Here is a 69761-nt window from a genome sequence, read left to right on the forward strand (position 1 = left end):
CGATCTCGAGGTCCGCAGTGAACACACTCGGATGTTTATTTTGTTATTCAGGTGAATCAAAGAGTATCTGATGTGTTGACGACGGAGCTCTGACTGGAGCATGTTGGTGCAACAGCTCTGACAAATAAGACGGTGCTAACTCATGCTATTTAAAGTTTTAAAAACAAGTAATTAAATCTAAAACTGGATCCTGAAGTGGGCAGGAAGTTAGCAGAGAGAAGGCAGTACAGATGTGATGTAATCATGTTGTGTCTTCTGTGGTCAGAAAGCGTGCAGCCGTGTTCTGAGACGACTGATTGACACCAAAACACAGAGAGTCCAAATGAGAAGTCATGTGGAGGACTTTCTCAGATTCATTTGAAGGAGGATGGAGCTTAACCTCTCCGGTCTCAGCTGGACAAAGCCGGTCAAGACTTCAGAGTTAATCTGTTGGTCAACTTGGGAAGAGTCCTCAACAGAAGAAGAAATGTTTCCTCTCGGATCTTAAGAGAAGTGATGTGAGTCTGAAAAGACATCAAGGACAAAATGTTCAACATGCACACACTGCTTCATGGCAACGCTCTTTAGAAAAATGATTGAAGCCAGATGTTGAGACGTTCTGATGCCCATTGGGCAACGAGGGGAGGGAAAGTTGTTACAGAAAACAAAAAGGGATCATCAGAGAGAAGACAGAATGTTCTATTCACGGTACAAAGTAAGAACAATTCATGATGAGAAAAAGAAACTGTGATCTTGTTTCATTAAAGGGGCAAAAGTAAACAAAGGTCCTCAACAGATGTCAACGCTATGTTCAACATAAAGATTTAAAAAATGGACATAAAAATGAAAATAGTGTTTGTAAATACAAAGTTTAAATAAAGTAATAAGTAAATAAGTTCAATTTATAAGATACAGCTTCATATAAAATGAAGAGACCCCTCCGTATTTGTCTTAAATAAGCCTCTGGGCATGTTTCTCTTCCAGCTTCTGTTGAATTTGAACAGTTTTCACCTCCTTCAATGTCAGAGGAGCAGCTTTGATGATCACAAGACATCACACAAAGAGAAGCTGCTGGAGGCTTTCTGCAAAGAGTGGCAAAACGTCGCCCAACAATGATGTGAGAGATCGATCGAGATCATCCCAAGACATCAGGGTTTCCACTAAATGTTGATTTCTGAACTTCTCATAAGCTAAAACGTCTCTGCTGTTGTTTAACAATGAACGTGAACTTCCTGCTTTTTTATAAATATTGACCAGTTGTCAGAGTCTGCAAATCAAATATCTAAATGAGATTATTTTGATTACACGTTGGGAGAAATATAGTAAAACATGAAACACAAACCTGTAACTAGAGGAGCCAGAGACAAACATGTATGCAGTGGTCTCATCATTTTCTGTGTGTGTACAAAACATATGGAAATGATGTTTTAGGAATATTCATATATTGGGCAAAGTGTGGGCGAAACAATAAAGGAATGATGTGGCTACAGAAAATACAAAGAGGTATGTCCCTTATAAAGAGTGAATAAAGAGTACAATACATGAAGTAAGGTTTATTTGGTAATCCATAGCAGTGTTTTAAATTAATATAAAGCTGAAAATGCAGATATTTATGAGGAATAAAATGAAAGAATAAGATATGACAATAAATCTTGTATTCATAATAAGAATAGGTTGGTTCGTCCAACTGATTGATTTAAAATAACCTCACAGTACTTGAGTAAATTGTTTTCGGGAGTCACCACACTATAAACGAAACCAGCTCAACAGCGCCCCCGTTGCTGCTCCGGATGATCCCGGTACTGCAGCGACACGCTGAGTAGTAACTCGTCGCTGTTGTAGCTCATCGACAATCGGAGGTTCAGACCCCCTGATCTCTGTAAGAACAGGGTCAACGATGTGTTTCATCCGCTGATTATCCGTCGACCATTTTACAAAGACTTTCATCCCGACAGCAGCTCCTGAACACAACACCGACATCTTGGTTCAAAATCATCCTCCTGCCCCCCCCTCCCTCCTTTCCCCTGAGTCCGGTCATCTTTGAGGCTTTCCCCGGCGACATCATCGGGTGAGTGACGAGAGGAAACACATCGATGTTTGTTTACTTGGTACTTTAAATACATTCCGGTTTGTGTGTGTTGCGTTCAGGTGCATCATGGCTGAGCATCTGTCCCAGAGTGAGCTGGACTACCCATTCAAACTTCTGGAGTATTTTAACGGCTTCAGGGTCTCCAAGGTAACATCTTCGTTCTTCAGCTTCATTTTACAAATATTTCAGATACACAGGTGTTCAGTCTCATTTTAAACATGTTTGTCTTTAATTTAGACATTATGTGATTTTGGTCACAGCTGCTGATTTATTTACATATCTTATTTTTTTAGAGATGCACGATCCACTTTTTTTTTCGATACAGATTCCGATATTTTTTTGCAGTTGTTGTTGGTATTACATCTAAGGCAACCCGGCATTGCATTGTGCTGGCTTCACATGCAATTCTACAATTCACTCAGCAGACTCTTTTATCCAAAGCGACGTACATCAGAGAGTAAGAACAACACAAGCAAGGATCTAGAAAAAAGGGAACAATGTGAGTAAGAGCAAACGATCAGCTTTGAGTCTGATTGGACACACAGGTGCTGACAGGAAGTGACCAGAGGCAAAGCACAACATTGAGGGCAGTTCTTGAGAGCTCTAATCAGTATAGAAACCATCTTATAAGTCGTCGTTATCAAACAAAAACCATCGTCATTACCATCATCATCATCAATAATATGGAGACCATCATCATTAAGTTAGTAGGTATTCATGAAAGAGCTGGGTCTTTAGCTTTTTCTTAAAGGTGCAGAGGGACTCTGCAGATCCAGTGAAGTCTGGAAGTTCATTCCACCACCGGGGGGCGACAGAGGAGAAGAGTCTAGTCAGCGTCTTAGGACCCTGTTGTGAAGGTTGGATCAGACGCCTTTCATTGGCAGAGCGTAGTGGGCGGGGGGGGGGGGGGGGGGGAGTGTAGACCTGGATCAGAGTTAAAGTAACGACGAGACGCTTTTGTCGCTGTTTTGTAAGCGAGCAGCCGAGTTTTAAATTTGATGCGAGCAGTAACTGGGAACCAGTGTAAGGAGATGAACAGCGGAGTGACAGAGCAGTTAAGCAGTGAGTACAGTATGTTATTCTTCTTTTCTCTAGTCCCTCAATTAAACAACTTTTATACACAAGGGGAGGAGTCAGCCGGCCGTCCTGGCGATGTAAACAAACTGAAGATAGGACTCTGAAAACATCACAGACAGTGGGACTCGGGTGTTACACCCATTGTAGACAGTCATGACTCAGAGTTATTTTTAGAGGATATACTTGATTTATATCATATTTAAATGTGAAAAATCACATATAAAGACTTTAAAACTAAAATGTGTCATTTTCATTTCAAGCAATGCTTCGAAATATTCAATAAATAACCACAAAATAGTTCATCAGATATGCACTCCTTCATTAGAAAACATATCCCAGCTTTAATAGTTGATCATATTTACAGTAGAGACCTCGTCAGTGAACTATGAGGACAAAAAACAAAATAATCATTCATTAATCGTTATCGAGGTAAAATGTTCAATTAATCGTGATATTGAGTTGAGGTCATATCACTCAGCCTTATAAGATACCATACATCATGATACAGTAGGGTACATTACTTTATGTTACGATGCATTTTATTGTACCCTTGGGGATATTGTTTTGGATTCCACTGCCTCCATAAACACAGAATCACATATCAGCCTGAAACACAAACAACATATATTGAAAATTCTCCTTATGGAACAATGTTGAGATATTTGATTCTGCTCTGAAAGTGTTGACCAACCCACCATTTTAACCCTCTCTGTTAGCTTCTATTAAATAAGTCTATGTACCAGTGTGGGGGTGTTGATGTGGCGGTGTGTTGGTCCCTCCAGGTGATCTTTTCAGCCTGTGAGCTGGGAGTGTTCGACCTCCTGCTGAAGTCCCAGGAGCCGCTGAGCGCCCGCCATGTGGCCCGGGAGCTGAGCAGCAGCGTGGACGGGATGGAGAGGCTGCTGGACGCACTGGTGGGCATCGAGATCCTGGAGGTGGAGAAGACAGACGGGACAGGTGAGGAGGAGGAGGAGACCAGTAATGGTGAGAAAATAAAGTCTGGAACTGGCCAATGTTTCGGATTAAAGCTTGAAAAATAATTAGCTTTGGTTTTCTTTTGCTTGACTAATCACTTCGTATCAGTTCCGGTGAGCACACACTTAAACACTTGTGGTATGTCTACATGCATGACTGTTGCTATACTGGAAATATCCGCATCAGGAGTGGATTACACGCTGATTTAAAAGCTGCAAAGTGTGAATATCGTCTTGTTAAAACAGCTCTGTACAGCAGCAGTGATGTGGCCAATCTGTACCTGGCCAAAGGCAGCGCCAAGTCTCTTTACGACATGATCATCTACCAATCACAGACCATCTACCCGCTGTGGAACAACATGGTGGACGCCGTCAGGTCAGTGGCTTCATGTGGGAGAAGTTTACTCACTGGACATACTGCATTTAAAGGCAGGGTTTGGTCACTTCCTCCAGATCCACTTTTTCAGATTTTGGTGTAAATTGTCTTTAGGTCCTGACAGAAATTAATAACTCAAGTTCTCTGAAAATGGAACAAAGAAAATCCGCCATCTGTATCAGTTTGTAAGTCTGTAAAAACTTCAACCAATGTCTGCCACGAGGTACCAGTCTGATGAACCAATCAGACGCCTCCCTGTCTCCCTGCTCGTTCTCGACCTCTTGCGTTCACTAGCCCATGTGAGTTTATTTACCTCTCAGTGTAAGCGATGAGCTGAGGTCCGCTTCTGGAGTAACGGTGCTCGTGCATGTAAGTGAGGGGGCGTGGCTTTAGAGGGAGCACAGAGGGGAGGGGCTGCAGACGGAGCACTGAGGGAATGCTACTTTCAAAATCATGCTAGTTTTTCAAAAATTACCAACCCTGCCTTTAAAGGAGTGATATGTAACCCTGACATGTAGCACTGTAGTCCAAATTCAAAACATTGTAGAGAGCTGCTAAATAAAATCCTGCCCTATGATAGATCAAATCATTTCTTTTTATTTTTTTAACTTTATTTATATAGCACCTTTAAAAACACAGGTTTACAAAGTGCTTCGACAAACAGCAAAGGCAAAAGCAAGAAAAAAGCAAACTAAACCAAACACAGAAAAACATAAACAACAGCAAGAACATAACAAGTACAAAATACGAAAAATAATTTATGTGCAAGCCTGAATTAGAACGTCTGGATGCAGTGCTTTTCATTGGGTGATATAGGGTTATAACTGTAAACGAGATCCATTTTTCTTGCTAAATAAAGTCAGACTGAAGCAGAGAGAGTAGAAAAAGCAGCTAACCCCTCCAGAGCTGCTGTGCTCAGGAAGAATGTTTGCACAACTTAAACAAACTCCTCTAAAGTTAGCTCAGAAGAAACACTTTAATGTGAGCTAACAAGAGTGTTTAATGTTCCCCCACACAGGGAGGGAAAGAACCAGAACGAGAAGACCTTCGGGCTTCCACCAGAGGAGGTGTTCCAGGCGATTTACAGGTTAGTGTCACTGGAGATGATCCGTCTGTACGGTGGAAAATCTTTAATCCTTTTATGAATCCGTGTTCAGCTTGGAGTCTAAAAACTTTACCCGCAGATCAGACGAGGAGATGCTGAAGTTTATGGGTCTGATGAACTCCTCGTGGGTTCTGGACGGACACGACATAGCGACGGCGTTCAACCTCTCCTGCTTTCAGAACATCGTAGACCTCGGAGGTGAGAGGCCGCACGTCTGTGAAAGCATTCTTACTTTGATTAATCAGAATCAGAATCAGGGTTTATTTAAGTACATTTACACATCCAAAGAATTTGACTTGGTGTATTGGTGCTAAACAATTAACAAGGAGATAAAGCAGAACTAGCAACAACTTGAATAATACAGAATAAGAAGCTATTACAATATATAAAATATAAAAATAAAAATGTCAATCACAGGTGTAACATTTTCCTCTTTTGGTCACACATTATTCCGTCTGTTTATTTCCCAGGATGCACTGGGGCTCTGGCCCGCGAGATGGCGAAGGCGTATCCGTCCTCCTCCGTCACCGTGTTCGACCTCCCGCACGTCGTAGAGACGGCTCAGAAACATTTCGGTCAAGAGAACGACGCCGTTGTGTTTCAAACCGGTGAGTCAAAAGTGTTTCAACCTTTTATTTATTAATCAGAACTTTAACATGCAGTTAGAAAAAGTAAATTCACTGCCAACTTCCACCTCGTCCAGCGCCACGGTACGTCAGCGCCGCGGTTTATTTGGAAATTGGCAGTAAATTGACTTTTTATAAATATTTTATTCCCATCTCCTGATATTGCAATCTAATCAAGAGCTCCACAAACGTCTCGCTCTGTTATCTTAAAGTCGAGTCGTCATCGTCTCCTCCTGAAAACAGAAACAGAACTTTTCACCTGCAGGAAAAGACGATTCCTTCTTCTTCAGATCTGTTTCATTGTTAGGTTTCTGTATGAAGGAAAATGGCGCCTGAGTGTACATTTGAACGTGAGGTGTTTACATGCCTTCTGTTGTCATGCAGGAGATTTCTTCAGCGGTGAAATCCCTCCTGCTGACCTGTACGTGCTCGCCAGGATCATTCACGACTGGCCTGAAGAGAAGTGTCTGATGCTGCTCAAGAAGATCTTTGACACCTGCAAACCAGGTGAGATTATAAATATCTACATATAAATGTTTCTCTGTTTTTACAGTGTCAGAACATATCTATTCAATCTGTTGGCTTTCTTTTCTACACACAATAAACACAAACTTTAGAGAGCTTTAGAGAGCACGTTTCTAACGGCCGTGTGGGGGGGTCGCCTTAAAACCACCTACCTTCTCTGGTCCAAACAAATCCAGATCATTCAGGAGCAGAATCTAAAGTTAGAAGGAGGACATACTGGCTGCTGCATTGTTGTCAGAGAAGCCAGCACTTCAACATAGCATGTTTCCTTAATGTCTGATCAGATAGTAAGATACCTTTATTATTTCACTCAGTAGATATCTGACAGATTGGTCCTTTAAGGTTTTGGTTTTAAAAGCCCTGGAGGAGAACAGATGGCTGGAGAGGAAACAGTTCATTTCCTCAACAATCTCAGTTCCCCTTAAGCTCCTAACCTCTGACCTCTGAGGTCACCTGAGGATGTGGCAGCCCCCTCACTCTGATATCTCTTCATATATTGATGTGTGTGTGTGTGTGTGTCATGTTTGTGCATGTGTGTAATGCAGCATCAGAGGAAATTGAATTTCCCCCAGAGAGCTCAAAAAAGGCGCTGGGAATTCATCAAAAACATTCTTTATCTAAGAAACTGCAGTTTGTTAACAAAAACCGAATATGATGAAGAAAATATGTCTGCTCTTGCAGGATTGGGGTTATTGGACTCAGACCTTCAAATGCAACCACTCCACCCAATTTACATTTTTGTGTTGCATGATGAAATGAACCTTTCTCTTGTGAAAAACTGTTCTGATGCTGAGTCAAAACCAAAACTGTGACCATTAAAAACGAAACAGAATTATATTTCAGAGATAAACTTCTTCTAAATATCTCCAGATGTTGTCCTGAAACTTCAGCAGAGCTGTTTAGTTTGTTTGGCTCACAGTAAGTTTTGATCAAAGGCCAGTATGTTGGTGTTCAGTGTTTGATTTAGAGAGAAGAGGCTACTGACTGTAGCCTTCTGTTTGATATGAGTTGATTTCAGGTCAAGCCCGCTGGTACGAGAAACATTTCCTCCAAAAACATTCCAGAGCTGTGATCTGAAACCCAAACACATGGGCATGAAATCAACCCCACCACCTCCTCTGCATATTTTTGATTGTGGTGTAATCTGTTTTCACACATCAACACTTCTCGAACATTTCAGGACAGACAGACCCTGAAGTCTTCTGAGTTACATGTCCACATCTGCAGGGGACTTTCCCTGTTGTATGGCGAGGGGGAGGGGGGGGGGGGGACAGCTGTATAGAAGAATTATATCTGTTCTTTTGTTTGCTCTCCTGTAATTGTACATGTGTTTTGTGCTTTAAGACTACAGCTGAAGGGCGCGCTGGTGGCACAGTGGCAGGGCGCGCATCCCATGTGTTGAGACTCTCATCTCGAGCAGTAGGCCCGGGTTCACTTCCACCCGTGGCCTCTTTCCACATGTCATTCCCCGCTCTCTCTATCTCCCTGGTTTCCAACTCTATCCACTGTCTTCTCTCTGCATTAAAGGCACGAAAAAGCCCAAAATAAATCTTAAAAAAAAGATTACAGATGAAATTCATCTTTTTTGCTAATTCCGGCATATTTACATAGATAGGGGCGGCTGTGGCTCAGTTGGTAGAGTCGGTCGTCTCTCAACAGGAAGGTCAGGGGTTCAATCCCCAGCTCCTGCAGCCACATGTCCGATGTGTCCTCGGGCAAGACTCTTAACTCCAAGTTGCTCCCACTGCTTCATCAGCGGTGTATGAATGGGATTAGTTACTCCTGATGGTCTCTTTACTCAGCAGCCTCTACCATCAGGGTGTGAATGTGTAGCTGTGACCTGCAGTGTAAAAGAGCTTTGAGTAGTCAGAAGACTAGAAAAGCACTCTATGAGCTCTAGTCCAAGTCTGCTGACGTGCACAGTCCTAGTTCAGTAAATTAGATAAATAAAAGGCAAGAAAGAAGAAACAAGGTGTGGTATAAATTGTGCCTCACGTTGCTCTGGAGATAATCTGTTGTGGACCTGCAGGATCGAGGCCACTTGAAGTGTTTAGCTGTGTCTTTGAAGCTTTTGTCTTTAATATTTTACAGGTTAAAATAAATATTCCAGGCATCACAACAAAGGCACATTAAGTGTTAGTGAATTATTCACCACCATCCTCTGTTGTCTGTGTTCATACTGATCCATTAAAACACCTCCAGCACGTTTTAGTCTGTGTGCGTCCTCTCGGCAGGTGGCGGGGTCCTGCTGGTGGAGGCCATGCTGTTTGAGAACAGACGAGGGCCCGTCATGGCTCAGATCTTCTCCCTCAACATGTTGGTGCAGGCGGAGGGCCGGGAGCGACCGCCGTCTGAGTACGCGCACATGCTCACAAAGACGGGCTTCCACAACGTCCAGGTGTGCCGCACCGGAAAGTCCTACGACGCCATCTTAGCCACCAGATGAGCGCAGACCAAGACCAGGATGTTGAGAGGGGAATCCCTTAAATCTTTGAAGGCGAAGAACTTTGAAAAAGGCCTTGAAAAAGTTTAGAGGTGGACTAGTTTACAAAATCAGTTCCCAGTCTCAGTTAATGTTGTCGTCAGCTCCCAGGAGATTTTTCAGTTTTTTCTGATTAGAGGCCAACCCTAATTTATCAAAGATCACAAAAAATATAAAACTCTCTCCAACTCTCTCTGCTAGAATAGATTTTATTTTATTAACCCTTTCAGTTATAAAAAATACTGTAAACAAATGTCTTCATCTTTGTTGAGAAAATGCTGCTTCACACAAAGTCAAACTATTTCAAAGAGAAGTTTGTACAGTAGATTATGTAGAGCTGAGAACAAGATGTAAAGGTTATTATCACTTCAGCCAGGAGCCAGTTAGCTTAGCACAAAAGCTAGAAACAAACAATTCATAAGCATGCCCCGTCCAATTGTAAGGAGTTCATTGGATATCGTGATCTACAGCGTTTGATTTAAAGCTCCTTTGAGGAGTTTTTAATGCTGGTTATGAAACAGACTGAAATGAATCCTGATGCCTCTTTAAAAGCAAACGAGACCTTTACAAATAAGATTCTGTATTTCTGTATATTTATTTGACATGCCTGTAACCTCTGCCTCAGGGTAGGTGTCAGACGAGACCATGATTAGCTTGCTGCAGAAACAGCTTCAACAACTTTTATCCATGCCAAATATTCATTGTAAGATGCAGGTTAACTCTACGATTTCAGACTGATTTAGAACAGATTTTTGAGTCGTATGACTAATTTTGAAGTAGGGCCAGATTTCAGCCCAATCGTGCGTTGTTAGTCACTGAGTTGGGGCGCTGGTGGACTAGTGGTTAGTTTGTGCATCCAGTGTACAGAGGCTACAGTCCTCGAGGAGGGAGGCCCAGGTCCAATCCAACATGAGGCTTGTATCCTGCATGTCATTCCTCACTCTCTCTCTCTCCCTGATTTCTGACTTTATCGTCCTTCCTATCTCTATAACTAAATAATAAAATAACCCCAAATAACTCTTAAAAACTCTGAAGTTTGAGCTGGAAACACGAGCTGGGTGTGACTGTGTGACTGTGTGTGAGTCAGTGTGTTGTGTGTTTTGAGCCTTTCCGTTCACTGTGATGAGTTCAGGTTCCCCCTCAGACTGCATGTAAATCAGGACCTCCGTTGTTCCTCTGCTGGTATTGAAAAAAGACTCTTTTATTGTTTATCTGTTAGTTGTGTTGAATTCTCATTGAAGGAAAAGTCACTGTACTGTTTTAAATCTCTTATTGACGTGTATTTGGTTTCATTTTAAGAACACCACGTTTACAGACAACGTGCTGAAAAAATAACATTCAATACAAACTGAACGACTGTGTAAAAATGTTTTTTTAACTTGCATGTATGTGTTATAAATGTGTGTGAATCCTGTTTGAATTGGCACACGGTACTGTGAGCTGGTTTTCTTATCACTCCACATGTTTTTACCGTTCAGATTCAATAAATCCTTCAGATTAAATCAAATAAAACATCGTCTGGTTTGATCTTTTTTTTTGTATTTTAATGTTTAAAAAAAATGTAAAACCCTTCTTTCCTTTAAGATCTTGATGTTAGATATGGGTGAGCACAGGTAATACTGTGTCTGTATTTGCTTTATTATAATGATTTATGTTGGTGTGTAAATCCTTTAAACACTGGCAAATAAGGCAGGAAATGCACTGGGCTATAATTTGTCTATGCAGCAATATTTTCAGAACCTAAATGTTATTTTTCTTCTAATTTTTCCATCATTATTTAAAAACTTGGTGGTTGACGCATCCCAGGACAAATGTCTCAACTTGTGTGACAAATATAGTTAATCTTGAATCTTGATCTATTGGTAAAGGCAGCTTTTATTAGGGTCTTTTTCCTAACTGAATAGTTTTTCTGTTTTATATAATAGTTGTGTTTTTAGTGTCTTGTCCCTTTAATAGATTAAGCTGTGTGTGTATACTTGGCCTCATTGGAAATAAGGGAAACTTCGATGTATTTTCCAGAATAAATAAACATTTGAAATTAAAAGGAAATAAAGAAGCTTGGGTGCAGATTTTAAGGGGCTGCAATACTATTTTTATTTATTTATTCAACCTGTATTTATCCAGGTTAGTCCCATTGAAATCAGAGATCTCACACACTTTCAACACCAAAAACACTCAAACTCATACAGCACACACTTCATAATAATGTCATAATAATGTCAGTCAAAGGAACTAAATATTGGAATATTCTCCCACTCACAATAAGAGACTCACAAACATATGCAACCTTCAAAACACACCTCAAACAGCGGATAAAAGAAAACCAAGTCTGTGACCACCTTTAACCTTTAACCTCTATCATTGTCTTGTGTCACTTGTGCCTTTGTATTTTATTTATAATTTTCATAATAAGAAAATATTTGTCTATTTCTTCAGTGAATATTTTTCCTTTTTTTCTGTTTTTATGTAATAGTTGTGTTTTTGGTGTCCTGTCCCTTTAATAGATTAAGCTGTGTGTGTATACTTGGCCTCATTGGAAATAAGGGAAACTTCAATGTATTTTCCAGAATAAATAAACATTTGAAATTAAAAGGAAATAAAGAAGCTTGGGTGCAGATTTTAAGGGGCTGCAATACTATTTTTATTTATTTATTCAACCTGTATTTATCCAGGTTAGTCCCATTGAAATCAGAGATCTCACACACTTTCAACACCAAAAACACTCAAACTCATACAGCACACACTTCATAATAAGAAAAACAATAATTAGATCATCAGCCAAAACAGTTGCATACAGACAGTTTGGATTCAAGACTCTTAACTAAGGCGTAAGGGAAGCTTTTCTTTGGATAATATTTGAGAATATTTTTTTCTTTTTTTTCTATAATATAAATTTCTATAATATTTATATAATAATATTTGAGGATATTTTTTCTATAATATCAATTTATATAATATTTATATAATAATATTTGAGGATATTTTTTCTATAATATCAATTTATATAATATTTATATAATAATATTTGAGAATATTTTTTCCTTTTTTTTTATTCTGTTTTTATATAATAGTTGTGTTTCTGGTGTCCTGTCCCTTTAACAGATAAAGCCCTGCTGTGTGTACTCGCCAAAAAAAAAAGGGAGTGACGGTCAGTGAGTGGGACAGCCACGCCACGTCACGCACACTGAGGAATATTACGCTCATAAATATGTTTGTTGACACTCAAACTGACTTCTAAGCAACCTGGGTTTTACATCGTAACCTTTTTTTTTAAACACGCTGATAAAAGTTTTTTCTCCCCTCTTGATTACTTTATCGGATCTTGTTGGTGCCGGTTCAGTGGATTCTGCTGCCCTCCAGCGGTCAACAGGAGGAACTTCAGTCCGGGCTGGGTACCCTCCTCCCCGGCCGCCGCTCCGTGTTTGTGTATGTGGAATGCGGGTCAAGCGGAACTCACGGCTAAAAACTGCGCTTCAAATCAAACTCAAACACCGGCTAGCGTCCTCCTGGCGTGCTCTGTATGTACCGTCACATTTATTGTCAACTCTACACGGGTGTATATCGTGTGCATTTCTTCCACAGTGTTTCTTTTCGGGCTATTTGAACGAGTTTAAATCTCTAGTGTGGAGTCGCACTAGCTGAGTCCGCTAGGAAAACGCGACATCGTCATTTTAAAATGGCGCCAAAGATTATAACCTCAGCCAGTGGAGAGCTGCGGGATTTACCACCTTCTGCTCCGCTGTGCTTACTTTAAAGATAACCCAACAACATTAATGTGTTAATAATCATCGTTACAGTTTGTGTGTTCACGCTGACTCCAGGTAGTGTTATGAAACAATCAAATTATTGACCCCTAACCTTTGACAGATAAGCGTGGTGTTATGTTCGCGTTCGTTACCGTGTAGCATGCAGCCAACGAGCTAGCCCGTTGCTAACAACCAGCGTTGCAAAGGTTATATAAAAATATGCACTTAAACCGCAAACTCTGCTTTAAACAACTTGTTTCAATGTCGTTAAATAAGTCATTTTAAGCAAACAGACACGGCTGAGTATTAAGAAAGTCCAATTATTATAATAAAAACATGATTGGAGTTGCCGGTGTGGGTGGGCCCGCATGTTGCATAACGGTAACGGGAGGTGAGCTAGCTGTCATGCTAACGGCAGCCGTGCTGTCTGTGTTTAGACGTGTGGGCGCTGTGACGTTTGTTTGAAGCAAATCCCGATCACACTTTTAATTGCATAAAAATGGCTTGCATTTGCTCCTATGTTGCCGGGGTAACATGCATGCAAACTCTGTAGATATACCTGCTAAACTTAGCCGCTAGTTGGTTAGCCGCTACTTTCTGTTGGCTGGAAAAAGGGGCGTCACACAAACAGTTAGCCTAGCATGCTGTTAGCATTTTCCAGCTAAAATAGGTCTTGATCTTTTCTTTCTCCTGCGTCGGAGCATGAAACTATGTCCACCTGTTTGGAGTCTGGTGTCCTTGTTGATGTGTTTTTGTTGTTGCTGCATTCTTTAAAGTTAACCTGTAACTCTGCAGGTTAGTTGTTAGGATGTTTGTAACTTCTGGACTGTGATGTTTACAAATATAACCATATGGGGGAGTGTGGAAACAAGGAGAGTAAGGATGTGTTTTTACATGCATGTTACAGTCTGATATGTAATATCTTTATATGTCCAAGAGCTGATAATGTTGCTGCAGTCATCACAGATAGACATGATGATTTCTAATCTTAATTGCTGTACACAAATAAACAACACAACTTCAGAAGGTTTATTTTTTATATTCAGGTCTAATTACAGATTTTTTGTCCTCAACTGTTTAAAGGTTCTTGTTTAAATCTCACATATATTTTTTTTTATCCCTGCACGGGTTATGTACATTTCTTCTTATAAGTCTATTTTTTAATTGCACAGTTTAAGTTTGATTCATCTCGGGGGATTCTTTAAATCTTTTTTTCAGGTTCATATATATGTATGGGGTGGGGAGGAAGGGGGGGGGCGTCGGTTTTGTGGTTAATTTGTAAGAAATGTTTCATGTCATGTCTTTGTAACCTGTTACTGGATGCTTTGAATTTCCCTCGAGATCAATAAAGTATCGATCTAATGATTGAAGTCAAAACCACATCGATAGGTCAGCTGCAGAGAGCTCAATATCATAAATGCTTTCTAACAATCGAGGCTCGAGTACGTGACAGAAATATACTTTGGCAGAGTGGAAACTTTATGATTGAGGCGTCCATTTATTCTTCAGATAGTTCTCCATCTGTGGTGATGATGCCGTGTATTAGTGAGACTGCATGTCTGATCAAAATACTACGGTGGCTGGGAAGTGCAAAGCAAAATTACAAATTTGAGACAAATTTACATTTTGAAAAACCTTTTTACATTTTTAGAAAACAAAATTACAAAAACCAAAACCAAAACACTTATAACAAGGAAAAAAAACACATTTACATTTTGTAAAACAAATTTACAAACGACAGAATCTTGACAAAATGGGAATGTACCAAATGTCGGAAGTGATGGAGTGAGGGGTCATTTTGTTTGTTGTGTTTTGTCGCGGTACGTTCCCTTTCCGTCAAGATTCTGTCGTTTGTAAATTTGTTTGGGGACCGGTGAAAGTGTTTCACGTCTTGTAAATTTGTTTTGTCCTTGGTAAGTGTTTTTGGTTTTGTAATTTTGTTTCATAAAATGTAAAAATGTTTTTTTTAAATGTAAATTTGTCTCTCATTTTGTAAAAGTGACTTTGTTATCTTGCTTTGCACTTCCCAGCCGCCGTAAAATACAGATACTATGTGTGTGTTTTTGAGCCAGGCTTCTTGTCTTATTCTGTCAAATGATTATTTCCCTGATCATTTGTGTTTGTTTTTGAACCGTGTCTTTTATCCTCTATGTGACTTAACCTCTGTTTTGTGTCGCGTCCCTCAGCCGGAGCCTAACAGACACACAACAATGAAGAGAAGCAGGCACCCAAGCAGCAGCGACGACTCAGACAATGGAAGTAAGCACAATAATGTCACTGCTGACTCACTCGTACCGAATCCAAATATAGACCTCAATGAGGTCAGTGCAAGACCGCCAACTTCCCCAACTTCACTCATGAAAGTGTAATCAGGAGTGTAAAAGAAACGCTTACTTTTATCTTTAAAAAACACAAACGGTAATGGTGGCTAAAAGTTAATTCTTGCATATCATCAACGATTCAGAATTACATTTTAGGAATTCAAAAGTCACTTTTTCTGCATCGATCTATTTGGGCTATAGCAATTTTTTATTGTTGAGTTCTTGTCTTGTTTTCAGAAAATGTGTTTTCCAGTGTAAATGTATTCTTCATGTTTAGGAGAGAGAAAGGACAGCAGATGGAGTCGGATAAAGGAGGAGACGAGGGAGGCGTGCAGTTTAAGAAACAGCAGTCAGAGTAGGGACTGGAGGGACATTTGTACCTTTAAAGACGTCCTAACAGGTCAGAGAGAGGGACTAATAACTTCATAACTAACTTCTATAGCTTGTTTCATCCTCCACAAGATCGTAGGTGGAGTGAGTTTAGCTTTGTCACAAAAAAAAAAAATGTTCTGGTAAGTTGTTGATCAGGGGAAATTGAGCCAAGGTTGAGTTGACTTACTTATCATCCAATCAATCTGATGAGGCATCGAGTGTAAAAACAAACCCCAAGCTTTTACTGGAAACAGCTTTAAGTCAAGGTCGGGTTCAGGATTCTGTTATGCAAACAGGTAACTGCATCAACCTGACCGTCTTCCAAGGTGATGTGTGAGGTCCCACATGTCATTCAAATTACGGCCCCGTGTCCACCTGGCGTTTTTTTCTGGGTAGAAAAGCGCTGGCTGTGAGCTTGGGAGCTATTGCATGAAATGTTTGTTTGCTGAGGGAAAAAAAGTGCTGCACGTCCGTCCTGTCTCTATGACAACAGCAGCTGTATGACCGGCACTGCTCCATTACTTTTTACTGCATTCTTTATATTTTAGATAGTTTATTCCCGATCAGACATGGAGCAAAGAGGATGTGTGTACAAGACACGATGAGTAGGCAGCAAAACTACGGGGAATACATTCATTTTGAAAAAAGCACCGGTGATGTCAACAGCGGCTCTTTTTTTTCTCTTAAAAGTGCTCAGAGCAGACGTCTGCCTGCCTAGCACAATTGAATAAAGACACTGGTGTTTAGAAAAGAACGCTGGGTGGACCGGGGCTCTAAGCTGATTTTATTCACTGTGATGATACTGTCAGATATTTTATAATTAGTCTAAGAAGTTAATTCATTGAATAGTTAAGAGATCAAATTTGAAACAGAAAATGTGATCTGTGGCATTTTGACGTTACAAATGAGGCACATGTGTCGGGGAAATCCCGACTTTTGAGGGTGTGAGGCTGATCATTAGAGCAGAAACAGAAGAGATGAAGAGACGTGTAAAAGTCTGTGCTGTTCCTCCTGCAGGTAATTCAACCTGCTGGTCCCAACATTCGTCACAGCCCAGGAGAGGGACCGGGCAGAAACCCTCAGAGGTACGTCGACTCTGTTTTAACTCTTTTTATGATTCTGTTTGAAGTTGATTTGTGTTGATCATGCTTCATCACCTACAACCTGGGTTTTTGAAACAAAACCCCCCTAAAACAAGTCATTTGAATTAACAATCTAAACAATTTCAGCTACAAATGGATGTAACATTTACTGTTAAGTGAGTAAAATAACAGAGAAAAGTCATTCTGTTTTTGTTATCATAAGTTCATATAAACTTCCACAGCTGAACTGTGGATCCTGAAGGTGGAAACATACCATCTGTTATCTGCGGCACAGTCTGTGGACTTGGTCCCTGCAGGCCACTGTACACTCCCTCAAACTCAGAGCCAATCAAATCAAAACAAAACAATGACTCCAGCCCAAGCTGGATCCCGATTGGCTGTTCTTGCTCGGCTGTCTCCACACAACGTGCGAGTCAATTTTAACCCCGCAAACACTGATATGAAGCACGGTCATTGGGTTCAAGTTGTTATGAGGATTTTATTTGTATGCAGAAATATTCAGATGAGCTAGAAACATAAAAACATGGTGTAATGCTGCATTCCTTTAAGCTTCTATGAGCCTAAGGAAAGTTATACTTAACATTTTTGTGCCACTAATTTGGAAGCCGAGTCAAAAGTTATGGTCTCTTCTTCAAGGCCTATTTACATCTGTATATTTTTGCACAGAAGCTTGAGAGAAATCATAAAAACATCATGATCATTCCTCAGTCTCAAAACGCTGGAAACTGTCCAACACAAACATTTTGCAAAAGAAGACAGCGTTTTAATAACTCACTGCAATTTTTCAGCTAAGTTTACTTTTTTTAATGCAGGTTTTCAGGACGGATCTGATCACCGCCATGAAGGTTCATGACTCGTACCAGCTGAACACAGAGGACTACTACGTCCTGGCCGACCCGTGGAGGCAGGAGTGGGAGAAGGGCGTGCAGGTTCCCGTCAGCCCCCAGTCCACCCCGCAGCCCGTCGCCAGGTAGGAAAACAGCTAAACCGGCCCATATTTACTCACTGGATACAGAAAATGGAGATTTTAGAGTATTAAACATGTAAACTCAGGATTGTAAACTGTGTCCTGTCTGTGCGTTGCAGGGTGCTGGCAGAAAAGGGAAAGGAAGTGATGTTCGTCAGGCCAAAGAAGTTGATCAGGACGTCAGGCACCGAGGCTCTGGGATACGTGGACATCCGGACGCTGGCGGAGGGGATGTGCCGCTACGACCTCAACGAGGAAGACGTAGCCTGGCTGCAGACCGCCAACCAGGAGTTTGCAGAGATGGGTGAGTCCTTGTCCTGTTTACCCCTCATATTAGTTTAGGTTGTGGTTTACATTACAAAGTTACAAGAAAGTCACACATAAATGAATACATTTAAGACCGTAAAGGAGAAGTTAGAAGCTTCAGCTGCATCCTGGGACCAATGATTTCGCGAGGGATTGTAGTTATTGTGTGGGCACATTTGGAAATGTCTATATCATAAGTCTGAATGGCGGCTGTGGATCAGTGGTAGAGACAAAGGTCGGGGAGTGTCCTTGGGCAAGACTGAAAAAAATCCTTGGAGGAAAATAAACATTTTCCTGGTAGTAAAACCTTTATTAGGATGTGCTGCTATAATTTAATTTTCCTTGTTTATATCAAACTTCAGCAGTTTGGTAAATCAAGAACAGTGATTCGATATCTCTCTGTGGGAGTCAGACGCTGAGATAAACTTGGATTTGGATATGTGACAGCTGATCATTCAAACTGAATCATCATGTTTGTGTTTTTAAATAAAATAAATGGAGTCAGATTTACTTTCATCCCCAGTGATGAAGAAAAAGAAAGACACACTGCTGGTTCTGAGTCAGGAACATGTTTGACTCTTGAGTCTTTTTCTCTTTCCTTTCCATAACTCTGTCTCAGCTTTGTAGAGTCTCTCTCGATGCTTCTTTGACCACATGTTTGTGTTGACTACAGTCCAACCTTTTCTGTGGCGACGTTGTGGTTTGATGACTCACAGAGTAAACCTCACAGTCAAACCTGTCATTAAGTGTAATTTCAGTGTTTGGTGGGAAGGGTTATCTGCAAATGTAGTTACACTTAGGCCGAAAGAAACGGGCATTTAGAAGTTGATCACAGTGATTTTTACTTTTAACTCAACAAGCTTTAAATGTAAATAGTTGTGACCTCACAGGGAAGTATTGGGTACTTGAAAAATGTGAAAACCAATTTATAAATTGTAAAGCGGGTCTTCTCTGTAGCAGGTTTATCATGTTCTGTTACTTCATAAAAGTTCAACAACAACAAAAAAAGTGCGAGAAACAAATCAGAAACCCTTCTCTCCCTGCTCTTACAGCCCTGCCCCCGCTGGACGAGCTCACCATGGAGCGTGTGATGGAGGAGTTTGAGCGCTGCTGCCACGACAACTTGTCGCACGCCATGGAGACGGAGGAAGGGCTGGGCATCGAGTACGACGAGGACGTGGTGTGCGACGTCTGCCAGTCGCCCGACGGGGAGGACAACAACGAGATGGTGTTCTGCGACAAGTGCAACATCTGCGTTCACCAGGTCAGAGCGCGGCGACTCACACGGGCCCTTCTTACCTCCTGAACACCAAACTCTTTGCTTTGGAAGTCTCATATTTCAGGAGGCGGGGCTTCCAGAATAAGAGCCAAGATTTGAACAGTGAGAGTGAAGGTGTAGGGTTTTTTATTTTTTATTATATGATGCCTTAAACCAAACCCTGATAACCTGTGAAGCCCTTAAAATCTTAATTTGACTGTCGAGATTGTTAAGAAAGAAAAACAGAAATCTTCTTAAATTAGATCAGCTGTTGTTGTGGTTTCATCTGACAAACACACACACACACACACACACACACACACATTTTCTTTCTCTGTTTCTTCTGCTGCTGCTGTATCGATTTCTGTCGACTGCCTTGTAAAATGAGCCGGCGTCTGTTTTGCGTTTCCCCTCCAGGCGTGTTACGGCATCCAGAAAGTCCCAAAAGGCAGCTGGCTGTGCCGGATCTGCGCCCTCGGCATCCTGCCAAAGTGCCAGTTGTGCCCCAAGAAGGGAGGAGCCATGAAGCCGACCCGGAGTGGAACCAAGTGGGTCCACGTCAGCTGTGCCTTGTGGATTCCAGAGGTGAGGAAACAAATCTTACCTGTTCAGATTTATGCAATATATTGGACGAGTTAATCTCTGTGGGAAATCTTTTACAAAATACTGTGAATTTAACTTTTTTAATTTCACACCAGCCTCTCAACACATGACAAAAAGTAAACTTGAAAAGAAGACAATTCTCTTATCTCTCTTAGTTGAAAATGATCTTTTCACAAGTTATTCACAAAGTGGTAAAAACTAAAGCTGCAGTTTGAGTTTGCTGCAAATAAAAAAAGGCAACAATACCAAGAATATGCATCAGGTTATAACCAGGTCAGAGATTACTGCAGCGGTAGCAATTCTGTGTTTGCAGCCCCTAAACGTGTCAACAGCAGCTGCGCTAACCTGTGACCATGTGCCTCAAATGATGATGTTTACTCTGCCGTGCAGGTGAGCATCGGGAATCCAGAGAAGATGGAGCCCATCACCAACGTGTCCCAGATTCCCAGCAACAGATGGGCTCTGATCTGCTGCCTGTGCAAAGAGAAGACGGGAGCGTGCATACAGGTAGGCAGAGGCGATGCTCACATTTCATTCACGCAGGGCGATTTAATGAGACGTGAAAAAGCATCAGAGTATGTGCCAGCGGTGTGCTATCCTCCGTGCGGTGGTGAGATGTTTAATTTCCCCCCGCTTCTCCACAGCCAAGCTAATGCTGTGAATTAGTCGGTAATGATTTCACAGCTCAGCAGGAGGGAGGAGGGAGGAGGGAGGAGGCCGATGATCAGTCAGCACAAAATCAGTAGTTTGAGTTGAACGGTAACGTGGCCCAGCTCCGCTGCTCACTTGTTTTCTTGAATTATGGAGTCTTTCAATAAGTTTACTCGGAGGGAGAGCTGAAAAGTAAAAACAAAGGATGTTAGTAGTGGCTAATTCCCGTCCAACCGAAATTTAAAATTTAAAACAGTTTCCCGTCATAAACACATTACTTTTGTAATTTTTAGTTTCATAAAAAATGCTCCTCCATGTCCTTGGAGTGTTTGAATTTGGGTCTTATTTTTAAAAAAATTGGGTTTCCTGTTACAGTGCTCAGCGAAAAACTGCCGGACTGCCTTCCACGTGACGTGCGGCCTCCACGCCAGCCTTGAAATGAACACGATCCTCACAGAGGACGACGAGGTCAAGTTCAAGTCCTACTGCCCCAAACACTCGGGACTCGAGGGCACAGAGTTCAGAGACCGAGACTCAGAAGGAGAGGAGGAGAAGGAGAGCGCCAGGGACAAGAAGGGCAAGAGGAGAGGCAGGGTGAGAGGGGAGGAAGACGCCGCCGCCGCCTCCTCCTCCTCGCCATACGTGGCTCCGCAGCTCATCAGCAGAGCGCCCACTGACCTGGAGGCGCTCAGCAGCCGCCAGCAGGAGAAGAGAGTGAACCTCCGCAAGCTGAAGGTGCAGGCGATGGAGGAGGACTTCTACCAGTTTGTGGAGGTGGAGGAAGTGGCCGGCCACCTGAAGCTGCAGCCGGAGGTGGTGGACTTCCTGTTTCAGTACTGGAAGCTGAAACGCAAGGCCAACTTCAACCAGCCTCTCCTCACGCCCAAGAAGGACGAGGAGGAGAGCCTGGCACGCCGCGAGCAGGAGGTGCTGCTGCGACGCCTGCAGCTGTTCACACACCTCCGTCAGGACCTGGAGAGGGTAGGTCCCTTCTTCAGCTGCAGCGGGGTTCAAGGGAGCAGAGACAGGAAGCTAAACCTCTTCAACAGGAGGGATTAAAGATTAACAAGTTTAATAAATGCTCCTGAATTCTCAGCGTGGTGGAGAAAAGTGTTTGTAGTTAAGATTATGATAAAAAGAAATTCCAATATTTCAGCGTACACGAGTTCACTGCAGAAAAATCCTCGTACTGATGGAGAGTAGTTTTCTTCTTCAGGTGAGACAGGAAGCATTCTCAAAAATACAGTAACGAACGGTCACTTTATGAGGTGTAGAAAGGAGTCACTTGTTCTTTAGTAAATCAAGGTTTTTATGGTCATAGTTATGTGTTCAAGTTGACTAACTGTGCTCTTGGACGTAGCTTTCTAAATGGTCATTAAAAAGCATTTTGTCCAGTTAGATTTTACAGACTTGTTAGGAAATAAAAACGTAGAAAATAACGATTCTGGGGAAAATATGAGTGTTGTTAAATAAAGTCTTTATCTTGTAAAACTTGTATCGCAGGCTCGGCCTTTTAACTGAGCTGGAGGCCTAAAAATGTGCACAAGTTCTTAACTCTGAAGTGGACTCATGTCGCACAGGTATGAACTGAAGTGTGTGTAGACATAGATGACAGTATAAAATAATAGGTTAATAGGTAACTGATGCATTAATAGAGTGAATTAAAGGGGAGGGGAACTGCTCAAGGTGATATGAGTGAGGTGGGCAAAGACTTGAGATTTGTTTTAAAACAACAATCTGTATTTATGTGGTTATGGATTTGAAACAGGAACAGGTATCTTTACTAGAACCGTATCAAAGTTTAAAGTATCTGTTAGGACAACCCTTGTCCATAGAAAATCACTTTAGGCCTCGTGTCCACCTAGCGTTTTTTTTTCTGAGCGGCAGCGTCTTTTTTCAGCTGTTTTCAATGGGTAGAGAGCGCTCGCAGCAGAAAGCGGCTGTCTGGATGAAAAGCGCAGCGTCCAGCGTATTTCTTTTCCAATCGCTTTGCCATTTTGTTCGGCCGCTCTGAGCACTCAAGTTCAAAATCTTTCAACTTTTTAGAAACACGCTGTTGACGTCAACGGCGCTCTTTTTAAAATGTTTGATATTCCCTGTATTTTATCCTCCCACGGATAGTATCTTGTATCCACATCCTCTGTGGTCCGTGATTGATTGGGTAAATCTCAAATATAAAACATGCAGCGGGCGTTGTAAACAGACTGTTGTCATAGAGACAGGACGGGCGAGCAGCGCTTTTCTTCTCAGCGTAGAGCCAGCACTTTTCTGCCCGGAAAAAACGCTAGGTGGACAGAGAAACAGAGACGGGCTGAAATCTGCACATTTGAGAATTCAGTTGTAAACAGCTCCAGTGTTAGACGATGGTCATGTGAGTTTACGATGGTCGGTCTTTTGTCTTTCCTCAGGTCCGTAATCTGACCTACATGGTGACTCGAAGGGAGAAGATGAAGCGCTCACTGTGGAGAGTCCAGGAGCAGATCTTCCAACAACAAGTCCGACTGCTCGACCAAGAGCTTCTCAAAGGTGAGCCACCACGACGAGACACCACGAGGGCCATTCAGTCACTTATTTAAAGGCTTCATGTGTGATTTTTCACACTTAAATATAATAGAAATCAAGTATATCCTCTGAAAATAACTCTGTGAGTCATGACTGTCTACAATGGGTGTAACACCCGAGTCCCACTGTCTGTGATGCTTTCAGAGTTTTCTGAGTCCTATCTTCAGTTTGTTTACATCGCCAGGACGGCCGGCTGACTCCTCCCCTTGTGTATAAAAGTTGTTTAATTGAGGGACTAGAGAAAAGAAGAATAACATACTGTACTCACTGCTTAACTGTGTTTCTAGATCACGTTCATTTCAGGTAAATTTACATGCAGTGTGAAGATACGAGCAGAATAAAGATCGCTAGCATTAGCATGCTAACACAACAATGCAGCGCAAGTTGTTTTGGTTTCATGCTGGTGCTCAAGGGCGACATCTGCTGGATCAAAAAATCACATATAAAGCCTTTAATCAAAGCTCAACACATTTTAGAAACTTTACAAGGCAATACTATTCATTGTCTGACTGCTTGATTTGATATTTTGTCCACCTGTAAACCCTGTAAACGTATAAGCAGAACGACTAGTACAACCATGGCGCCTCACAGCCAGTTGTGTAGAGAAATATAATTTAAAAAGTCATCAACCAAGCTGAAAAACCTGGTGTGGTGTTCTTTGATAAACACCCCACATATTGGTTATTTCAATAAGCCCATGAATTTAGGAAATTAAGACAAAAGAGAAAATCAGGGGGCTTAGAACGTAGCTCTGTGGTGCTCCACTGTTAATGAGGGATGAGAGGTGTCCGTCCGTACCACCAGGGCTGCCCCAACCAGGAAGCAACCTCCAGTGTTAAAATATGACGCCAATGTGGAAGTGCAAAAACTGCAGTTCCTCAAGTGTTTGTCTGAGGCTGGCTGCAAAAACCCCGAAGTCCTGCCAACATAGATGTTAAAATGCCTTTCTCAAAAAGAAATAAACCTGGTAATATTTATATTAATAGCTGTTTTGGTTATATCATGGCCAAGAGGTCTGCACACAGAGGCGAGAGCGTCTTAGCTGTTAACCAGGAGGCTTAAGTCCCACCTTAACTCCAGCTGTTTGTCTGTGACGATCACCATAGTTTGGCTTCAAAACTCCACTTAAGAAACCCATGGGTGACGTCACTGAGACTACATCTATGTTTAATTCAGTCTATGGCCCGACATACCAGTTTGATTTCAAACGTTTCAAGATTCCAAAAACTTTATTGTCTATCACATTGTGACAGAAAATTACCTTTTGTTGAGGGTCAACATGAAAACATACAAACATTCACACTAACACTCGCATTAGGTCATCATTAGCTAAAAGTACACTAAATAGGTAAAAACACATGCACAGCATTTAAAATTTATTTTTGTAGTTTTGTAGACAGTCTCAGTTTTAAAACTCGGATCTCTACAGATTTTAGATCAGTCATATCTTCACTGTAGGATTCCATGACAGTATAATATTACATCCTGGCTCTTCGTCTGTGCTGACCTTGTACCTGTCTTGTTCTCGTCGCAGGAGATCCTTCAGCAAACGATTTGGAGAAGCTCTTCTCTCTCGGCTGGTTATCCTCTCAGGGCTCCCAGTCTCGCTCCTCGTGGAGCCAGTCTGGACTAAAAACCAAACGAGGGTCTTTAAAGCAGGAACGAAGGAAAAGCAGCGACAGAAGAGGCCCCTCAGACTCGCCGTACTCTTACAGGAAGGACAATCTGAGCAAACCGCTGGAGACGAAAGACAGTAAGACGTCTGAGGCGGCGAGCGAACCCAAAGTCCTGAACTCCGACATCAGCCAGGAGATTCAGTTCTTAAAGCTTCAGAAGGCAGAGGATTTTCAGGAAGCAATGAATGTTAAGCCGCACAAACCTGAGAGCAGGAAAGGCCCGAGGAGGGAGGCGGAGCACGAGGCGTTGAACAGACGGCGGCGAGACAACGACCACGAGCAAGAGGAGAGGAGGAGGAGGAGGAGGAGCGACGCGGTGGAAAGTCTGCCGAGCCAGGGGAAGAACCGGCTCGGGTCGAAACACCTGGAGAAAACTGTGTCCATCAGGCTGGTCGACATCAGGAGCTCCGACACGGTCACGGACGACTACTTCATGGAAGAAGGGATGACGAAAAGAAGCCCCGCCTCCGTCGCTGTCCACGCCAACGGCTGGCTGAGGAAGGCGAACGGCTCGCACACACCCGGCCGGCAGGTGGGCGGGCACCTTAAAGGCTGGGGCAAATTCAGGATCCCTAGGAGGAATGAGAAACCTCTGACGGCGAAGGAGGAGGAGGAAGACGGCGACGAAGAAGAAGAAGACGAGGACGAGGAGGAGGAAGTGCAGCATCACAAGCCGCTGCTCAGGCCGCCGATAAACACGTCGAACCCCAGGACCAGACTCCGCACGGGGGCCGAGAGCGACGGCTACGCCTCCGACGCCAAACCGGCCGACGGCGAGATGGAGCCGTGCCTGAAGCGATGCCACTCCCACCGGCTGAGGGGCGAGTCGTCTCTCGCTCGCCGCTACGGCTCCGACATCATCCGCCGCGGCGTGCTCGCGTCCTGATGTCGGAGGAACACTCGTTGAGGAATAAGCTGCACTGTATTAGTCGGGGGGGGAAAGAATGACAGTCGCTCTTTGTACCTTTATTTTTCTGCCTAGATGAAAAACAGAGCTGATATTTATTTTTTATTTGTAAAATATGTAAATCTGGGAAATATTTTACTTTATTTTGAGCTAGTTTTTATTTTCGTTTCTTCCTTTTTAAAAAGTAGAAAGATGTCAAGTTGCCACTTAAAAACGCTCGCTCCGATACGTACAAGCAAAAGCATCAGCACGGGAGGATGTGCGATTTGCTTGGGACCATAAGCTTGCGATGTATTTTTTTGTTTTGTTTTTTTAGATAGAAAACTGAACTCAGTTGCACTTAGCCGAAGAAGCTGATGAACGTCAGCTAACTAGAACTCTATAGGTTTTTATTTTTTAATCAAGCACACAGCTACAAGCACCGCTATTTAAACTCCAGCTATCATCAGACTGTCTTTAACACGACGACATTATGAAACGGGAATCCACAAACCATAACGGAGGGGAAATCAGATCGATGTTTTTACTCGCCCTCATCATCATCATCAGCACTTAAGTGTAATTGAACTGCGATCGTATCCATCATGTGCCTAACTTTTATTTGAAGCATTTGCACTACGAGAGGACGGCACAGGTGAGAGGTATGAGTAGAGTTATTTTTACACTGAAAAACTGAGAGAAGCGTTTTGTACCCTTGGCCGCCCGCTGCTGTACTACTGTTATGCAAAATGAATTTTTTTTTTGTCTTTGTCTTAAAGAGGAATAAAAACTTAAACATGAATTCAGTCTCATTCTTCTCTCATCAATGTCTTACATTAACTGTTTGATTTAACACTAAGTTGTTCTAATTCTTGAAGTCCCCAAGAAATTAAAAATGCATTTCCCTGGTTTTAATCCAGCGTTTCAGAGTTAAAAATGTGTTGACCTTCCAAATATAATTCAATACCACATTATCAGAGAGTTTATTGCATCCAAATAACTGTATTTTATCTTCATGTAAAATGTTTCAAATGTCCGATGACTCATCTTTCAAGTTTACACATTTGTCAAAGTTAACTATCAAATCAAATTCATCTCAAACGTCATGTCCCGCCTTCTTTTGTGATTATTTTAGGGCTGTCAAACGATTAGACATCATACCTAATTGAAATGAATCATATTTTTAATCGCATGTTTGAAATATCATCTAAAAATGGATATGCTTTTATTTTGAAATTTTGTCATGTCTTTAGACTGATGGTACTTCACTTCCTGTTTGATTATGTACCTGCATTTATTTTTAAATTGAAATAAGGAACTTCCTGTAGATTAAAGGTTATGACTTTGCCTTAACTACAGAAAAAAGTTACCTAAACGAGAACAGCTTAAAGGAACGGTAACAAAGGTCAATGTGTGATGTCATAAGGGGGATATTACTTTGGACCGTCTGTTTGTTAAAACGAAATGAGACGTTCCCTTTTACATCATTGTGACTACAGGGAGCCACTGAGGAGGCTTATCTATGGTGCACCGAAAGGGACAAAATAGCATAAGATTAAAAATGCAATGTGTACTGCAGACGAATTCTAAACATTGTAGAGAGCTGTCTCCCCCCCTCCTCTCTAGAGTGGATGCTCACTCAGGTCACCATGTGGTGGACTCTGAAGCTTCAGTGTTTATCCAGCTCTGCATGGGTCTGTAAACCTTTCTGTGTTCTAACCTCTCTCCATTTTTTAAAAGCATCTCCAATATTGATCCTAGTTTGAGCACGTTTCTGCTCGTGGAGCTTATTAGAAACATGCAGAGGCTTTTTAGGTCGGGTACAATCACTTCTATCTGAACCACTTCTCTTGCTCGCTTCCATCGCTGCAACACCTGTTGACCTGATAACTGCTCTCATATCTGGCAAACCGAGGGGCGTCCAAAACGGCCGTGTGGGGGGGTGTATTAAAACCACCTACCTTCTCTGGTCCAAACAAATCCAGAGCATTCAGGAGCAGAATCTAAAGTTAGAAGGAGGACATACTGGCTGCTGCATTGTTGTCAGAGAAGCCAGCACTTCAACATAGCATGTTTCCTTAATGTCTGATCAGATAGTAAGATACCTTTTATCATTTCACTCACTACACATCTCACTGACTGTACCTTTAATTTAATAAAGAAAATATATATTGTTGATTGTTGTGAAAGAAAAAGTCTGGTTCAGACGATAAATTCATGTTGGGCGACTTTTTAATGCATGATTCTACAAACGTCAGATCCTGCACAAAAAGTGTTTCAGCACTGCATCAAGAAAAAAACAAAACATACAATGTCAGAAAGATTGTATGATATTTACAATAGATGCATCACTATTACCACTTATACATTATGTACATATTAGTCTCTGGTTTACTATGACAGTAGTTACAGAATGAAACCCCTACGCACATGTTACACTTCAGCTCTACAGGGAATTACAGTGCTTACAAAAATAACTACATTCACTCAACACAAGGTTAGGATACAGAAAAATACTCGTACACCACTCGCTGCACCGCTGGACGTGTCCCATTCACACGCCCCGGGAGAAATCAAGACTACTAAAAGGAAAAGAAAAGGTGCAGGTATAAAAAAAAAAAAAAAAAGCCATCTGGTTGCGTCCGCACGCCTCAGATCAGATGTGTGGAAACGTTTTTAAGGAAGAAAGAGAAAAGCACCGATTGCCTCTGAGATTAAAAAGAAATATTGCAGAAAAAAGCTGCCTTTGGAGATTAAGATTCTGTGATGAAGCAACTTTTAACGATGTGAAATGTGATGAAAGAGGCAGAGAACATGAAGCTGTAAAAAAAAAAAAGAAACAAAAAGTGATGTTCACTTAACACAGGACAAACTTAAATATATTAGATTAAATCAAAAGATTAATTTTAGAAGTTTAAAAAAATCTAATTGTTAAACAAAGAACTAAGAGAAGATTACTCCGAGTACGGTGGCTCTTTAAGGACATTTTAGTCTTAGTCACAGGAGATGGGTCGTCAGGGTAATTACGCAGTTTGAATTTCAATTGAATTTAAACCTGGATTGATATGATGCATTTCTTTTATAAACTCAAAAGTCTAAAGTGAAGAGTATTTGTCGAGCTCCTTGTGAACCTGGAGATCAAAAACCCTGCTGAGCGCCAACACGACCAATCATGTGCAAGCGCTGCGTTCCGTTCGGTTATTTAAGTGTCAAAATGATAAATAGTCTCGAGTTAAAAATGTGAAAAACATCGTGGCTACACGTTACCTCCAGCTGGAGAGGGATCAGCATCATGATGTCACTTCAGGGTTTTTCTACTTTTTTGCTTGAAATTAAAAAAAAAATGTTGCAGGAAATTCTTTAAATGAATCGTCTGTCAGATTGTCTGCTAAATGTTTGAATTTTTTAAACACATTAAACGACACTTTGAGAAACTAAAATCTAACATATTGGATTAATGTTAATGTTTCCAGTCAATGTATTTTCATCCTTAACTTCTTGCCTCAGAAGAACCCCCGTCTCGACTGTCCCCTCCCTTCTGACCGGGAAAGTCTGCCGTTTGTGAGGCGTGTGTGAACGACAAGATTAGGATTAGTTCTCTCAAACTGTTTTCACATATTTGCAATCACTTCAAGTCTGAGATTCAAAAGGCAACTGGCCTTGGTTTAAAGATCTTGAAGACCAACCAAGTCCAGCTGCCTTTGTATCAAACTTGGAGTTTACCCTGACCTGGATGACTGAGAATCTACACGGACTTCAAGTCTGAGAGTCTGACATGTCCTTTAACAGCCACCGTACTCTTCTCTTCATATTGAGTAGCGTTAACAAACCTGGACTCACACCATGTTAGCCCGTGTTAAAGGGAAGCAGTTTAAACCTCCCGAGGATTAACACACCTGAGGAGCAGCGTGATGCTTTTATCTAATCATGAAAAAAACCTTGTGCTCGACATTTCAGATATTTAAATCCAAAAGAAATAACAGCATCTGAAGATCAGGACTTAGAACAACTTTACTAAAACGTTAAAACAAAACGTGACTTCCTTCATTTTTTTCTTTGCTATGCTTTTTCCCCCCACAATGCAGCACAGAGCTCCCAGCATGCATCTCTCCTGAGGATGTTACTGTAAAGAGTGCTCTCTGTTAAATATCTCTCGCTCTCTGGACCGGCTGGTGGGTTAAAACTGTTTGTGGGAGCTATTGTTCATATTCATCAGCATCCGGATACCAAAAATAAAATTAAAAAAAAGGACATTTTTAAAATCTAAAGAGTTACGCTGAGCTAAAGCAAAACGACAGGTTGTATAAACAGCGAACAAAAGCCTACAGTTCAATGTAACCTATGACTACAGAGGAGGTCGTCTGAGGCCGATCCATAGTGTCTTGGTGTTCCATAGTACATCTGGATTATATACACTATATATATATAAAAGGAAAACATCCATTTGGCAACCTGATTGACGTCATAAACTCTTCCAGTATTCATAATTTTGGTCTTTGATATACACATATATACTTATAGCTATAAAACTCTGCTGTTCAGGATCATCTGTGTTGAGTGACGGGGGGATGGGGGGGGGGCGACAGAGTCAAGGTAGCACATGGCGAGGCATCAGGCTTCTAGTAAGAGCTGTTTCAGGTTCAACTAGTTTCTTCTTTTTACTTTAAAATCAAAAAGGCAGTTTTTGGTTGGTGGGGAAAAAAATGAAGGTTTGAAATCCACAAGCTGAGGAGTCCTGACCCGTGCTCATTCCGCTGCGTTGTGGTTGGACCGAGTGCAGACGTGAAAATTAACCTGGAAAAAATGCGACGAGCTGGAGACGGCTGCCGAGTGTGTGAGCGATCAGCAGCTTTCCCTGATAACGAACATGTACAGCGCCTTGATTTTTGTGGTCTTGGAGTCATTATCACAAGGGGGGGGGGTTAGATTTGTTTATGATAAGAGGAGCAGGCATAAAAAAGTCTAGTTTGGCATTTGGGGAATATGCAGGGTCAACTTTACGCCTCTGCTGCCTTCCTCCTGGAGCCTTTTGTCTTGGCCACCGCTCTTCCCACCTTTCTGGAGCCTTTCGCCGCACGGCCAGTTACCGTGGTGACGGCGACGGCGGTCATACTCGTCTCAGAGTTGACATCCCGCTCGTGGTTGTCGGTCGCTTCGAGCTCTTCGTGCTCCTGACAGCAGAGCTGGCCTGTGGCGGGCCAGGAACGCAGCGCCCCCTCCTGGTGAGCCTTGCAGAAGGAGTTGGGGCAAAGCTGACAGAAGGCCTCCGAGTTTTTCCCGCAGACGTCACAGTGGTGCCAGGGGCAGTCCCAGCGGCCTGATGGGAGCGCGAACAACAGAGACACAAAGGTAAGATTTTTTTTTTTTTTTAAACACACAACTGTGCTTTAAACAAACCGTGTGTGTGACCTCTGCAGATTCTTACCAAACGGTCTCTTTGTGAGGTTCAGGCAGGACAGGTGATAAGCTTTGGTGCAGGCTTTCTTGCAGCAGAGCACCAGCTGCCCTCCGTCCCCGCAGCGGAAACACTCGTCATCAGACTTCTTGCCCTCCGATTTCCTCCTTTTATACTTTCTCTTCAATCTCTTCCCTTTCGACTCTGCTGTTTGGCCGTTTGAGTTCTGCAAAGGAGACGGCGGCAGGGTGGGAGAATTTCAATCAATGCTGAGTGAATTTATAAATATATACATTTAAAAATTAAGTGAACAGGTGAGTAATTCATGTTTTTATCTGTGCTAAGGAGGAGAAACTAACTCCTACAAACTGAAGTGGAAATTTCATATTAGAAAACAAGAACAAAATGATTAACTCAAAAACATCTGAAAATGAAAAATCGCTCTTTATCATCACTCTGAGATGGCGCCACACTAGCCATCTGAGAGCCAGATTTACTCCCCCATCGATTAAGGGGACGTGGCCTGATTCAAGGAGTGTCGCAACCAAATATTTGTTCAAATAAGTGTGTGGTGTCACAGCTCCCGATCGATTGAGTAGGAGCCTTCAAACACAAACACATCTGTGCTCCGAGCCAAGTGGAATATTGAAAAAGAAGAAGAGCGCATTGTGGATTTATTGCATCAACACGAAAGCCTTTACATCTCATGAAGACAAACCACAGAGCCAGCTGACGACATCCATCATACTTTATGTTTTTCTTATGAATTCACGTTTGATCATGACAGTTTTTGTGAGATTTTTACTATGAACGGCAGCCGGTGGTCTGGCTAAATCGCTGTGTCTCCGGTCAAGATTTTAAAAACTGTCTCGTAGCCACCTGAGCTACGGCTGTTTCTACTCAAAGTTTAAATCTGCTGAAAACACCTGAACATGACGGGATGTGATCTCTGACTCAGACAATAAACATGTTGACTAAAAGGTTACAGGCAATGTGACAAGAAATCTTTGAGATCTTTGCTTCAGAATCACAACTGTCACATTCATCTGATTTTAAATGTTCCAAAAGCAGGACTCAAACAGGACTCCTGATATAACAGATGTTTTTAAACTCATTCAGGTAACTTACGCTCACCTTAGGCCGATCACCAAGGAAACCGCTGCAGTTGGGGGCCCCGCAGCGACAGATGGTCTTCTCATTCCCGAGGCAGTCCAGGTTGTAGTTAAAGGTCAACTCCGTCCCTACGTTACAAAAAAAAAAAACATACAAAGATTGAACAGCTGAGCAGATGGGACTTGATGTTAAAGATTAAGTGTCATTTTACAAAACACATGCGAGAAATTTGCAAACAGTGAAGAGTCTCACCTGCTGGGATGTCACAGACGGCGAACAGACCAACTCGTGTGTCGCCGTTCACCGTCCACTTCTGCGTCTCACAGTTTGGCTGACAGCTGTGGTTCATGAAGCGAGAGTAGTTTCCTTTTGGACCAGCGTCAATGATCCGGTCCTAAAAAGGTAAAGTATATGACCCACTTTTATTACCTACTTTCCATCTGAAGAGTCCTTTATACTGGTGACACCAATACACCAGTAACAGACTTCATCTTAATGTGCATTTTGACTGCAGGAACCAGGGTCTACATTTTGTTTTGCGGTTATTGCTCTACACATAAAAAAGACCCAGCTTGGAGGGTAGTACTTTCCAAAAGTCCAGGGACCTTTGGGGGTAGGGTCTGCAGGGCTGAACGTCTCCAATTTGTCAAGCACTTGCAGCGTTTTAGGTCACCCGCCATGTTTAAAACCTCTTTTTCATGCAGGTTTTCACGCTCGTCTCCTTTCCAGTGTTGATTTATTTGTAATGCAATACAGCGAGATCAAAAACAGCCCAAGCCGAACCTCCTCCATTTTAACAGGCTAACTGTAATGATGATGGTAAAACTGTCCCAACGCCTTAAATGGCGTCATCTTTGTTGTCTTCTCACCACCACCTACTGGACTGACTGTGTATTGCAGTTACTTTTATTGCTTCTCCAAACATCATTGTCCTGATTTTTCTAATCTTGGAAATGCCGACAACGAAGGGCCACAGGAAGCATTTAGTTCTCTGAAGATGAGTAAGTTTGGTCAACAAGCGCTTTACATACCAGTGTGATTTATATTCTGGATTTTATGGTATGATCTTTTTTTTTTTTCATGCCTACATCACATTTAAAAGAATGCAGTAAACCACTAGAACTGTTTTTAAATTATACACTCACACAGATGTACAGAATGTGACTCAGCTCAGTTTGTAGTATTGACTACTGTAATGTTACAGTCAGCTGTGATGTAACATTCCCAATGCAATACCAGTCTGTTTCTCTCGCTCCCAGTAGAAATGGCACTGTCGGAGGGGAGGACAGCGCCCTGACACACTGTGGAGCCAATAGTACGACATAAACTCCCGGTCCAGTACTGACCTTGTCGATGGTGAGCATGTAGAAATAAGTGATATTGTTTTCATGGGCGTACACGATCCTCGCACGACACTCCTCCTCGTCTATCAGCTCCCCGATGTACTCGTTCACAAACTCGCCCTGAGAAAAAGAAAGGTCACATCAACGCCAACGTCCCCTTACTTTAAAAACCCCAAGATGATCTGTAGAATTATTTCTACAAGTATTTAGAAAACAAATTATGTCTGTATGGCCTGGCTTGTACATGTACTTAAGATATCTGCTTGATCCACTCTTTTTCTTCTCACCTTCTTGATGTCCCTGAGCGCCACAAGGCCCCAGCCCTTGCCCGGTGTCTTGATGATCTTGGTCTCCGGGTAGAGACGTTTTGTGAAGTCCTGGTTACAGCAGCGCTCCCCGCTGGGACACACCTGAGGGTGGCACTCGTACTGCAGCATGCGGTTCAGACACTCGGACTCAAACCCACATGGCCGCTCCACTGAGGGCTTGCAGTTACACTTGGGGATCTCGGAGATGTCCGCTGTGTAGACCTGAACTCTACCAAAGGGTTTGTTGACCTGAATGAAGACAACATTTAAACTGTGAGACTTCATCAACGTCAGCTTGAATCTTTTAAAAAATGCTCGAGATCTCTCAGATTTCAGACCTTGATGAATTTATATGGAGGTGGTTTCCGGCTGTTTTCTTGCGCTTCCTTGGCCTCTCGTTTGATTTTTATCTCCTTGAACCGAGCTTCAGCCTCCAACAGAGCTAAAGAAACAGACAATATGAAGGCTTTATCACATTTCACCTGAGGAAACTTTCATGTGGAGATAAAACTTTTACTGCAATCAACCACTAAACAGTCATTTGTTGTCACTTCAGAGACTTCTGTGTACTTTCAGAATGACTGCAAACCTGTAAATATTTAAATTAGTTCTTGTTAACGTTCAAAAATCCTTATCTTATGTTCTATATGGTAGGGAAACTCAAAGTTAAACTGTGTCTAGTTCTGTGAACTTTGTGTGGTTTTTTAAAAACTTGTTGATTAAACTTTTCCCTTTCCAGACTTAAACTGTAAATGCATCCATCAATGAAGACAGACTTCTGCTTTATGGACCTTCAGTTACAATTTGTCTTTCACTTCTTACATACAACATTAAAGTTCACATATTCTCCTCTTTTTTCAACCAGTCTAAATAAGTCTCAGAGCTCCCCAAAACACGTGTGTGAAGTTTCTTGTTCTAAATCCACTCTGATCCTGTATTTGATCATGTCAATAAACCCCTCTATTTCAGCCCTGTTCAGAACAGGCTTACTGCCCTTTGTGATGTCATGAAGGGAAACTCTCCAAACGGCCTGTTTGAGCACACGTTTTCTGAAAAGTGGAGCAGGAAAAAGACTGGATAGACTTCACTCATCATTGGGAAGTTAATAAACATGCAGGGACACATGTTAGTGTTAGAAAAACATGGTGAAGTGTATTTTGCATAATATGTGCCCTTTAAGGAATAATAAGATGATTAAGTAACTTGTATAAAATTCGTACCATTCTTGAAGACTTTGCCGATGCCCGTCCTCTGGTGCTTGCTGCCCCTGTCTCCCTCCATGTAAGGAAACACTCGGCCCTGGTGGGTCCAGAAGTAGTCCTTGGAGCCAAAGAAGAAAACGGGGAATTCCCCGATCTCGTGTCGAAGGTGCTGGATGTTGGTGGGGATGTTTCTGGGGTGGTGGATCTCTGCAGGCCACCACCTGGGGAGAGAAAAGAGGAGCAGGTGTGAGTCCGCTTTCCAGGCTGGAGGTTTCAATACAGAACAAGAGAAATACTTTTAGATAGACAGAAAAGGGTAGAATTTCAGCTCAGTTTCTCTGACCTGTATGTTCCCAGTTTGACCCAGATGATGTCCCTGTATTTGGGTTTCTTTCCTGCCCGGCAGTCGTTGCAGAACCAGCTCCCATCAGGCATGGCGATGTTCAGGCAGTCTGGGTGAAACGCTGCAGGACAAGACTCGCAGCACAGCAGCTGCCCTCCTGCAACAAACACAAGCCGGAGAAGTTTGGTTAGAACGTCAAAGGGGATTACATGAGGGTGTGGAACAGTTTATACTCAGTACTGTTGAGTCATCATGTACAGAAGTGATAAATACAAAATATATACCACAAATGTCCAGTCCAGCGAGTGTATCAACCCACACACAGTCTGTTGTTCTGTGTGGGTGTTACACATGGACTACAGGAAGGGGACTCCTGCAGCATTTTAACAGGATTTTGAAGTGATGGCAAAACCTAATTAATTTAAATTTTGGTCAGCAATCTAAAATAACTCCTTGGTGACATTAAAGCCACGTCCTCCAAGAGACTGAAAAATGAACCTCAGAACCTGCTATAGTTAAACTTTCCTCTGACTCTCTGCAGCAGCGCTACTGCTGATTATCACAGTCAACCCTGTTTGGATTTAGTACAGTGAGCCAAATTTAATCGTTTTTACATTACACACTTAATTGTCTCTGTGGAAACCCAATGAAAAATCAAAAAAGACACACACATCCCTAAGTGGATCCAAAAACACAAATACGTAGCAAGCAAACAAGAAGATCCGCACACCAAGGAGATCCCGTTTAAAGGGTTTATTGTTCACTTTTCTGTTCATGTAGTACATCATATTCAAGCGTAAACATGAAGGCTTCCATGAAATAAAAGGTTCAGGGTGGAAAAACTGGACTGAACATCAATAAGATTACAATCCCATTTCATGAGCAAATGATAAATGGACTTGAGCTTGTTTAGATCTTTTCTAGTCTTCTGACTCCTCAAAGTGCTTCTCCATCGTATGTCACACCTACACATTCACACACTGGTGGTAGAGGCTGCTGATTAAAGTGACCATCAGAAGTAACTAATCCCATTCATACAACACAGAGGAAGCAGCGGGAGCAACTTGGGGTTAAGTGTCTTGCTCAAGGACACATCAAACATGTAGCTGCAGGAGCTGGGGATCAAACCCCCGACCTTCCTGTTGAGAGACGTCCGACCAACTGAGCCACAGCCGCCCCTTGTGTTTCTTATGTGTTTGCTTCTACATTAAACTGCAAAATTAAACTGATCAGAAGCTAACAAGCTTAAGGATCTTTGTATGCTTTACCTAACTTAAACACTTTTTTTTCCAGGAAGGTCAAACATTTCATCTTCACACAGGTAAAAAAGATGTGGTAAGAAAATGGGCGTACCTTTGGAGCAGACAAAGCACCAGCTGACGTTGACGTGACTGTGGTGGCTGTAGCCCTTCTTGGCGTTGAAGTGGTTGGTGCAGATGAAGGCAGAGTTTGTGATCATCTCGCTTCCCGCAGCCACGCACTGGTCACCGACATGGTACGCCACAGGGCAGCGAAAGCAACGCATCAACCGTCCTACATAGAGAGAAAAGGAGAGACAGGTTAGACACATGTCCCTCTGTTGGTCTGAAGTTTAGCAGACCTTAAACATTAACTTCAGGTTTAGATTAAAATCAAGTGTCAGGATTTAAAGCTTAAGGCTTACCTTTGGTGGACTTCTGCTTGGTGCGGCAGCCGTAGTGGCAGTTGAGGCAGGCGTGGAGCGGGCAGCGGAAGCCCTTGTTGTCGAACACAGTGAGCGGGTTCAGGCGGATGCAGGCTTCATGGTAAAACTTGCCACAGTGAGGGACGTGGCAGCGACGCACCGCGCCCTCAGACTGCTTACAGCTGAAACACGAGTGAATCCCTGAGAGCAGAAACAGAATTAAGAAGAGGGAAAAATGTTACCAACACAAACCAGCAAAAAAACAATAATCACAAACATGCTAGTGCTGTTACTTTGGTTACCCAAAACCTTACACCTTCACCACCTCTATCTCTCCCATCTCTACTGCTACATATCCATGCTAAAAGGGGGGCGCACACATTAGAATGAGGGGTGAACTAAATCTAATGTAACACAGCAGTAATTAAGCTAAATAAGAGTTTATACCATAATTCCTAGCAGTGAATTCAGGGACCTAATTAGAGGATATAATTGTGCTCATTGTTATTTTTCCAAGAATTTTAAATGGTGCCCTAAGAGCCGGTTTCCACAGACGGCGTTTTTTGTTTAACTGGCAGCGCCCACAACCTCTGTTTCAGAGCGCTTCTCACCAGCACGCATTGTTGCTAGGTTCCCAAAGTTAACTTCTGCTTTCCTCTGTAATGTCTGTTAGGTGTGTTTTAGATAGCTCCAAGTGATAAATATTTACTTTAGTTCAAGGAAATATCACCAAGAAAACATGACAACGATGTAAAGGAGTCATGTCCTGACATCAGCAGCAGCTCCAGACCTAAAACAAATTGTCAATTGTGAGTCTGACTAGTGACTCCTCCACCATTAATGTAGACCAAGCTAATACCAGAAGTTGCTCCCCTTCTTGATTAGTCAGTGAGGGAGAAGTTATATGGATGAGCATGGCACTGTTCTACGAGTTCAGCTTCTTACATCTGAGAGCGCAGAGACGAACAGCTGACGGCAAGGGCGTTTTAGTGTTTAGGACAGTGAGCGCTGTAAATGCTGAACTACTTTGTATTGAAAACAGGCGCTGACAGTGTGATAAACTTTGTCTGTGGACCCTAAGGCGTCTCTTTGAACATAAAAAAACTAGCCCAGCATTTTGTACGGTGTGAATTTCTCTCACCTGTGCTGCACTCCTGACACTGCATCTTTTCTTCAGGTATGAACGAGACACCAAGACAGTGGAGGTGAAACATCCCATTGCACTGGCCTTCACAGGGCACCAAGTCCTCGCCCGCCTGCTCGCATGTCTTTAATGACAAAAAAACACACAAAAACAAGGTTGCATTACTGTGCATTTAATCAAATATTTGTGCTGAAACACCAAAAACATTCATCTTAAATTGTCTTAATTCCACAGTCGACTGAACAAGCAGGGTGATGTAATTCGGCCCGAGGGTCAAAAAGAAAACTTCACCTGAAACATGTTAATAATAAGTGAAGCAGCATTTTCAGATGAAATGTCCTTTAACAAAAAACAAAACACAGAAGAGGCAGACCTACCTGGCAAACAAACTCTTTCTTTCGTTCGCCCTTTTTCGTGCCATCTAAGCTGTCGCTCGGAGAGTCGGGACGTTCTTCACTCCCAGATCCCTGTTAACACATGAACATGTGAGGAACTGTATGAGTGCGCAGCTTCACATTTAAACCATCGGACACAAAACAACCCAAACTGAGCTGAGCACAGACGGAAACCGAAGTCCCTCTGCTAGCTACAGAGACCTCTAGTTTCACCTTAATCTTAAAAATACTCGATTAGCCACCATCAACACCTCTTAGAGATTTGAGGTTCTGCAACACTTTACACTTTTTAGGATTAAAAGTAAATCTCGGACTGATGCAGGAGTGTTTCCCTCTCACCTCAGGGTCAGGACATGGGGAGGGCCGCCTCTTTTTTGCCTTGGTCGGCGTGGCCTGGTTATCTCCTTCCTGTTTCCTTTTCCTCCTACGCTTTGGTTTCTCAGCATCTTGGCTTTCTGTAAAGCGAGGTGGACATTTTGAACAGAGTCATAAAGAGGCTTAACGCAGCTCCTAAACCCATAAGATTTTTTTTCTTTAATAAACACGACTATGACTGTTTACCAGTGAGGAGGGCTTTCGTCTTCTTCCCTGGCTTTCTGGTTTCTTGTGCCTCTACGTCGGTTTTCTTCCTTCTTCTTCGCTTTTTCTCCGTTCCGTCTGAAGTTGACGCCTGAGAAAGATAGTGTTTGTCAGATATGAGAAAAATGAAGGGCCAATTACACTGTGCTAAAAATTCATTTTAGTAAGAAAGTTTGATTTTCAGCTAATTAAATGTGTTATTGCATCATCTCTTTTTGAACAGTGTTTCCCACAGAATGACGCTGTACCTGGGCAGACGAGTTGGGGGTACTTTGTGACAAACTAAAATAAGTTAGAGAATAAAGGACAGCTGATTTACCTTCCATTTTCCTCTCTACACGCACAAACACTTGATCTTCTCCCCTCACCTCAGCTTGTCCTGCTTTGGCTCTATTTTTAGTTTCTGCTCTTTTGACAATTTTCATCAGACGTAGACGCTCAAACATCCCGTTTTGAAATGTTTCAATTGATCTCATATGGTTATCACACCAGGTGATCGGCGTGTCCAGAGGCTTATTGATGATGACACATATCGCAACAGTCATTCTAAACTACATGTGCAGGACAACATCGGCAGCAAGCGACTGCAGAAAAATATTATGACAGCGTAATAAGCTTCAGTTTTTGCATGAGACATCACACCTCAGTCGGTGCATTTTTGGGAGAGTTGTACCTTCAACTTCTCTCCCTCTCTTTCTGGCATGCTCAAAGTCGTGACTTAATAGGCTATGGGTAGAGGAGTGGTCGGGGAAATATACTTGGGTGGCCCACCAAATAACATTTATGTGGGAAACACTATAATATTTACATAGTGAGCTCGTACTCTATTACACTGAAGATTGAAAAGAAAGAAAAAGGTTCAACTTGCGCCTACATTGACGTTGTTCATGTTTTAAAGCTCACCTGTTTTTCAGCGTCTTTGCTCGTTTTACGTCTCCTTTTAGGCGGCTGGACCTGGTCCGCTGTTTCGTCTGTTGGGGGCCTTTTAACCGCCTTCTTCCGCTGCCTTTTGACTGGAAAAGGGGAAAAAAACTCACGAAGGTTAAACTTCATAATTTGATTCTGACTTAGATGTGTGTGCTGTTAATGCTGACAATGACTTGTTTAAAGATTTCTTCCACCCGGTGGCAGAAAACCTAACTGGGCTACAGATTTAGAAAGACCCAATAAATCGACACACTCATCCTCGAGCCTTTAATATCAGACGTTTGATTTTAAAGTTTCTCTTTTTGGATTTTTAAAATATAAATAACACAAAACCATTGGACTGACCTGTGGAATCACTCTTCTGCTCGTCTGGACTCCTCTTGTTTCGTCTTCTCTTCACTTTCTCGACTATGAAAACAAAAAGCCGTCTTTAGTTTACTTTTATAAACTTCAAAATAAGGGAATAGCTCTTGGACCGTTCCCACTCTAGTATTTGTAGCATGAAGTATCATTTTGAACTTTTGTTGCTGCTGCTGATGAATGAAACATGAAATCCATCGTGCCAATTAAAATGTATCTCTGTGGTTATCTGTGCAACTGGGACTTTGATGTAATGTGACGATGGCAGCTTCATGCCGTGATAATTACGCCCCTGGGACACAAATATTACGCCGTTGTGGAATCAATTTGAACGCACAAAGATGTGATGATGGCTGAGCTTATTTATTGCATTTTTGCAAGGGAAAAAAACAGTCCAAAAAAGGGCTTATAATGACTGCGGCATGGTTAGCAAACAGCTGTCCAGATGTGTTCTGTGCATTGCAATTTTTTAGTGCTACCACCAGAAACAGCGTACGTCGTTTCTTCAGTCTCATAAGTAAAATGTACCCTCTTTTCAGAACCAGGAAGAGAAATTTCACACAATTACTTTACCACTATTTACTGGCCACATATGGCAATTTAAAGCACTGAGGCGTGACCGAGTTTAAACGTTCAACAAACCTGGAACTGAAACTTGAAGTGCGACTGGTTCCGAAAGATCGACTGTCGAAGAAACCTGCTTTGGTTTCCTTATCCTCACAGGATCACATGTGCCGTCCGTTGCAGTTTTCTTCCTTCTCCTCACAGTCTTTGTGGCAGTCTCAGCCTGTCTCGGCCTCCTCTTCTTCTTCGGAGCTATCACTGATTCAGATTGAATGTCTGGTGTAGAAGACGTGGAATCCTGTGAAGACAATACATAGTTTGTCAAACCAATTGAAACATTTAAAGCTTCCTCAGGCTGCAAATTACTGACCATAATATTAAGTCTTTTGGGGCTCTACACCATATCCATTCTAAGAGTTTTTGTATTTTCACACCTTTGATGCTTGACAAAATACACAAGTTTCAGTAGATATTGAAAAGTTGAATAATGCAGCTAGTCTTGGAAATATAAGTGTTTGCTATGTTTGTACCTCAGTCACAATAAGCTGAAAACTTTACTTCCAGTTCTTTTAACCCACTTTATATTCCGTCACATTTGAACACTTGTTAAAACTTCCAACGTCCAATCTGCTTTCTAACTAACTAAGATAGACCAAGAAAAAACATCCACAAAAACTGCAAGAAAAAAAAAGTTAAAAATGTGCCCAACAGAAACGACCCTGGGTATAAGTTGAGTGAGTTACCTGTGAGGGTGTCTGCTGATGAAGCATCATGTCAGGAAGAACCGTGTTTTTTTTACTTTTGGAGAGGACACCGTTTAGTTGTGCTTTGCCCCTTTTCTTCCAAACTCCAGTTTGTGGTTTTCTTCTGGGTGCTTGTGTTGGTGTCCCTGTTGAAGTGCTATCTTGAGACGGAGTTGCTGCTGAGAGATCGTCTGTAGGACCCGTCGGCAGGGAGGGGACATCGGGGCTGAGTCTGGACATTGTTTCCTGGTCCATCTCTTCGGTTGGTTCTGGCTTTAACTTCTCCAGGGTATGAGGGTTCAGATGAGGCCCCTCGTCGTCGTACAGAAACGCAAAGTTTGCCATGCGCTCGTCCATTGACATGCTGAGGGCCTCTTTGGCCTGGACGATGCCCATGTTCCACTGAGCCTGGAGTTTGCGGGGCACAGAGGGCGCCGTCTGCATGACACAGGGTAAGAGTAGATTATATGACAGGTTACAAAAGACACAACAACATCTAAAACAGGATTACATCATAAGCAGCATGGGGCAGCTCTTGAGGAGACTTGCTGATTAACTTTCCATTAACGTGTGCGTTGTGAATATCCATGTCTTCACTTTCACTAATTGCATTAATGTGATTCTATGTTTTGCCTTTTCTGGACAGATGGCATCCAGTTAATATTTGTACATCAGGGGAAAGAGACCCCTGCACTATTGCACTTACAAAAGCCCACTGCATCCACTTCAGGCCAGTGTGCAGGAGCATCACATCGAAGCAGCATCTAATTTACCTTTTTGTGGATGAAGCGGGATGCTGGCTGTTTGTTGCCTAAGCTGAGCTCCTGGTATTGATCCTCCCCAGTGAAGGACACCATGTTCTTCTCGAAGATGTAGCCTCTCTCAGGGGCATCTCCAAAGTACTGCACGTGGAAAAGGAGGCCCAGTCTGCTGGTGGCGGCTAAAAAACAAACACAAACAAAAACGTCAAAAAAGGGGGCCATAAAATTTGGTGTTTAAGACGCAGCACTTTTAATGCCTATTTTTTCATTTAAAAAGCGGGGTGGAGTCACTGGTTTTATTGAAAAACCTCAATTAAAGACAACAAATGACCAGCGAAGGTGGGTAGTGCGACTTGCATGCTGTGTGTCTGTACTTCACAACTATCAATGTTATCGTAGGCTGAGAGGAGAGCTCAACTACCATAAGGGTAGCTACCACTGCACACAGCGAATACAGACAATACTAGAAAGAGCTACACAGCTGCACAGAATCTGAACATTTGGGACTTTGCGGAATACAAGTGTAATCATTACCCAGGAAAACAGTTTAAACCTTTTTTTTTTTTCCTTCGGGGAGACCCCAAAACCAACTGTGTCATATGCCACTGCAATTTATATTCTGGATTTGACAGTAATTGTTTGAATGTCTTGTATCTTAAAACATACGTCCCTCACATCACTTAACATGGTTAAGATCGAGTGATTGAAAGCCCCTCACCTTTCTGTTTGACGTGATTGTTGAATTCTGGGTCTGTGGTTACCATGCAGGGCCACCAGGGATATCCTGACACCTTGGTCCAAACCAAATCACCGGCGGAAAAACGTACGTGCAAAGGCAACTCTACTGCAGCCTCGCCCACCAACTCTGGGATGAGATCAAGCTGTGGAAGAGGAACACAAATTACTCAGTAAATACACAGAAAATCAGAAGTACAGGATTCTGACAACTTTAAAATGTAATTACTTTTCCAACATTCACAGAAAGCAAAACTTCAAGTAGTACACCTGCTAACAATCATAAACATGAGAAATTGTGGTCAAAATCTCGACACACAAGATTTGTTTCTTCAGTCTTAATTTTTTACATTATCAATTCTCCTTTTGTTTTGCCTTTATGGGTGTTTGTTTAACTTTATATTCAGCAGGCACTTTGGTTTTAAAACAAACTGTAAGCATATCTGTAGTACATGATAGTATTAATGTTTGTTTTTTTAAATAGTATGAGCCATATTGCTGTATATTGCACTTGTGTTACTAATTCCAACTTTATTATTCATCAAAAGAGAAACTATAATAATAACCTCTTCAGTCTCTCTGGCTTCGTCTTCAGCCTTTGTGTGGTCCAGTGGGTCCACAGGGATGGGAGAGGAACTTAGATTTATCTGAGGTTTTGGTTTGTGGGGTCTCCCGTTCCTTTTCTTTACTTCCTGTCTCATCTCTGTTCCAGATAAATTCTCCTCTGTGGTTGTGGCAAAACTGGTCCCATTGGCATAGCTCGGCTCAAACAGCGGCTGCTGAACCACCTGGGGTATCGTCACCTTTAGTTCAGCTTCAGTATGTGGGGTGCAATCGGGCTGATGTGTGCCATTTGTAGCAGGGGCCTCTGCGCCTTTGAGCATTGGTGTCTCTGGAGCACAAAGTGCGTCTTGGTCACCATTCAGCACTCGAGAAGTGAGGTCTTTGAGCCTCTCGTGGCTGTGGTTGTTATGACTGTGGCCAGCCATCTTCTGAAGGACACCGTCTTGTACTGTGGCGGCTAGCTGGGCAGCAGCTTTGTCCAACAGCAGAGTGGGGTCACTGCTCATGTCCCCCCCACCTTTCCGTACACTCAGGCACTCCGGCGGCTGCTTCATGCTGATCGGGTTGGCTGGTTCAGGCATTGAAGGCAGGGAGCTACCTTTGCTGTCCATCCCATCTAACCCCCTCCAGGCTCACTGAGCTACAAAACAGATAACACACACAGAAACTTATTATTCCACAGGTATTACAAGAAAACACAAAATATCTATCATGCAATTGCACACAAAATATGATCTTCCTTATTCTTATTCCTTAAAAAAGAAAAAAAGCAATCTGGGATATAAATCCTGCAAGTAAAAACGCTACAAATTTTACAAAATGGCACTCACTCCTGCAGCGGAGCATGAGCAGAGAGCTTGGAGGCCACAGAGAAAACTGCACCTGTCACGGAATGTTCCAGCAGCGTAGTTTTGGATATTAGTATAAGAAAGTTGAGCGACTTGAATAGCCAGAAGGCGGACCTAACACCAAGCAAAAAAAACAACAATGCCTTGATTCAATCCAAACACATGCATGCATCACAACTAATAAGAAGGAGGTCAAGTCAGAGCCTTTTCTCGATTACATCCTTGCATACAAATAAACCCCACAAGGCGGGCTGAAAACCCCCATACTGCGACAATTTTTAGGCTGCCCTGATGTTGGCACAGAAGTAGCAAGTGGCTAGCTGCAGGCTGTAGGCAAAGCGGTGTGGATGAGGCAGGAGGCAAGGCTGCACCGCATGCAGCCGAATGCCCAATGAGTGGGAGGCCACCGCATCACCGGCGAGAAAAGCCGCGGAAAAGGAAGCCGATTGCAGGTCGAATTCATGGGAGTAAAATACATCCAACTTCAACAGACAAGAAAGTGCACTGCAATTTAGTTTTGCAGCTGAGATGTAATGCAAGTGCAAGACGGCTAAACGCATCATAAACTGTAACATATTACAGTCACTTACATGCTGATCCCAACGTTAAACACAAGCTACATCCAGGGGGGGGGGGGGTTGCAGCATCATGTCATGCAAAGAGACGGGCTCCGACTAACACCTGGAGCGGAAGCCACGATGTGAACATCTTCATGGGGACACACCAGCCATGGGATAAAGCGGACAAGCGTTTCCCCCTCACGCCGCTGCACAGCCTCCCCTGTCAGTGCTACAGTCAGCCATTACACCGCATTCCAGCAAATAGACAAAGCCGCCGGCGCAATGCTAAATTCAACCAGCTAGCGCGTTAGCTCCGCGGTCACATTAAAGCGCAGACGTGTTAGAATTAGTGGTTTTAAGAATGTTATGTTTGCGATAGTGCAGTTTAAGTGTTTCGCTAACGTTTCATTGATATACCCAGTTTGCAGTCGCCATGACAGCTTTAAAAAAAAAGCTAACGGCAGCTTCAGCTACTTACATTACAACCAAGTCACATTCAACGTTAGCAAGATTAGCTCGCTGGCTAGCTAACAGTTCCCCTTTGCTAAAATGGATGATCGGCTCGAACAAGTGTCCCCCGCTAAAAGCTTTCCGTCTGCCAATATTCGCGCAGTTGACAATAACATGAAAGGCCGTTTCTTTGTAATTACCTGTTAAACCTCCACTCGGTGGTTAAACGGAGAAGATACCCATATTCATCCAGTTAAACGGAGGATTTCATTCGAGTCGAATCAAAAGCTTGCGGGAAACTCAAACTCTCCGGCCGACCAGCGCGAAAAATACTCACTTCCGATTGGTCGAGAGCAGAACGAGGCTCCAACCGGTCCTTTCAAAAACCCAACCGTAGGAAGTAGCTGACCCCGGTGTCTCCCGTCTGTTTATCACTACAGTACACGACATAACTTCTCACTTTTTTATTAAATATATATTTATTCATTATTGAGAACTGTCATTTAAACGGGATGCAACTGCTTCATCATCTAACGTATAACTACTAATTATTCTCCGTTGTAATTTATTTGTCCCCAACCACAGAACCTTACAGTCGCCATGGTTACAGTGTGAATGAGGATGTACGTTAAAGATAAAGATAAACTTTATTGATCCCCCATGGGGGAAATTTTTGCATTACAGCAGCTCAAGAAAACAGGAATATAATTATTAAAAATAAAAATAGAAGTTAAAAATCAAACATATTTACATCAGTTAAATTAAAAAAATACAATAATAGAAAATTACACGATATTACGTTATGTGATCATGCTGCCTTTAACAAATGTTAATGTATTTAACCTTTTTCTCAACATTTTTGACTTTTTTTTCTAGCATTTATTCTGGTGATTTCGACTTCTCCCCCTTTTCACTACTTTACTGTCGATAAGACTTTTCCCCTTTACATTTCGACTTTTTTTTCTCGAAGTGCACAATGGAAAATAAATATTAATCCTTTCATTATTTATTTCTCATGTCTTATCCTAATCCTCTTCCACATATTTATCTTGTCTGTCCTAATCCTGTTTCTTATATCTCATGTCTGGCCCTAAATCCTCTTCAGGAGCTACACAATAAGCAGTTAGGTTAGGTTAAATTGTATATATTAACTTTTTGGAACTTCAGGGCTCCTAGAGATTTGTTTATCAAATATATTATGGACTAGGCTTATTGTAAAATGTTGAGTAGGTCTATTGTCGAGGAGCCAGACACATACTATTGCTATTGTCAATGTCAATAATGTGTAACGAATAAAAATGTAGAAAAGAAAGAAATCAGTATAACGTTAGGCCTACTCTACCCCAAAACCCAAGTTATCTTTGGTAACTTACCTTAAGGTCTGCCAATGTAAAGTTTGCTGTTCGAAAAAGGCCAACTTTTGATCTGTTATTTGATTATTGCAACATAGATCTTGTACTATAAATAGTTTCCGTATATTTGTAGTAGTTTGCAGTCCTCTGGTGCATGGCCCTGAACCCTAGTCCTAATTAACCAGTATTTTACTCAATCAGCTTTAGCCTTTAGTCTAACTTAATTAAATGCAAAACACCACATAATAACCACAAATAGACCAACTTTTGTTTTTTTGCAGGCTGAAATACTGACACAACTGCGTCTCGGGCTGCATCACAGGCCTAGATACGTCACTCGTCCACTGACCTGGTTATGGCAAAGCAGAGGCACTGATTTTTTTCTCTATCAATACAAACACTGAACTGTAAATTATAGGATAAGCCTGCAGTACCAACAGACGCAGCTAGGGGGCGTGAAACACCTTTACGGAAATAATACAACTTCCGGCAAACGTTCGTCCTTCAAAGTATTAGCCGATTCAAAACGATGGCATTGATGTCAATGAGGAAGTATTCATAGGGACTCTCTAAATATGAAATATAGCAATTTATACAGGAAAATAAGAAAATCAATTATTTTGGTTTGTTAAATCAATAGATTTGTTTGATGCTGAAAAGCAGACATGAGAAGACCATGAAAGCAGGTATTTTGTGATTAGAGTTATGCTGCTTTTCTTTGTGGTTTTAGTTCTTTTGGAAGGCCTGTGGCACAACAGTTTAGAGAAGCCTCTTTGTAAACACCTGAGGTTGCTCCAAGTCCTCCTGGATCAATATTTCTCATATATCCTTAAAAAAAAAAAAAAAAAAAGTTATATAAGCTGTCATTCTGATTGTCCATGCTTTAAATTAACATTTCTTATTTAGATCACATTTATGGGTAAGTTACACGATTATACAAAGTTATACAAAGTACGTGTTCGGCCAGGAGAAAAGATTTACAAATACATGAGATTAATTAAAAATACAAAAAGGAGAAAAACTCCTAAGAGTACAGAAAAGTTAAAAATAAAGAAAGAAAGAAACATTTTTTAAGAGAAAAGGAAAATAAATGGTAAGTTGTACATTTCAGTTTAATATGTAGGCTATTTATTATACTAAATTTGTAGTTATTTCCCCTTGTGGGATTCATAAAGGTCATCTTTATCATAAAAGTCATTGTTTTTGTCAAAGCGTCTTTGATTTTTTAGAAAAGCGATTTATAAAACTAATGTATTATTATTATTATTATTATTATTATTATCTTTTTAAATATGGGCTTTTATTTTGTAAATAGAACGGAAGTGTCTCACTCCCCACGAACGCAACATTGCCCAACGAAAACGAAACACCAGTTTGACGTCACTCGTGAGCCCGGCCCGACTATCTGTCATCCGCGCAGAAGGAAAGGGCATGACATGGAGCTACATTTTCCTATGTACAATCATATATGCTTCGTGGACTGTTAAAAGCCTACAGAAGGGAGGATTTTGAGTGTTTCTGTGTGTCGAGGTTTCGGTCCTATCGAGTCGACGTTTGAGGCTAGCTAATCGGCTAGCTATCTTGTAGACTTATTTACTTACTGTAACTGTTAACGGGTTCAAACAGAAAGCCTCCTCATGGCGTTAATCCTGTTTACGAGGTCTCGGGCGCCTCTAATGAAAACATCCAGGTCGTTAAAGAACGAATTCAGGAAAGGTAAGTTTTCTATTTGTTATTAATTATCACCATGGAGACGATATAAAGTCTTTACATTAACACAATGTTAAGAGTAAACTGAGCAGTAAAGGTCTAACTGAGGCAGGTGGGCCTCCTGGGTTTGTCGTGTTTTGGTTTCCAGGATGATGGGGGGGGGGGTGTGTGTGTGTGTGTGTGTGTGTGTGTGTGTGTGTGTGTGTGTGTGTGTGTGTGTGTGTGTGTGTGTGTGTGTGTGTGTGTGTGTGTGTGTGTGTGTGGGGGGGGGGGTGACTCAAGGTGACGGATAACTGAGCATCACACTTTAAACCGTGTGTTCATTATTTACAGCTACGTTACTGTTAATACTACTTTGCATTACGGCTGTATTACATGTTAAGGTTCAGTGTTATCACCTAGAGGAGCTGGGCAGCTTGGTACTGTGTTGAGTGTAATGTCGGAGCTAAAACATGGTTTGGGATTCAGGTTCTTTGAGGACAACATGGTGCATGTTGAGGCCCCCTCCCTCCCTCCCTCCACTGCAGTCTGAGAGGATGCTCGTTGTTATGGCTGACATGTTCCCATCTGTTTAAATCCTGCATCCACAAGATCTGTCCTTATCCGACGTGTTGTGAGGGGTTATAAAAGTATAAAGGCTTTATGTTGGCTCTTTGGTGTGCTGAGTTGATTTAATCAGCCTATGGAGCACTGCTTTGTGCTGCAGGAGTTAACAGCTTCCAGGCTCCTTTAAGGGCCCTTGTGAGCCTTTATTGACCAGGACACTCTCGATAAAGATTTTTTTTGTAATCTCAGTGTTGCAATAAAATGAAATATAAAGAAACTTGAAGTACAAATTTATCAACGATTGAAGGATGCTCAGAAATCCATTATAGAGCTGCTGACAAATCCCAGTCATAGTTCTGTGCTATACACTGATATCACTGTCTTTTATAATATTGGTGGTGTTTTGTTTGTTCTTACATCTATTTTTTTTGTATCTGTTTTTCTAACGGACCCCTGAGTCTGCAGATTATGATGATGATATGTTCATTGTTGATGTTAAGACAACCAATCAATCAATCTTAATTTGTATGGCGCCAATTCATAACAAAAGTTCTCTCAAGACACTTCACAAAAAAGCAGGTAAATTACCTTACTGTTGTTATATTATTTATTTACAAAGGAGCAGCTAAAAGACCTTACTCATCATAATATTATCTACAAAGACCCAACATTAATCCAATCGTGAGCACTAAACAACATTTAGCAAATTTACAGTGGCAAAGAAAAAACTTCCTGTAAGAGGCAGAAACCTGGAGCAGAACCAGACTCATGTTGAGACTGTGTTGGGTTTGGAAAGTGGGATTAAGAATGATGCAGAAAGAGGAAGAAGGATAGAAACAAACAGAGCAGCAAAATAAATAAAAGTACATATTTAAGAAGATGACCTTTATGAATCCCTCAAGAGGAAATAACTACAGTAATTTCCTTAAATGCTGTGTGCATTGCTACTTATTTATTTAATTCATATTCCCCCACATATTCTTATTCTTCATGCATTTCTCCACTCATTTGCCTTGAACGGATCATAAAAATAAGAGGCTTCAAGTTATTTCACATCACCTCGTGTATGATAAGCATTTCATTATGGTTGTCATATAACCAGATAAAATATTAAGATGACACATTTGTTTTGTTAAATCTAATAAATCGGTTTCATCCCAGACTTGAGTGAGAGATGTATAAGACATTAGTGGACACATTAGGATACTGTCTCCACTTTAGTCGGTGCATTAAAGCTGTGCTTATAAATAGATGAGAGGGTCATAAAATGGAATTTGTCCGTCTGCACCGGGTAGCAGGAGACAGTGTTCTTGGCTTTAGGCCCAGATTATCAGACAAATTGAAAGGTCAGTGTCTGTAATAATATCTCCACCTGAAACAGACTGAGTCTCATTTCAGTTTTGTTGTACGTGTGCTGCCATTAGAGCTACCTGAAGTGTAGGAACATACACAACCTAATGTGCTTTAAGTACATGTTTTCATTGTGAAAGCAATGATAACAAGCAGTCTGTGGAGTTTTGAGCACGCAGAAATCAGACAATTTCACCTCTGATTTCTCTGCTTTTGTTGGTAAATAATTTTCAAGTCGTAACAACCAACTAAATGTGAACAAATCAGGATATTTTTAAAACTCTACCTGCTTGAGGTCAATATTTATGGGGACCCATGACCTTTAGTTCCCAAGTTTTACTGCTGAACATTGACCAGAGTGCTGTCTTTGCAAAGTAGTCATGCAGCGGTCGTTAATCAAAGGTTGTCAGGTCAGAAGTTTTAAAGATTAAGGAGTTATCTAAGCGTGTAAATAAAATAAAGGTGGGACATTTGTGGTAGATAGAAGAAGCTTTAGTGGTCTGTTAGGAGGCATCTGCAATGACATAAGGGTCAATGTACTGAGCGATTACTCATTTAAAGTGTTTTTTTCCAGCCGAGCTCACAATTATTTCCACTCACTTCCCCCTCTGAGATGCCTGAGCGTGTACATCTCAGTTATCTGCACTTACATTTATTCTGAACGACTGGTAGCGTCGCCGTCGCCTACGTTAGAAATGACCTACAAACGTCTTATTTTATGGGTTCTGTGAATGGAGAGGCGCTTGACATTTGAGAGCCACTGACTGAAGCCACATGCTGAGAAAGCTGGGCATCTCTAAACGACGCACAGTCGGGACTGAAGCTTACCAGCAGCCTGTGTCATTAACACAAGTGTTTAGAACCCGTTTCACGTGTGTTTCTGAACCATAAACAGATACATGTGAAGTTTAGCTAAGGTTGTGGCGGTGGATCTGTATGCACAGCTCTCAGTAGTTCTGTTTGGGGATCCAGCAGTATCAGAGAATCTTCTGTCAAGTGTGTTTTCCCAGTGATAAACCAAATATGTCGCCTGCTACCTTTTCACCCGAGGGTAAAACATGTGAGGCCACACTTTGGATGAAACAGCTTTTTTTTAACTTCAGATCCAGCAGAAAGTTTCTCAGGTTGTGAATTAAAAACATGGTGAACTACAGATTTCTGTTCTGTAAAAAGACAGCTAAGATCCAAAGTGGAAAATGTCTTCACACCAAACTAATAAGGGGAGCACTCTGAGCACTGACTCCAGGCCTGTTGTGGTGCCACGCTGTGAATGAGGAAGTGTTATTAGGCTGCAGTTTTTTAGTACTTCACAGCCACACAGCTGCAGGCTGCAGGTCGCGCGTGAGTGCATGCTGCTGCACGTAAAAGTCAGGCAGGCAGAGCGTGACCATGTCATGACCTCTCCTGGCCAGAGACCTACTTTATTTTGAGCCGAGACCAAATCTAGGCCATTTCTGTACTAATCAAAGACCAACATGGCTCATTTATACTGTAGATTACTTTACAAAAGCTACAGTAAAGTTTAAGATTTCAACATTAATTCAGATCTTTCTCGCTCCCCTGCTTTGTCGTCATCGAAATCCACATGATGCAGAACTTTAACTTATTTCTCAGGAGTCTAGATCAGCCGAAAAAACAACCCCAACATTTTTAGGTCACTGAACTTGTTTCTATAGCAACATTGACCTGCATGGGAAAACAATATTGCAGCAACACTGCTTTTGATTTACGCCCTCATACCGCATCTGTATTTACAAAGACGTTCATTCTGTTAAGAAACATCACTGTGGATCGTATGAAAGCTTTCTGTTTCTTATTGAGGTTTAGTTTGGCTTCACTGTGATCTTGCGCATGACTCATGACGATCCCTTCTCTATTCAGTTTAGTTGAAGTAGAGCAAATAAGAATGTGTTGCCATGGAAACATAAAATGTAGTTGTGCAATATTGCTGAATGAATGTTTAAAGTCTTTGGAAATGTTAGTTTGTCTACAACACTATGACAATATATGGAGCTCTTTTGAAGATTCTTCTTTTATCTGACGCTTGTGCCTGAGAGTAGAGCGGGTCAGATTGTAACGCCTCAGAGGCAAACTTTGTGCTAATTGAAGAAAATGTGGTCTTTGAAAGTGGTGTAAATACATGATTACTTTAGTGGTATAAATAAAAGCCCTACATCCAGATTAAGAACATAAGTATCTACCTAATGTGATATATCGTGGACTGAAAGAGTTGTGAATGTGAAACCAAAACTATAAAACCCCAGGGTGTAAAAAGCCACAAAGGAAACCCTGCAGCATGGTGAAGCCTCTTGCAGAGTCCAGGTGAATGCTACAGTGTTAGCGGTGATCTAATGTATTTCCAGGGTTTTCTCTCGGTGCTACAGTTGCTGGTCGCTCGGGCCACAAAGGTGACTCTGTTCCAGTAAACTCTCTGTCCTCCTGGCTGCCTGCCAGCAAACAGCCTGTCATGTTCAACCGGGCCTTGCTGGATTCACTCCAGCCAGCCACGTGACAGCCACAGGAGGAGGAGAGGGGGGGGGGCGTGGCTTGGCCATGTGCTCTGAGATGATAGGTTGAAAGTGTCTCACCACTCCGCCTTCTCTTTGCATTTACGTCATACTGATGGTGGCCTCGTGGGGTTTGGGAGCCTCACTGTGGGCCCCACAGAGGGTGTTTAGAGTCCTGGGCCTCTGAGAGCGATGACTGCAAAGATCTTAACAGAGGAGTGATGCACCACATTTGTTTTGAAGAGAAAATACACAACAGAATATTCCTTAAAAAATTGAGTATCCAAGATAATCTTTTAACAGATTGAGGGGAGAAGACAAAATAATTTAACGGTAATAGAAAGAGCAGATTAAAAACAATTATTTTTAACCTTTGTCCTCACATGTTTCTTGGGACCTGATAAAGATATTGATGTAATGAAACCGTTTAAAGGCCTGTCACAGATGGCAGCAGACTTCATTTTGAGACGGTAGTTTATACGAGCAAAATGTTTGTCAGTCCATATTCAGTTTATTTCCCCGGCTTTCCACTGCGATTATTTTAAGTTAAGAACTTTTAGGAAAGGAGAGAGAACGCAGAAAATAACATAAAAATATGAGGGGAAAAAGGCAGCAGACTTTTCTAACATTTCCCGAGAAAGACCATTGTCAAAGAAATAAAGAGTGACTTCAGTTTTTACAACGTTATTGCTCAATCAGTTCAAAAAGTGCATGTTTTCATGATGTCATATCTAAAAGAGTAACTTCAGAAATAAGGAGTCAGTAACGTTAATGACCAGTGAGAATTTGCACACAGCTGCTGATGTGTGATCGGCTCATCTATTTGTCAGGAGTGTTGTGTGCTGTATCGTGTGTTTGTGTCTCTGTCCATCTAATGGCTTATTGTTATCAGAGCACAGCGTCTCATGTTTGTTTTTTCTTCCTTTCAGGGAAACTACAAGATGGCGCCTGTTTCAACTGCACAGCGCTCAGACTCTCCAGTCAAAAGTAAGCCACAAGAAATGCAGCTGAACGTGAAACGTCTCCAGTCCCTGAGAAAGTTCTGCATGCAGTATAATAAACCATTGTGAAATGTAGCTTCAGTGTCAGAGGTCTTCCAGGCTTTGTGGAGTTTTTTGTGTTGCGTAACCTAGAGGAAATTTTGCTTGTGCAACAAAGAGCACACCTTTTCTTTAACAGGCACTTGCATGAATTTAAAGATTAAGTCTTCCTTAAGCTTTCTTAAACACTGTTTTATGTGAGAGACCACAGGAAAGTCACAAAGCCACAATTGTTTTTGTTTTGCAACAGTGTAAAAACATGACAGCTGATGAAACAGCCTTTGATCGGCTCTATGAAACTATACATTTCCCTTTTGTAAGAAAGTTGTTGACTGCTAAATTATTCTCTTTTTGTGCAAAAATTATTTGAATCCAGTTGCACGATTTCCAAGTCAGTATTTATATTTAAGCATCACAGCTGATTATTGGTGTCCCACATTGCCTTACAGCGTTACTGGAGTACAAGAGGCTCAGCGAGTGCTTCACAAACACACAGTTAATAGCTAGTCCACCTTGTACCCCCCATTATGCCTCTGTTACTACTTCGATAGTGGATGAGGGACAAATGACTGCACAACATCGTTCTGCCTCTGTGCTTTACACATTGCAGGACCTTTCCCCCTTGAACTGTCAGTATGTCTGTGCCAAGTGTTAGACTTGTGTAAATCAGTGAACTTCTAGTGATGAAAGATAAAACAGAAAATTCAAAGTACTTGGTCTTTTTTGATTCTCAGATTTTTTGACATTTTCAAAATCCAAAACATAAAACACCAACCAGAATTTACATTTTTAGACACTTCAAATCCATCCTTTTCTGAAGATTATTTCCTTTTCAGTATCTTTGTATTCTGAAGCTCTTTATCCTGTTTTCTCCTCAGACTTGATGGGCTCAGACTCGGCAGTCCCGTCTCTTCATTCGGCCCTTCCCACCCCTTATCAGACGGCTTCATCGGCCCCAGCCCGGGCGCAGACTCACAGCGGCTCTACTGCGCGTTTGTGCCAGGGGCCTCTTCTTCGCCTTACCCTGCAATAACAACGGGCCCCCAGTGGACGATAGTGCGACCACAGGACATCGCCGGCGTTCGGCGGATACACACCTCCAGGAGAAGACTGGACGATTCCAAGGTGGAGAAGTCGCTGCAGGCGTTAAAGGAGAAGAAGAAGAAGCTAGAGGAAGGGGGGCCTGTGTACAGCCCGACGCTGGATGCAGCGCCTGTGAGAAGGACGCTCAGGCAGTGGGTTAAAGATGAAATTAAGCACTACTATCACGGCTTCAGGCTGCTGTGGATTGATACCACTATCGCTGGGAGAATGCTGTGGAGGGTGCTGAACGGACACCCGCTGTCCCGCCGCGAGAGGAGACAGGTGAGGACTGCAGAGGGAAAGGGAGGCTTCCAATGGTTTTAGAAGGTTTTAATCTGGTGATTTTATCAAATTCAATTTACCCTGGATTTGACATTTTTTTCAATGCAGTCTTGTGCAACCACTACCACACTGAAAACTGAAGACAAATATTCAAACTTTCAGAATATAAAGTTATTGAATGTGAGTTAAAAAGAGAAAGTCAATCTTAAAAGTGAAGATTACACATAATCACACGTGCACAAAACTCTTGAGCTGCAAGCGGCTGTATTTTTCACTCCGGCTTCACCCAGACATTTTCCTGCCAGCCCCCTGAATTATGCATGAAGTCGTGGTCAGCTATGTGAGAATGCAGCAGATAGTTTGCAAAGTTCACTGCATGCCAGCGGGTGGAGTGATGATGTGTGCATCTTACAGCAAGTTTTCCTGGATGTTTTCTGCTGCGTTCTCACATCGCTCATCCCATCTCTACAGAAGGTTTTACAAGGAGCCCGGCAGGGAAAAAATTCCAGTATAAAGTCGGAGTGACAAATAAGGCTGTTTGCATTTCACACCTGCCGCTCATTCTGAAAATTTCAGGAGTTTTGTGCATGTTTGAAGCACCATTTGTCATCAGTGATGATGCAGTTGCAAAGATTCTCTTAACCCAGCGGTTCCCAAACTTTTTCTGTGAGCCCCCAGTCGGCAGATGACGGTATTTTCAAACCCCCATCACCATACACATCAACATGTAGCGACATACACGATACCTATTGTTTAAGAATTCATCTCAAATAGAATAGCAACTTCAGTTTGTGACAGCAAACTAAAAAGCAGCTTTTAAAGAGGCAGCAATTAAAAGTGAAACTGTAACATCAATTTGTGACATCTGGTGTAGTCTCATTTTTCAGCCCAGGATGTCCTCTTACACAATTCCCCTTGCTTTGCTAGCAGTGAAACTTGACTTAACAGTGACTTAACCCCTCCATCGAACTACGTTTACTTGTAGTAGAACAACTTAAAGTAGTTTTTGATGAACATGCATTGAAGCTAACATTTTTGAAAGGGAAGGAGGGAGGGAGGCGGGGCTAATTTCTTATTTTCTGATCATGTTTGGCATCCGACAGTATTCTGCCAGAAATTCCTGGGCCACAATTAGAATTGTTGTTGCACGTTTATTGTAACTCATCCTGCTATTCCTTCTAGAAATTATTGGGAATGGTTTTTATCTTTTAGCATGACAACAATCCCAAACGCACCGCTAATGCAGTGACATCATATCTGGAGATATAAAATCAGCTGATATAACACTGATAGTCATAAAATGGCCTCAACTGGAGTCCAGCCTTAAATATTATAGAAGCATAGAAATAATTATATTTCCTGTATTTTCTGTTCTTTATCTTAAGAGACTTAGTAATACATGTTGATAATCCAACTTGAACTTATGCAAAAACAACAAAGCTAGTGGACTCTTAAGACTTTTACACAGATCTGTGCATGTGATTGTTGTTGCTCTGTTTTCGCAGAGGTCATCCTCAGGTTTTCAGAATTATGGTAAACTGAACCTGGTTTTTAAACGTTGATGCGAAACCTTGAATCTTTAAGCCAACGTTCCCAGTTACAGAAAGTTATTTAAGTTATTTTTCCAGTGTTACTGAAGTCTCACAGAGCAGATAACCAGCGTGAGTTCAGAAGATTACTGATGACTTGGCTCACTTAACGACCAACAACGCAGACATCTTGTTCTGCCGTGTGTAATCCACAGCTTCCCCAGCCTAATGGGATCAATTAAAGAAACTGGCTGCACGCTGAGTTTTACACTGAGCAGATTGGGCTTCTTGACCAAAGCTCTTTAAGGAGAAGCTTTATGTGATGCCTCTTTGATTAACTCTAATGCCAGCCAGTGTTTACACTTAGCCAAAAGTTTCTCATCATTGTGACTGAGGTGAGGACGACTGCTCACAGCGGGAGACTATCTCCTGAGGTGAGATGTGACTTAGGCTTAATTGGAAATAAAAGTAGACATTCATTGTTTTTTAATTGTTTTTGCGTGCAGCGAGGTGATAAAATGTGTTAAAAGGTCAGGCTCTTCCTTTACTGTGATATGATTAGCTTCTCGTTCTGAATCCGCCCGCCGTGTGACATTAAGACCGGATCGAGCATTCGGTCATGTAACACAGGTCTGGCAAACAGCAAAGTGTCATTTCAGGGAAGGTGACCTCGTCACTTCAGGACACACTCACACACTTGGTATCCGGCGTTAATAGTACAGGAAAGTACGGACATAGTGGCCATGATTGGCTTGCTTTGATGATCCAATTAATGAGTGAAATAATGTATTTGTTTGTGGGTAACTTGGCCTCCACTGCCCCCGTTTTAGCATCTTTTTGTGTACATAACAATAGAATGGATTCGCTTTTTTAACACCTAAATTGACATCAAAACAAATCATTCACTTTGATTAATCGTTGTTTGTCTCTAGGGAGGACGGGGTGGGGGGGAATCAGCTCTCTCTAAAGTTTTGATTTTGGACTTCAGTACCCATTTGAGTGTCAGAGTTACAGATTCATTCTTTAAGTACACTCGTACATGAAAATGTACCCTGTCCAGTTTTCAGTAATTCTTAATGTAGAGTTAAAATGCTTGCTTTGACATTACAGAACTTATTTGATAAAGTTCATCCAGCGACAAGATGATTTTATGTTAATTCTTTCTCAGTTAAAAACTATTAGAAGTGGACTCACAGCATCCATGTTTCTATGACAACGTAGTTGAGACATTAAAGTTAAATGTACTCATCCTAAAGAGGTTTGTCCCAGGTTACATTTTAAAAGCAACACACACACACACACACACACACACACACACACACATCAGTGTTGTTGAGCTGCTGGTCAGTGCTGATGATGACCAGCGTTTCCCCCCTTCATTAAATTCACACCACAGACCCATCTGCATCTTTTCACATGCAGCTGACTCCCTCTGAGCGCCATCTACACTCCATTCATCTAACCTGGACTGGTTTTTTGCCTCCTTAATCTCCTCCTTTCATATTCACTTAAAAAAAACTCAGGCCTCCATTAAAGGCCATTTTAATCTGTCCCCCCCCCCCCCCCTCCTCCCTCCTTTTGATGTGGGACTCTGGGAGATGATATACATGTCAATGGGACCGTGGACAAAGGCCTTTTCACTCATGCTGGCCTTAATCCTTCACCCTCCTTTTCCGCTGACATGCAGGTGGACAGGGGCGGAGAAAGAAGGACTCGTGTTCTGGCCTTCTCTCCTCAGGGGTTTGCTTCTGTAGATGCCCGGGTTTGGGATTGTGTCCCAGGACAGTCAGTAAGCCACAGTTGGACAGCTGTACAATAAAGTAGCCCACTGCTGGCCTGGTTCCTCTCTAATCTCTGAGGATTGTTCAGGTCTGTGTGCCGAACAAATGTGCTTCCTGTAGGCTCAAGGGGACAGTTTCTGAGCCTTGTGAGGCAGAATGTTCACCGTTCACTCGGCGCCTCAATGCAAAATAAAGCACCAATGAATTAGGAGGTTTCTGTTGCCGTGGAGATGTATAGGCCCGGGGTTAAAAGTGCTGACTGCTGGAACTGTTATTAGAGGGATTGAGCAGGCCGATTGTACAGCGGGACAAAGAGGATGAGGTAAACACACTCCTGGCTTTATGTGTCACTGTTGCCCTCTGGTGGCCACATGCAGAAAATGCAGCCTGCTGAAATGAAGGTTAATCGAAGGCCACATGACCTAGGACTAGATTACATTTATTTAATACGTTTGAACTATTTTTAACTCAGTTTTTATTTCAGTTTCTTTTCAGGCTTTTTGGGCCTTTTTTGGCACCACCAGCCGCATTTTAAACAATCTCCACATTTCTCAAAGAAGCACACATTTGTTTTTAAGTTTGCATTTTTATCTGTTATTAAACAAGTCGATTCTAATTCAGTTTTGTCTCTCCAGTTCCTCCGAACGTGTGCAGACGTCTTCAGACTCCTCCCCTTCCTCGTGTTCATCATCGTTCCCTTCATGGAGTTCCTGCTTCCCGTGGCTCTGAAACTCTTTCCCAACATGCTGCCGTCCACATTCGAGACGCAGTCCAAGAAGGTAATCAAAACACTGACGCTGCATGACACGGACAAGATGCATCAAATCAGTATAAGCTTTTATTTTGAAAGCTGCTGTAGGTGCACTTAAAGACACATTAGCACAACGAAGGCTCCAACACAACGCACATCCTTTGTAGAGTACATCATGCTGGTTGCAGATTCACAAATATAATACGATATTATAATTTAAAACAATGCTGCAAGAATATAACTGACAGAAGATTATCCTGCTGTATAGTTGAACTTCAAACAACATTTAAACATCTTTTGAAAACAGGAAGTGAATCAAAATGTTGTTTATTTTGGTCATTATGCAGAATAGTTTTCACCACTGTGAATTTGTTTTCAGGAGGAGAGGTTGAAAACGGAGCTGAGGGTCAAACTGGAGATGGCCAAGTTCTTGCAGGACACCATCGAGGAGATCGCTCTGCGGAACAAAGCCGCCCAGGGAAACGTGACGGAGGAGTTCTCCACCTTTTTTCAGAAGGTTGGTGTCTCACTGAGAAAAGTGGGCCTTTCTCAAACATCTATCTGCAACTTCTTCATACACACACACTCCGTTTGCAGATTAAAAAAATAGTAGTAATATCATTCAGAGGTTAAAATCAACAACTTTATATTATATTCAGGGTATAATTTGGTCTTGAAAACGGTTTATTTGACTGAGAGAGACTCACAAAAATTAATCATCTATGAAATATGAAGCCTTTTTCTCTCATACTGTGGAGAGATTTTCATGAGTCTGCTTAATGAAGACAACTTGTTACTTGAGCGACCCCAAACCACGGGAACTTTAAACTCCTGCTTCCGTGGAAATGTATTTATTCCCTCCAGCTTAGAGGAACGTACTTCATTCACCATGCCAGACTGGAGTGTGATTGTGGAGGGACAGGTTTCAGAAAGGCCCTATGACTCATGAGATGTTTAGAAATGTTCTCACTACTGCCCTCTGGTGGTAAAAACAGAGGCTTGTCTCCTGTAGTACTGGTTGTTGAAATTTTTGGTAATAAATGTTAAAATTGACATTTGAAATGTGATACCAGGAACTTTATTTTCCACATTATCAAGTAAAGCTGCAACCTGTTGAGAAAAATGCTTTTACATTTCCTTTCAGTGTGAAAAAACATGTTGGAATTTGAAACAAGTGCTCTCAGTTTGAGACATCTTTCCTCATGATTTGGAAAGCAGACACTTTTTCCTGCGCTAGATTTTAGCCGACCTTCATCCCTCAGAGAAATCAAACCATGACTCTTTTCTTCTTTGCAGATCCGGGACTCCGGGGAGCGTCCAAGTAACGAGCAGATCATAAAGTTCTCCAAACTGTTTGAGGACGAGCTGACGTTGGACAACCTGACCCGACCTCAGCTGGTGGCTCTCTGCCGTCTCCTGGAGCTCCAGTCCATCGGGACCAACAACTTCCTCCGCTTCCAGCTCATCATGAAGCTGAGGGCGATCCGAGCGGATGACAAGGTGGGAATAAAAACGATGTTACACTTTTATTCAAACTAAAATCAAATGTTGGGCAGAGAGAGTAGAGTTTTTAACACATTCATTATGACAGTGAGCCTATAATTCAGTCCTTTGCATGTTCTCTGTTTTTCCAGCTGATTGCAGAAGAAGGGGTGGTGAGTCTGAACGTGAACGAGGTGCAGGCCGCCTGTCGTGTCAGAGGGATGAGATCTCTCGGAGTCACAGAAGAACGACTGAGAGAGCAACTCAGCCAGGTAACAACCACGACACCAAGGGAGGATATTTTTAAGGATTGAACTCTTTGTGCACACTCTAAAACATTTCAGGAGATGTGTTATTGTCTTGTGTTTGTCCATGTAAGATCATATATTCGTCTAAACCTGCGTTATATTATGGTTGTCTTCTTGTAGTGGCTGGAGCTGCATCTGAACCAGCAGATCCCCACGTCCCTGCTGCTGCTGTCCCGAGCCATGTACCTCCCCGACACGCTTTCCCCCGCCGACCAGCTGAAGACGACTCTGCAGACGCTGCCCGAGATGGTGGTATGTTAAGAGTCTGGAGCTTCCTTTGAAACGACGGTGAAAGGGGATCACATAACTGATCAAAAAGAAGGGGAAATAAATGTACCTTTGTTTTGGTCTGTCCATTTCAATAAAGATATGGATGATTAGTTAGAAAGTAGAAAAGCTTGCGCTGCATGGTTTAGTTTAGTTTGGTGGTTATTTGTCTCTAAATTCACATATTTGTGGTACTCACTCTTCTTCTCCAGACGAAGGAGGCACAGTTGAAGGTGGCAGAGATGGAGCTCTCCCAAGTGGACAATAAGACGAAGGTGGAGACGATGCTGCTGGAGGAAGAGGCCATACGCCAGGACAACAAGGACAGGGAGATGGAGAGGCTGGCGGATGCTGCCGAGAAAGCTGCCAGGGTAACGACTCTTTATGATGAAGATTTTAGGTTCAGGATACTTTGTTTGGACCTGAAGATTTGTTTTTTGGAGACAGATGATGACATCCATTATGACACACTATTACAAAAACATCACATCAAGCCTGGCTCAAACTGCAGGAGTTTTAAAATCCTGCCTTTATACCACTCACTCACTCACTCATTGGTTCCTGCAGCCTTGAGTCAACCCCGCAATTGTCAGGAAGGAGGAATTGGACCTCAAACAATTGAATTTCCCTCTGGGATTAGTAAAGTATTTCTGATTCTGAAATTGGCAGTGTGAGCCAGAACAAACTATTTAAAACATACCAAAAACATTAGAAAATCCTTAAAAATGATAAAAGTGCTCAAGGTTTCAACGGTCAGATAAGATAAGATAATCCTTTATTTATCCCACAACGGGGAAATTTACATTGTTACAGCAGCAAAGAACAAAGATTGCAAACAAAAAGTGAACACAGTACAACTGAAATAAAAATAGAAAAATTAAGAATGTACAAAAGGGCATGTAAGAGAAATAAATAACAATCAATAAAATCCCTTAAATAAAAAAAAAATTCTTGAATTAAGCCAGAGTCAAAGCAAGTTTTGGACCAAAACAAATAAATATGTGCAGATATCGCGAGGTGAGAAATGAAAGCTTTTCATTCTTTCTGCTCTGTAAAATGGTGTTTTGGTTTTAAACATCCTAAAATGATATGCAAACAATGTCCGTTGAATCTTTGTTGTTCTGTAGTTATTTGTCTGATTGAGCGTTTCGTTGCTCTGTGCAGGAGGGAGAGCTGGAACATGAAGCCGAGCGGGCTAAAGCTGTCGATGCTTCAGAGACTCTGAAGGATACGGCCCCCGTCATAGAAGGACTGAAGGTAAAGTCTGTGAGCATGGAGTCAGAGAGAACATTAAATAATATTTGATGTATTTATTTGATATAAAGATGTGGTTGTATATTTGAATGTGGTCAAACAGTGGATCATTTTTCTTCCTTTAGCCTGACAAACTCGTCCAGCGTGAAACATTGATTTTGATTTTGCATACTGTACTTTATGTCCAGGACTGTGATTCATGTATTAACCTGTTGCATCCTTCTCATGTGGTCACTTCTGTATCACACAGTTTGAACAGTGGCAGTCATTCCTGCGCTTCCAGGTTAGGTTTAAACGATGTCTCCTCCCTAATGACCCTCACATCCCCACCGGTGGTTAATCCCTGCACGCACAGCATCTGCTCTTTCTCCGAGCGGACCCCAGATGACGGTTAAACAGCAACTTGCATCTTATTCTGGCATTTGATTAAACTATTTCAGTCTGCCTGCCTTTTGATCTCTGGCCCAGAAGGAGCGAGAGGGTAATCCCAAAAGTACAGGAAATAACCTCTAAATGTACATTTGAGTGGCTGTGATGAGATGGATGTTGACATCGGCCTGCAGCGGGGAAGAAAATGAAGCGAGGGCAAACCACTACAGCTCGTATTTAGCTTTGTGTGTTCTTAAGCAGGAGGAAAAGCAGACAGGCAATCATTGCAAACACTGGAATCAAATAATATTTCCTTTTGACTAGACACAAATGTGGTTGTCTTGGTCAACATTTCCAAGTTGTTCTTAGCTGATTAAAGAAAATCCCACTAACTCAGTTAAAAGAAATGCCAAATATAACGTGCAAATTCTGCTTGGCCCGCATCTATATGAACCTCTCCTTCTCTTTTCCTCGTGGATCCTTCCAGGCTGTGTCACTGAGCGAGATGAACCCTCCCCTCTTTATCTAACAGTCCTTACAGCGCCGCAGAGTTCTCCTCCTCATGTGGTTATGTGTGTATTTAAGGGTTATGGCAAGTATCCCTGTGTCCTCTAGCTCTTCCCTCAATTACCCCTTTTTGTGTTTTTTCGGGTTGTCTCTGATGTGGGTTTTATATAAAATGCACATGTGGTATTGGTTAAACGATTGATCTTTTGACCTACTTTTAATACACTGACTTTCATTCATTTAAGAGGGAAAATGTTGAACTTTAACTGCTGTTTTTTAGTTGTTCTTTAAAGGGGACATATTATGAAAAATCCACTTCTACAGTGTTTCTGAACATATATTTGGGTAACCTGAGTGTCTACTGACCCACAAAATGTGAAATAAATCCATCCAGTCCTTTGTTTGTGGTCTGCACAAGTCTTACAACACAGAGACAAATGCTCCGTTTCAAATGTGCTCTCCTTGTGATGTCACAGTGGGATTCTGGTAAAAAAAGGGGACTGTTTGAAAAGCTGGAGAAGGGGGATAATATGTCCTCTTTAACTAAAAGAGCAAGTTGAAGGTCCTTTGCTTCATACGACTTATTTAATGTTTTTTAAAATGCCTGTATTTAACAGAAGGTTTTTTTACAAAAGTAGTTGATGTATTTCATGTCATTTCAATTTGATTCAATCGTATGTTTGTGTTCCAGGGCGAGGAGATCACCAAAGAAGAGATTGACCTGTTGAGCGACGCGTGCACGAAGCTGAAGGAGCAGAAGAAGCTGCTGACGCTGGAGAAGGAGGAGCTGGAAGAACTGAAGGACGACGTCCAGGAGTACAACGAGGTGTCTGTCGTAGATCTGTCATTTATTGTTGTATTAATGCCATTCAAATCACAGGTTTGTTAAGAGTCTGTGTTAAATACTTGATTGTGATTGGCCAAGTCTGCTGTCCATAAATAGCACACTGTTGTCAAGAAGTGTTCCTATGAAGAGCCGTAGGTTTGTTAGGGATGCAGCTTTAATCACAGACTCTGAATATTTCAGAGTAAGTCATGTATGCATGGAGCAATGTTGGCTGAGTGGTTAGGGCGTGTGCAGAGGCTGTAGTACTCCAAGCGGGAGGCCCAGGTTCAAATCCGACCTGTGGCTCCTTCCCCCGCTGTCTCTGTCCCTAATTTCCGACTTTATCCGCTGTCCCATCTCTCCAATAAAGGCCCAAAAAGTAAATCTTTAAATCGTGCATGCATGTGGTTTTCCAGGATCTGGAAGAGATAAAGAAGGAGCTTTCTAAGACTGGCCAGGAGAAGGAGGTAAAGGAGTCGAAGGCGAGCCAGCGTTTGACTAAGAGAGTGAACCGAATGATCGGTCGCATCGACAAGATAATCCTGGAGCTGGAGAAGGACAAGGTCATCCTGGACGGACAGATGGACAGCGGAAACTCTCCACCTGTGGGGTAAGAGTTGGATGTGTTGTTCTTTCTGCTGCTGTTTGTGATTGTTCATAACGTTGGGTTTAATTTCATGATGCTATGTAGTGTAGCTGCAGAGTAGCAACGTGGCCGTGGGCAAGTTTGTAGCGCGTTTAGCTTAGCTTCGTCGCCACTCGTTCTTTGCCGTCTGCTTGGTTTGTCAGGGCCTTAAGTGTGGACAAGAGAAAATAAATTAGCATATTTCAAGAATAGTTGAAGAATGCTGTGCTGGCTTTTCATGGCTTTGCTTCATGTTTCAAGCGTTGTGTGTTTCTGTCAAACATCAAGCTTCTGAAAGTGAATGGTACAAAGGCAACTTTTTTACGCAGAGAATGAGAGAAAGAAAGTATGAAGTCTCCTAAAATGTTGACTTTGCATCATTTTCTTTGGTTCTCATGACACATCACAGCTTAATTGTCAGCAATTTGATATTATATGTCTGAGATTTAAAGGCTTACTATGCGACTTTCAGAGCAGATTTTCAAACCAAGAGAAAACGCTCTCTTTGGACACACCTCCTTCTTCCTTCAGCTCCCCCCACGCCTCACCTCCTGTTTGCCATAGAGTGTTTGGTGTCGGTGCTTTCACAAATGCACAAAACTCCAGAAAATTAACCAAAATTTTCAGGGTGAACCGAGTTTATGAACTCAAACAGCCAAATCTTTCACTTCAACTTTACCCGCAATATTCTGCCAGTCCCTTTGTAACTTTGCATGTGAAGTCGAGTGAGCCGATGTGAGAACTCAGCAGGAAATTTTCAGGAAAATTCAACGCAAATGGGTGTAAGGGTGTGAGAGTATTGCGCAACTGGCGCACGACCGCAGACTATACACACGATTGGTTCAGTCTCAGTGCACATAATGAAACTGCTTCAGTACGTCATGCCGTCAGTTGTGCTCTTGCAACTTCGCTCAGCACCACCTCTAGAAACAGCGTCCCTGAGTGGGAGAAACCGTCTCTGAGTGAAACATTAACAAGCTGAAGGTAGCTCCATCCTGTCAGTGTGAATACAGAGCGGAGAACAACAAACCCAGAGGGAGTTTGACTTCGTTCTCCAAAGTTATTTCTCCACAATATATTTACAAAGTGATTTTTGCAATATTAGTATTCAGAAAGTCGCTTATTCAGCCTTTAAGCAGAGATCAGTTTTTAAACTTGACTTTTTGAACAATCCTCATCTTCTTCTTCTCCATCATTTTCATCTTCATCATCATCATCATAATTGTTTTCATCGTAAAATGGTGGTGGAGATACAACAAGGAACAAATGGTTTCCCAGACGAATACACAACAACATTTATTGTTAGTCATCAAGCTATGCCAGTTATTTAGTTTACAGTTGTAGAGACAAAAAAAAAACAGTTCCTAATTGATTTAAAAATTTTACAGATTATTCTTTACTAAACGTAGTGATGCCACAAGGTAAGCTCAACTGTGGAAAACCGCCATTTGCTTGCTTGCTAAAATCTGACATTGCATCATGATTGTGGACCATCCGCTGCTGAAATGAGGGATGCACAGATCAGACGCTGGTATCAGATTTTGGCCCCATACCAACTCGTAGGAGTGGATCTGATATCGGGCAATTCATCGATATCAGCGTCATGAAAAGTGTTGGATCGGTGCATCCCAAACTGAAATTTCTCTGCAACAAGCCTCCCTTCCTGCTCCCTACATCAAAGTGCTGCACTCTGGGTGTTGTATTGAAAATAGGGCTGTCAAATGATTAACATTTTAATCGCAATTAATTGATAAATACTAATAGTTAATCGTGATTAATCGCATCTTAAGTCACTTTTGAAATTCCATTTAAAAAAATATATTTTTAACGGTTTTAAGCTGACAGTACTTTACTTCCTGTGTGCTTTTATTTTGAAATAAAGTAAGGCCCTTCCTGTAGATGGAAGGTTAGGACACGAACAGAAACAGGAAGTAATTAGGGATCACAGACTAAAGTCAAACGGCTGAAAGGAACGGTAACAAAGGTCAATGTGTGATGTCATAAGGAGAGTTTTATCTACGGTGAGCCTAAAGGGACAAAAAAGCATGAGATTATCAGCCTTAAAAACAATTAGACCTTAAAGGTATAATATTTGTGTTGAGTAATTACATTACCTCAAATATTTCATCAGTTACCAAAGCCAAAGAAATCTGTAATTTTGTAGTTGTAAGGTCCCATCGTGTCTTTTGTGGCAGCTGCCATGACAGACACGATGGGTTTTTGTTGCCGTGGAAACACTGGATGTTACGTCACAGGCCACTACATAAGGCTGCCGTACTGTTGCTCTATTTGCGGTGACTACTTAAAAACGTCTTCAGTAAACATTCCTCAGGTCGGTTTCGCCTGGTCGTCATGACTACGGCCAACCCTGAGTTCGTTTTTCATGGGGTTTGGGGGGAGGCAGAGTAGCAGAGAGAATCACTCCCGTGATTCCCCGCCAGCCTCGACATCATCATTTGTATCATTCGACATCATGGTTTTGATTGAGAGCTCCCTGGTGGTGGAATTTATGTGCTGTGCGTTTAATTAATTGCGATTAAGTAGTTAACGCTGACAGCCCTGAAAAAATACTTAGTTTGTCTCAGATGAATGAAATCAGATTTAGTTAGTTGCATTAGTTTAGTTTAGTCAGTTATCTAATATTGTTAATCATCTGTTATTCCCTAAACTAAACACTGCTAACAATATTTTAGGCTCAAATTTAAATCATTGTTAGTTTTGCTAATTGTTTCATTTCGCTGAGTCATCGTCTTAAGTTTTAAACTCAATCAGCTTAAAAAACAAATTGCTAATAAAAATTCTCTATTAATTCAAAGTAACATGTTAGCATGAATTAACTTTGATCTAGTTGACGTGAATAGAAATCAAAATTAAATTTGTGTGATCGGTGTGATCTGGGAACCCCCGAATGCAGCATGTCGACTTCTCCACCGCATTTTACGTGCGGTCAAACCTTGTAACCGTTTCCTGTATGCAGTCTGTTCTACACCTTCAGGGAGAACCTCATCAGCATCGACGAGCTGATCGGCGTCATGCGGCAGATCCAGAACATTCCAGAGCACAAGCTGCAGAGCATCGCCGAGGCCCTCGACGACAACAAGGACGGGAAGATCGACATCGACGACGTCATCAAGGTACGATAAACGGAGGATACAGCTCAGATTTATCGTCTAGTTTAATTAGTAACCACATCAAATAACCTTTATAAGTTTGGTTTTGAGGATAAAATGGGGTTCATTCAACTTACAGAAACATCTGGGACAACATCGAACTTCTGTCACCTTTTTTTTTTTTTAAATCATTTTGAGATCCGTTACGGCCTCCTTCAACAAAATAATTCAATCCAAGGCTCAAATCATGGAGACCATGAAAACATGACACACAGATTTAAAGTTTGAAAACCTGAGCTTTATTAGATGTAAACATCCCCGCCCAAAGTAATCAAGGAAAGATGAGAAACAAAAGGGGCTGGTGACGCGGCCGGAAAGAACAAAAGATGGGACGGTCCCTTTTTCAGTTAAGCTCATTAATGAGCAAAAAATAGAGGATGAACGGAAAACCAGGAGGCCCCCAATGTACCGAGAACTGTAGACACGTATGTATGAAACTGTCTGGAGTGGCATGTGTACATGTGCACAGTGCGCCTGTGACTGTAGGAGTGAGTGTGTGTATGTGCGTGTGTGTGTGTTTATGGATGGATACGTAAGCAGACGCTTGGGTGAACTGTAGCACAGATAAGCTAAATCTTTTTTGCACATTTGTAATTACTGTTTTTATGTTGTTTTGGATGTATTGTCCATGCAGCAATTTCCCAGCATCCGAAACAAATGTCTCCCTAGGGAGACGAATAAAGAAACCTTGACCTTGACAACCATGTACAGGGGTGATTCTTGAGTCTGTTGGGGCCCTGGGCAAAAATGTATTGGGGGGGGGGCCTCCAAACAGTGTTCAACGCCATCATGTCTGCAGGTGTCCCGATGCTTCCTCCACTTCTTTTTTCTCTCCTACAGACGGATAATTCTCTTAAATTTTTCTTTGGTGACTTTCATTGACAAACTTTGCTTTCACAGCATTAAAGCATGGTAACAAAAATGGGGACCCCTGAGGGAGGATTCCTTCTGTCATTGCAGACCCCTACTGGTCTGAGGGCCCCAAGCAGTTGTGCCTGCCTTGCCTGTTGACAAGCAGCACCTTTGACCACATAGATCCCCGTAAAAACTACCTAAGAAGAAAAGATTGACCTAAAGGAACAAAAAGACAGAAAATAGGAGCACCAGGGATCCCGAGCCCAAACTAAAAAAACAAAACACAGAAACCTTGACATGTGTGGAGAAAAAACAGTAAAAATGTGGAACTCATCTAGTCGCCGTCTAGAGTGCGTGCGCCCCTGACTCTCCTACCTGGCTCCTCTAAATACCCCTCCTCCTCCTCCCTGAGCACAGATTGCACTCAGGTGTGCAGCAGGCGAAGGAGGAGGGAGAATGAACTAGAGAGAGAGAGAGAACAGGTGT

The 69761-nt window shown here is 42.0% G+C and overlaps 4 protein-coding genes across 14 annotated transcripts in view; 3 read left to right on the forward strand and 1 right to left on the reverse strand.

Moving 5' to 3' along the window:
* The first annotated feature begins 1760 nt into the window (after positions 1 to 1760).
* On the forward strand, positions 1761 to 10748 carry asmt2 (acetylserotonin O-methyltransferase 2). 3 transcript variants are annotated; one of them, XM_065966646.1, is made up of 9 exons: positions 1761 to 2047; positions 2128 to 2215; positions 3928 to 4102; positions 4366 to 4495; positions 5514 to 5582; positions 5680 to 5798; positions 6071 to 6208; positions 6611 to 6733; positions 8096 to 9126. In XM_065966646.1, exons 2-9 carry the CDS (start codon positions 2135 to 2137, stop codon positions 8104 to 8106), a joined length of 846 nt encoding a protein of 281 aa, XP_065822718.1. In that variant the 5' UTR covers positions 1761 to 2047; positions 2128 to 2134; the 3' UTR covers positions 8107 to 9126. The 3 variants fall into 3 exon arrangements, with proteins under 3 accessions (XP_065822718.1, XP_065822717.1, XP_020505301.2); XM_065966645.1 differs by lacking the exon at positions 8096 to 9126 and adding an exon at positions 7433 to 8010; XM_020649645.3 differs by having other exon boundaries at positions 1762 to 2047; positions 8986 to 10748.
* Positions 10749 to 12429: 1681 nt separating this feature from the next.
* On the forward strand, positions 12430 to 26486 carry jade1 (jade family PHD finger 1). Of its 2 annotated transcripts, none has more exons than XM_020649685.3 (11): positions 12430 to 12751; positions 15166 to 15238; positions 16690 to 16757; positions 17588 to 17745; positions 17862 to 18046; positions 19101 to 19312; positions 19724 to 19891; positions 20300 to 20416; positions 20936 to 21541; positions 22969 to 23086; positions 24657 to 26486. In XM_020649685.3, exons 1-11 carry the CDS (start codon positions 12662 to 12664, stop codon positions 25682 to 25684), a joined length of 2823 nt encoding a protein of 940 aa, XP_020505341.2. In that variant the 5' UTR covers positions 12430 to 12661; the 3' UTR covers positions 25685 to 26486. The 2 variants fall into 2 exon arrangements, with proteins under 2 accessions (XP_020505341.2, XP_020505342.2); XM_020649686.3 differs by lacking the exon at positions 12430 to 12751 and adding an exon at positions 12809 to 13054.
* A 1412-nt stretch (positions 26487 to 27898) lies between these two features.
* Positions 27899 to 45997, reverse strand: nsd2 (nuclear receptor binding SET domain protein 2). Of its 3 annotated transcripts, none has more exons than XM_020649684.3 (23): positions 45882 to 45997; positions 43826 to 44463; positions 43243 to 43405; positions 42537 to 42703; positions 41764 to 42201; positions 41099 to 41318; positions 40442 to 40504; positions 40073 to 40182; positions 39152 to 39260; positions 38930 to 39045; positions 38573 to 38662; positions 38193 to 38319; positions 37052 to 37252; positions 36742 to 36921; positions 35389 to 35545; positions 35064 to 35266; positions 34182 to 34285; positions 33823 to 34092; positions 33539 to 33655; positions 32445 to 32586; positions 32214 to 32320; positions 31110 to 31305; positions 27899 to 31001 (listed from the first exon to the last, which is right to left on the reverse strand). In XM_020649684.3, the coding sequence occupies exons 2-23, from the start codon at positions 44432 to 44434 to the stop codon at positions 30682 to 30684; spliced, it is 4209 nt and encodes a 1402-aa protein (XP_020505340.2). In that variant the 5' UTR covers positions 44435 to 44463; positions 45882 to 45997; the 3' UTR covers positions 27899 to 30681. The 3 variants fall into 3 exon arrangements, with proteins under 3 accessions (XP_020505340.2, XP_020505337.2, XP_020505339.2); XM_020649681.3 differs by having other exon boundaries at positions 32208 to 32320; XM_020649683.3 differs by lacking the exon at positions 45882 to 45997 and adding an exon at positions 44654 to 45037 and having other exon boundaries at positions 32208 to 32320.
* Positions 45998 to 48402: 2405 nt separating this feature from the next.
* Positions 48403 to 69761, forward strand: part of letm1 (leucine zipper-EF-hand containing transmembrane protein 1) — a 30905-nt gene continuing 9546 nt past the window's right edge. The window contains exons 1-15 of one of the 6 annotated variants that reach the window (XM_065966061.1): positions 48403 to 48749; positions 54076 to 54133; positions 55065 to 55551; positions 59497 to 59640; positions 59992 to 60129; positions 60909 to 61112; positions 61247 to 61366; positions 61523 to 61654; positions 61882 to 62040; positions 62834 to 62926; positions 63174 to 63206; positions 64491 to 64625; positions 65042 to 65235; positions 66639 to 66671; positions 68228 to 68384. In XM_065966061.1, coding sequence (XP_065822133.1) covers positions 48671 to 48749; positions 54076 to 54133; positions 55065 to 55551; positions 59497 to 59640; positions 59992 to 60129; positions 60909 to 61112; positions 61247 to 61366; positions 61523 to 61654; positions 61882 to 62040; positions 62834 to 62926; positions 63174 to 63206; positions 64491 to 64625; positions 65042 to 65235; positions 66639 to 66671; positions 68228 to 68384 — 2166 coding nt within the window. In that variant the 5' untranslated portion in view covers positions 48403 to 48670. The remainder of the gene's footprint in view (positions 48750 to 54075; positions 54134 to 55064; positions 55552 to 59496; positions 59641 to 59991; positions 60130 to 60908; positions 61113 to 61246; positions 61367 to 61522; positions 61655 to 61881; positions 62041 to 62833; positions 62927 to 63173; positions 63207 to 64490; positions 64626 to 65041; positions 65236 to 66638; positions 66672 to 68227; positions 68385 to 69761) is intronic. The other 5 variants (XM_065966062.1, XM_065966063.1, XM_065966064.1 and 2 more) reach the window with 5 other exon arrangements.

Source organism: Labrus bergylta, chromosome 18, assembly GCF_963930695.1.
Source record: "Labrus bergylta chromosome 18, fLabBer1.1, whole genome shotgun sequence".
Lineage (NCBI taxonomy): Eukaryota > Metazoa > Chordata > Actinopteri > Labriformes > Labridae > Labrus > Labrus bergylta.

Bases quoted from the DNA above. Each gene is read 5' to 3' on its own strand.
- asmt2 (XM_020649645.3), top strand. From the start codon at position 2,135: ATGGCTGAGCATCTGTCCCAGAGTGAGCTGGACTACCCATTCAAACTT. The intron at 4,103-4,365 runs GTGAGGAGGAGG...TTGTTAAAACAG, and splicing joins GGAGAAGACAGACGGGACAG to CTCTGTACAGCAGCAGTGAT. The intron at 6,209-6,610 runs GTGAGTCAAAAG...GTTGTCATGCAG, and splicing joins CGCCGTTGTGTTTCAAACCG to GAGATTTCTTCAGCGGTGAA.
- jade1 (XM_020649685.3), top strand. From the start codon at position 12,662: ATGTGGAATGCGGGTCAAGCGGAACTCACGGCTAAAAACTGCGCTTCA. The intron at 19,313-19,723 runs GTCAGAGCGCGG...TTTCCCCTCCAG, and splicing joins GCAACATCTGCGTTCACCAG to GCGTGTTACGGCATCCAGAA. The intron at 23,087-24,656 runs GTGAGCCACCAC...TTCTCGTCGCAG, and splicing joins CGACCAAGAGCTTCTCAAAG to GAGATCCTTCAGCAAACGAT.
- nsd2 (XM_020649681.3), bottom strand. From the start codon at position 44,434: ATGGACAGCAAAGGTAGCTCCCTGCCTTCAATGCCTGAACCAGCCAAC. The intron at 38,320-38,572 runs GTAGGTCTGCCT...TTGTCATTAAAG, and splicing joins AGAAAGAGTTTGTTTGCCAG to ACATGCGAGCAGGCGGGCGA. The intron at 33,656-33,822 runs GTGAGAAGAAAA...TCTTTTTCTCAG, and splicing joins CGCTCAGGGACATCAAGAAG to GGCGAGTTTGTGAACGAGTA.